This window comes from Temnothorax curvispinosus, unplaced genomic scaffold, assembly GCF_003070985.1.
Source record: "Temnothorax curvispinosus isolate PA1 unplaced genomic scaffold, ASM307098v1 QBEX01004791.1, whole genome shotgun sequence".
Taxonomy (NCBI): Eukaryota; Metazoa; Arthropoda; class Insecta; order Hymenoptera; family Formicidae; genus Temnothorax; species Temnothorax curvispinosus.
The window spans coordinates 53,026-124,559 of NW_020214571.1; the positions used below are offsets into that span (position 1 = coordinate 53,026).

The 71,534-nt window shown below is 38.4% G+C and overlaps 5 protein-coding genes across 10 annotated transcripts; 3 read left to right on the forward strand and 2 right to left on the reverse strand.

The window, feature by feature from the left end:
- The first annotated feature begins 1,062 nt into the window (after positions 1-1,062).
- LOC112454116 lies at positions 1,063-7,851 on the forward strand. 5 transcript variants are annotated; one of them, XM_025015338.1, is made up of 7 exons: positions 1,063-1,446; positions 2,888-3,472; positions 4,858-5,153; positions 5,309-5,608; positions 6,345-6,528; positions 6,637-6,993; positions 7,320-7,851. In XM_025015338.1, the coding sequence occupies exons 2-7, from the start codon at positions 3,113-3,115 to the stop codon at positions 7,518-7,520; spliced, it is 1,698 nt and encodes a 565-aa protein (XP_024871106.1). In that variant the 5' UTR covers positions 1,063-1,446; positions 2,888-3,112; the 3' UTR covers positions 7,521-7,851. The 5 variants fall into 5 exon arrangements, with proteins under 5 accessions (XP_024871106.1, XP_024871104.1, XP_024871103.1 ...); XM_025015336.1 differs by having other exon boundaries at positions 1,064-1,446; positions 2,847-3,472; positions 5,306-5,608; XM_025015335.1 differs by having other exon boundaries at positions 1,064-1,446; positions 5,306-5,608.
- A 265-nt stretch (positions 7,852-8,116) lies between these two features.
- On the reverse strand, positions 8,117-18,042 carry LOC112454122 (armadillo repeat-containing protein 3). Its single transcript, XM_025015348.1, has 14 exons — positions 18,021-18,042; positions 17,601-17,866; positions 11,634-11,955; positions 11,393-11,560; positions 11,100-11,303; positions 10,819-10,981; positions 10,619-10,737; positions 10,280-10,438; positions 9,559-9,797; positions 9,244-9,408; positions 9,022-9,137; positions 8,820-8,934; positions 8,407-8,731; positions 8,117-8,329 (listed from the first exon to the last, which is right to left on the reverse strand). Exons 1-14 carry the CDS (start codon positions 18,036-18,038, stop codon positions 8,117-8,119), a joined length of 2,592 nt encoding a protein of 863 aa, XP_024871116.1. The 5' UTR covers positions 18,039-18,042.
- Positions 13,133-17,159, forward strand: LOC112454121. 2 transcript variants are annotated; one of them, XM_025015345.1, is made up of 5 exons: positions 13,133-13,267; positions 14,203-15,593; positions 16,280-16,508; positions 16,590-16,657; positions 16,775-17,159. In XM_025015345.1, the coding sequence occupies exons 2-5, from the start codon at positions 14,225-14,227 to the stop codon at positions 16,858-16,860; spliced, it is 1,752 nt and encodes a 583-aa protein (XP_024871113.1). In that variant the 5' UTR covers positions 13,133-13,267; positions 14,203-14,224; the 3' UTR covers positions 16,861-17,159. The 2 variants fall into 2 exon arrangements, with proteins under 2 accessions (XP_024871113.1, XP_024871114.1); XM_025015346.1 differs by lacking the exon at positions 13,133-13,267 and adding an exon at positions 13,287-13,888.
- A 568-nt stretch (positions 18,043-18,610) lies between the features above and the next one.
- LOC112454117 (transcription initiation factor TFIID subunit 6-like) lies at positions 18,611-22,596 on the forward strand. The gene is made up of 9 exons (XM_025015340.1): positions 18,611-18,801; positions 19,087-19,313; positions 19,570-19,888; positions 20,049-20,452; positions 20,531-20,734; positions 20,878-21,060; positions 21,494-21,710; positions 21,823-22,208; positions 22,384-22,596. Exons 2-9 carry the CDS (start codon positions 19,164-19,166, stop codon positions 22,477-22,479), a joined length of 1,959 nt encoding a protein of 652 aa, XP_024871108.1. The 5' UTR covers positions 18,611-18,801; positions 19,087-19,163; the 3' UTR covers positions 22,480-22,596.
- A 193-nt stretch (positions 22,597-22,789) lies between these two features.
- LOC112454114 (mitochondrial inner membrane protein OXA1L) lies at positions 22,790-25,662 on the reverse strand. Its single transcript, XM_025015332.1, has 8 exons — positions 25,470-25,662; positions 24,834-25,122; positions 24,386-24,562; positions 24,154-24,297; positions 23,975-24,060; positions 23,628-23,894; positions 23,267-23,429; positions 22,790-23,020 (listed from the first exon to the last, which is right to left on the reverse strand). The coding sequence occupies exons 1-8, from the start codon at positions 25,533-25,535 to the stop codon at positions 22,860-22,862; spliced, it is 1,353 nt and encodes a 450-aa protein (XP_024871100.1). The 5' UTR covers positions 25,536-25,662; the 3' UTR covers positions 22,790-22,859.
- Positions 25,663-71,534: the final 45,872 nt, after the last annotated feature.

Consider the following 71,534-nt stretch of genomic DNA (forward strand, 5'->3'; position numbering starts at 1 on the left):
TAATTTTTCAGTACAATGAACACAAAAGACAGACATCCATGTATGTTCCAGGAAAGATTCTTTCACCGTGTAGTTTTATTATGATGTCACTGAATACCGAAGAAGAAAAAGAGAAAAGATTTCACATTTGGTGATCTATAAATCTATTTTTTAGTATAAATTTTTGACAAAATTAACTTTATTAACTAATTGAGATATTTTATATTCAAAATGAAGAAGAGAAGAAGAAAGGAAAAGATACATTTATAATTAAATATAAAAAAATGATGTAATTATGGTAATATTACTCAATGAGACACATAATTCTGTTTGCTTTGACAAGCGTTAATTAATATGGATAACCTTTAGAGTAAAAGTTATTTAAAATTAAATCTATTAAGAGAAAATCAGATACAAAATTTTCAAGACAAAAGAAAAAGTCTCTCTTTATTCTGAAAATTGAAAAGCTCCTCCCTGTTTTGAAAATTTTTTTATCTGATTTGTTTTTCTTTAACTGACTCAAATAGTCTCTGCTTAACCCTAACAATATATCTAAGTATGTCAAAAATATTATTACGCGAGTAGCTATATCACAACTCGCAGTTGCATCTGCATTTTTCATGTTTATTATTATTAACTCGAGCAGAGTAAGCGTAACTGGAGGCCTGTAGACGTGGTCAGTGCGAAGTTCTTAATTGCGGCCGTCATTGTCTTTATTTCCTCACCTTGCCGTCACTCGGTTCGTCTTGCGCATTCGCTTATATTCTCTCTTATACTTTTTTGCATCTTCATCTTTTGTTCTTTCTTCAAGCTTCATTTTATTGCATTTGCAGTTCAATAGTACTTTGTAACATACTTTTTTCCTTATAAATCCCTAGAAAGACTTGTTAGGGCAAATAAAACACATATACCGTGTATATTATTATTACACCCGTTAGTTTTCTATGAAAATACGTCATCAACATATGTATACAAGTTCATTTAAGTTAAACGCCGCGATAAATATATACATATCTACAGCGTATCGTGCCGACTGACAAAAGATGAAGGCATCGCGGTGATAAACACGTATGTGCTTCATTCTGTTCTTCAGTATGCTTGTGTCGATCGTAGGCGACGGATGTACATTGTCGTGCACGCGTTCCTCTGAACTCGCATGCTCCGGATATATTAATAACAAGAGACGAAACACGCTATTTTAGACGAAAATAAATTTTATCTCACGACAGAAATTATTTTTTATTAATCCCGAAAAGTGAATTCTAATTCGCGTTCTACGTTAATCATTGAAATTTACAAAAAGTGAAGTTTATAGAATGCGTGTGTGAAACGAGAAGAACGTATTGAATTAATGGGCCAAAGTGTAATTTAAATTGATAAAATGTGTTAATTATAATATAATAAAAATTTTGGTGGTTGTGTTCGAAAGTTAAATTATAAAGCAAGGATTACCCAGATCAAAATGAAGTACGTTTCTTTCGAAATATTGATAAAAAAGATCGATAAATAACATTTCATATATTTATTGATAAGATTTTAAAACTTAAAATTATATTAAACTGATTTAGGAAACCGCGTAATTAGCTATTAAGTGAATTAATGAAATTTTTAGTATTATTGAAATAGAAAGATTTGAATTAGAAAGAAATAGAACGAATTTTAAGTAAAAAATCATTAACAGAGATAAATTCAAGATATTGCTTAACAAACAGATTACAAAATAAATTTTTGCTGCTTTCATGTTACACTTATTCAACAAAAATCATGTAGCGTGCAGATAAAAATCTTTATTTGATAGAAAGTGATCTGATTAAATTAGATTTTGTCAGATAAAAATAAAAATTAGATTAGGTTATCAATTTCAAATATATTAAAATCTCAATCAAATGTATGTTTTATTGTCTAAATTTATTGAATTCTCTCTATATAGAGATTGATACATTTAAGAGTTTTTTCGGAACTAAATCGAGGTTTCCTCTTGACATTTCTATTTTGATTTCAAAATAAAACGTAATCTGCTGCATGTATCCACTCTCTTACCGCAGGACAGGAGTGCGGAAAAATGATGGGACTCGGAGACAAAAGAGCGAAAGAGAAAGAGTGAGGATAGAGAAGGTCTTCTTATAGTTCTCTGCCTTTAGGGGGGAAAAAAACTCGCCGGACAGGTTTTAAAGCGGGACAGGACCGGTGTGGGATATTTAACGTCTCCGTACATCGTAAATCTTCGAAAATGTACAATTAGGTGAATCGCGTCTATTCCGCGAATGCGGAAAGGCTTCTCACGGTTTTCTTTCGGTACTTTTTTTCCCACGGGTGTAACCGATCGATTCAGACAGAATCTTTACCCTTTTACGCGTTACGTCACATCGCAACGCAGAATAAGCGCGGTCACTCGGAGCACAAAACAAAAGACACAAGTCACATCTCGGCGCTATTATTTCCTATCTGAGTCCAATTGGCTGAAATAGCATCCTCTGCGATGATTAAAGTGTTTATTCATACAAACGTGCCGTATCACACCGATAACAAGACAAGATCTTGTCCAATTGACCGTAATAAAACTCCGATTATTAGAATATCGTTTAGTTAAATCAGGCATACGCTCTCTTTGAGACTGTAGACGCAATACTTTTTAGAACACATATATATAAATTTGCAATATATAAATTTAAATAAATATAAAACAGATAAGCATTATCCGAATTTAAATACATGAACGTGTGACATGTAACTCAATTGTTTTATATAGTTAAATTAACGATATTTTGAGTAAGAGCAGTGATTATAGGAATGGTTAAAAATGATTCACATTGAGTATACTTTGACACAAATTATACGAATTTAACAGTGTGTAATGTAATCTTTAGATTGCTATAGTCTTTAGTAAAAGAAGATGAATTCTCTATAGAGTGGAAGCATCGATGAACTAGAGAGCAAAAGAATTCGACATGTACCTCTTACGAAGAGGATGGTTTCCTGACGTGTCGTAAAACTGACGCGAGATGAATTGTACTCTCCACACGTCTCGTTCCGCCAAATCACAAAGATGCATATGAACATATAAATCGTACTCTCGTCGAATTTTCATAAAGAGTAATAATTCTCGCGCCGAGAGAATCGTTCGACTTCCGCGATGACGTCCATGCTGTCCGGGGAGGAGAGCAACACGGCGAGGATGAAGCAAAAGCTGATGAGGGACGCGCCTGCGAAGGAGGAGACGAGGTCTTTCCTCAACTTCTCGCGGGAGAACCTGAGCATCTCGCACTCCGACCTCGAGCAGGGCTTCAACCGATCGCGGCTCCTGAGACCGAGCAGGACCACGATCCTGAGCGTGGCCGCCCTTCTGGCCGTCGTTCTCTGCCTCGGCCTTCAGAGCTGGAAACTGTTGTCGAACACGCGCAAAATCGAGCAGCTGAGAAGAGACGTCGATATCCTGAAGCATCGGTTTCTGGAGCAGGATCTCATGAACGAGTTGAAGGCCTTCGAGGAACAGGTAAGTACCTTCGGCAAGTGAAGCGAGTTGGCTCGCTTGACCGCTGAATCCTTCCTCTCTCGTCATTCGGGAGAAGAAAGAGCAAATTACGTTTCTTTTTGTCCTATTCGCGAATTTAGCCAATGATCGTCGCGACGTGCGCCGGCACGAGAAAATTTAAGTAATGAACGAGCCATTGAACTCTCCATTTTATATGTGAATCCTTACGTATATATATATAAGATAGACGTGACTTATCTCTCCGTCCTTTACTTCGATCCATCCTTCCTATATAATAACCTTTTTTTTTTTAATTAAAGAAAAATAAACAGAGTTGGATTAGCGATTTTCTATAAGATTGGTGGCTTTCGCATTTCGAATAAAATATAAATGCAAAGCGCCTCGAATTATTTTGATTTTAATAACAGATCTAAAGTTAGATTTTTTTTTACTAATTGTGAAGAGAAACAGATATATAGTGAAACAAGTTTCTCTCGAAACATCACTTGCTGGCCGATACTGAAGAAATGCATTGAAATCTTAAATATATGACCAAAGGGGAAAGCGCATAACGGGTTTATTGGACAATTCTTTCAAATTGTAAAACAGGAAAGAAAAGAAATCGAGGTTGTGTGCTTACTGATCGCAGAAATATCGCGTTAATATTTAATTAGTATTGGAGTAAGGCTCTCTATATGAATTGAAATATTTTTCAGAAATATTGAAAAAGTCATCTTTTCCAGAATCTTTTATAGTTGTAAATTCTGAAATATATTCTGAGATTTCTTATATTCTATAATTTCCGAAGAAAACTTATAAAATGTGTAGAAAAGTTTAAGATATTTAAAGAATCTTTATAAATTTAAATTATGAAAAACTCTTAAAAGAGAAACCAAAATAAATAACTGAAATAAGAATAAAAAAGTATGAAAATTTCTTAATTATTTATTATTTAGTAATAACTCAATATTCGATTCCACTTATTGCACCGATAATAAAAGTTTGATTGATTCACGAGACTCTTTGACTGTATACACAAATACATAATTAAATTATTATATGTATATATTATATATTAGATATAGGAAAATTTGCGCAGTTGAAGTTGCTTCAGTCAATAACAAAATTTCTATCTTTATCGGGATTCCCCATTACACAGACACACAAAGCATTGTTCATGCCCCTTTTAGACGCAGCAATTAATTTAATTGTCTTCCAAAAGGAAACCATACCACAATTGCTTATTATTGATGCATTTCCTCGTATCGGACGTTTGTCACTAATGGACAATACCGATTTAACTACGTGATCATAATTACATCGCTCGCGACGGAAAATTTTTGTTACACACAGACCCTGAGAACCTCGGGAAACATTTTTACATGCGAATATACAACGCGTTGCAGCTATACGCCGAAGAGTCTACCGAGGATAATGATCCAGGCGAGGCGGACATTGATAACGCCGATTACGACTCTAATTACGACGATGATGGTTCCGCATCGCACGACTATTCCGGCGACTACCACACTCCGTTGACTTACGGCGCCAGGTCGTCGGATTTCCTCGACGTTACGACCACGTCGATACCGATACCCACGTCCCCGGACCCCGGCGCCAATGAGGACATGGTCAAGCTGCTGGCAGCCTTGCGCAAGGTCGAAGCGAAGCACTTCGAGAGGAACGTACGAGAGAATCACAAGTGAGATATTGGCAATGTATAGTAGCATTTTGTAATAAAACAGGTTGATTGAACGAAGAAGAAAAAAGGGTAGATTTGTAGTTATTGGATCTAAGACTTTTCTACAAGTCCGATATTAACCAATCGCGTTTAATTACGTTTATTGCACGCAGAAGTATCGAGCGGGAGCGTCCTAAGGGAGAACACAAAAGGCAATCGAGTCACGAAGAGAAGACGAGCGACGCAAACAGCACCAGTCACAAATCCGATGTCGTCGTCAGGGAGGCCACGAGTTTGGGATACGTCAAAGAGAGTGTCAAATCGAAGCGATCCGTGAATGATGGTTTGACTGACAACCCCATGAGAGACGCAACGAACGAAAGGCGACGTAATAACGGAAGAATCGTTGTATCCAGAACGCGTTCTTATGCGAGCGGCGAGAGCGACGTGAACGACAATCCTGGGACGGAATCACCGTAAGTAAAGGTCACCCAGCAAACACCAAGTAAAATGCAACTTGTGTGCAAATTAGAATTTCCTACTCAATACTGTAAATGCAATATAACACATGTGTTATTTGTTGAGTAGAAAATTCTAACTTGCATGTTATTCGATGCTTGCTGGGGACCCTCGAATAATACGGTAAACAAATCTTACTTTTTAAAAGTTTTTTTGAATAATTCCCTAAAACCAAATTTATATTATTAGGGATTATATTGCCCAATTTTATATGGATCTGGAGTCTTGAATATATTGTACGGTTTTCAATAACACGGAACCAATTAATCGTGTTAATCGAGGTATTTACATGAGCAGATAAAACGTGAGCAATTTTTCGTTCAAATGTCGGCTGAGCGTGACAAAATTTTAACGAGAATGTTGAAAATTCGAGAAATCTCTTAACAAATTTCTTTCAACCTTATTAAGCTGACTGGCTTTAATAAGCTGAATTCTTAGAAGTGTATGACAATCGTCAAGATTAAATTAGACCAATTGAACCTTCAAGAAATAGATAGAGAGACCGATGTAAAATTTGACATTTTTAATCAAAGGACTCCACAATTCTTATGGAAAATGAGTGACATTAACTTTTGATCAACATCACAATAAAATAGCGAAGCTACAGCCAATTTTGCCAAAAGCCATTTTTTTGTAAGAATTACGCGGAGTTCTTTATTTATCCTGTGTTAAGTCGACCGTTTTCTGCGACAGACATCCCCCGAAAAAGTATCACGCTCTGGAGACGATTCCCTCGGCGCGCCGTGACCGAAACGAGGAGACCACTCAGCCTGACAGTTATGGGAGCGATAGCACGGAAATTGCAGACAACAGAAGAATCAGCTGGCGAAGTCGCGACGTCTCGGGCAACAGAACCGAGATTCGCCGGCCCGTTCAGGTGGGTAGTAATTGCCAGGGGGTCGCGTCGCACACGGTAGATAAGAGCCGAGCATGAAATTCTTCACGGTGGTCGAGTGAACAACACAGAGCGTTGTGATTGAATTAGAACCACGAAGTGGCTGCACGGGAATATCGCCGGAGATTGACTCGAAGACATTTGCGTGCACCACGGCAGGTTTACGCGATCCACTACGGGGCGGACAGCAGCCTCTTCTCGACGCAGGACGAGCACACCGGCAACGGCAGGGCGCGGCACTACAACGGCATCTTCAGGGCATGGCAGCCGAGCGAGTGGGTCGCCGATCTCGGCATGAGCAGGCACTTCACGCTCGCCGGCGACGGCAAGCTCACCGTGCACGAGCCGGGATTGTATCTGGTGTACGCGCAGATCCACTATCTGGACGAGCACGACGAGAACGGCTTCCACATGCTGGTGAACGGCAAGCCTATTCTGCAGTGCATGGTAAGGATGAAAATGTAACGCTGAGAAAGGTACTTGTTGCACTGTTAAATATTAAAGAACGAAATTTAATCCAGTACCTTGAGTTAAATAACATTTTGTTATTTTTATCTACCATGTGTGTCGAAATTTATTATTTTTACTCCATTGATTTAGTTAAATTAACATTGTTTTAGTTAAATTAACATATTGTGTAGGAGCAGTGGCGTCCTACAAGATTAAAAATAACAGTGTAGTTGTAATGCGATAAAAATTGGCATAAACATATATCGAATGCTGTACACTTAACAAGATGTACAGAAATACAAAATAACAAATACAATTTTCAGGTGTACAGCCCGGGTATGGGACACAAGAGCCGCTCGTGTTTCTCAGCCCAAGTGACCGTTCTTCAGGCAGGCGATCACTTAATCCTGAAAGATATCGGATCAGCGAGATACACTCTTTTCCAGCATGATAAAAGTTTCTTCGGCTTAGTAAAAATTGGTGAACCCAGACAGCAACAGAGACATCCACCGACACGCCAGTAATTTTAAACGCTGTAGAATTATCAGCGCTAAAAAAGTGATATGCGATTTGTAGTCATTGATTTCCTCTATCTTTAAAAGTTATCTGTGAATTCACACAATTTGTAATATAATACATCTAATGTAATATAATACACTTGCGGGTCATACTGTTTCTTATTGTTAGTATAAATTTGTTTTGTAGGCTGCATGATCTTTACTGTAGGATTTTTTTATATTTTACTATTACGTTAATTATACTTGCTACGAATTGCCACGAATATGTTTAATTAATATTAAAGGTATTATAAAGTATTATATACGTATATACGACAGACACTATAGGTATAAAATATTTATATATAAGAGAAAATAAAAAATATATTCTCTGCTTTATATATGTACATATAAAAACAAAATTTTCGTAAATTATACCAATCAAATCCAGAACCTTTCTGTAACTTTCTTATTAAAATATTCTATAAGACTTATAACAATAAACTGCTTTTAAATATATCATTTATTTTATTATAAAATAATATATTTTTAACAGATTTATTAAAATTAAAATATTATTTTATTGAAATATTGTTACAAGACTTATAATAGTAAACCAGTTTTTAAAAGCAACACATTTTATTGTAACTCATTTCTTTAACACAATATAACTTTGAGCGAGGACTTCCAATCGGGATCAAGTCTCCCGGTGTATTCATCAAATCAACAATGAAATTCGGTCTCATAAGCTTGATTGGGTAGATTATCGATCGACAATCTTTTGAGAGAGATATTTTTTCCTCAAATAATCCTCCTTTATTTATTGAATCTTCCATCTGCAAGACACGCATTGAATTATTAATATGTAATCTATTAAAAGAAGCAACTTTAACGCAAGTGATACACATATTACTTGGGGTATGGCTATCTCGATCCACGAGACACCATACTCTCCGCGTACGAGAGCTGCTGGAAGGCATATCCTATCGGCTATCGCTTTGAAGAGCAAAGCTCGCTCGAGATAAGAGCCTACGCGAAGTTGCCCGAGCGGAATCACGCTCGTTTCCAAGCATTCTTTGATCTGCTTCAAATGAACCTCAAGCTGCCGGTCGATACATCCAGTTGCCGTTGAATCGACACCGGACATTTGACGCGCCACGAACCGAGCTAACATCTTTGCGCGCGAAGAAACATACTGGATATTCATCGATCCAACATCTGTTTTTCTCTCTTTTGATCTGCATAAAAGATTGCTTGTTACGTAGAAATAGTAAATGAGATATACAAATTGTCATTTCAAATAAGATTTTTGAAAATTCTACTAACACATCTTTTGGTTCCGTTGCTAAAAGAATACTTTTAAAGAGTTCTACGTATTCGACAAAATGTGGATCACATTGCAACCGACCGAATTTTGAGTCAACCCACGCATTAATGTCTTCTGCAAACAAAGACATTTCTTTTTTAAGATAATCCCTTTTTTTACTAGCTTTCTACATTACTCGTACAAAACATAAAGTCTTATTACTTTCAAAAGTCTCGTTTTGTAAAGTGCTCGACCTTGGTAATCGTTCGTAGTTTACTACATAAATGGGCTCTAAGGGACAAAATTTAAATCGGAAGACGTCATCCAATATGGGAAATCTAGAACAGATAGTTATGGAAACAATACAAACGGTAATGTGTCAATTTCGATTAAATTGGATTGATCATACAACTTTTATTATTAAAAAGTGAAAAATATATGTACGGGCATACGTTGGTTCTTGAGACATAAAATCCATCCTGAGTAAGATCGTGTAGAGACAAACGTCCCGTGAGAGCAAATTTGACCGGTAAATGCGATTTAAGAAGAATCTCGATGCAAGTGTCCCATAAAGGAATCACTCTTGAGAATAAACGATTATTCAACATGCTGCAGAATATGAATTACATGATCGCTACGAGAACTCAATATAATAATTTTCAATCGGTATATTTCGAAGTTTAACATTATTTCTCATGAAAGAAAGATATCTTTTCCCCAACAACGTTATAAAACTGCAAGAGAAAGCGTCGAACTTACTGTGAAAGATACTTATTTTCTACGAAGGACTTCGCTACTGTTAAATCTGCAGAAATTGCTTGTACGACCTGTAGCGCAGCGTTTCTTACTGAAATTGAATGGGCGTCAGTAATGAGAGCGAACATTCTTTGGGGTCCATTTGCTTTAAGAAAATAATATCTTCCATTCTGCTCTAAGCATAGTGCCGAAAGTAGATTGCAGCAAGCGATTTTAAATTCGTCGATAAACGGATAGGTTGACTAAAAGATCAATACTTCTTAATACTGTATAACTGTATATGGATTTTGAAATTTGATATTTTTCTGTAAACACCTTGAATGTTATGATTGAATGTTATCATCAATGATCGATGCTGTAACAATGACATACATATAATTGTAACCAATTGCATTTGAACAGTTACATGTATGTACATGTTACATATTTGTCTCAAAATTCGCGTTTATTATACACTAAAAGATATTTAAACAAATGATTAAAACATATGACAAACAAATTAAAACATATGACTAATTGTAAGTCTAATATTGTTTTCAAATTTCTTCAAAAATATGAAAAGTTTTTAAAAAGTTCGAAAATACATAACAATAATTTGTTTCATCAGAGTATTGTCAAAAATATAATCTTTAATTGAGCTTTTAAACGATAAGTCGAAATCAGCGCGGCAATTCAATGTGTTTAAAAAATATCACAAGAAAATAAGATGATATTTATTTTTTACCTCTAAAAGAGAACAAATTGTATCAATAGTGTCAAAATTAATCAAGGTATCTCTGAGAGTTAGAAGACGTGCTATAGCAAGCAGAGCTTCAAGAGCAACAATACAAGTTTCTACAGGAACTTGTTCTATCGAGAATTTTAACAATTGCCACAGATAATCCTTAAAGAACGACATTATTATTTATACATTTACTAAATTTAACGCACATATGTTACCCCAGATAGTTGAAAATTTGCGCGTATTCTGAAGATATTTTGCATAAAATATCTCCACTCTACTCAATTTAGAAGCTACTCTAAATAAATATTTAAAGAGAACAAATTTACAAAATATAATTACTGGCCCATTAATACTTAAAAAGACACTGCAATTTTTAATATCGCTCATCAATAACCGTTTGATCGCGAAACTTGCGGCGTGTCTTGCGGACCACTGCAAGTCCTCTTTTCTCAATAAGCCTGAAATAGTATTATATCATTTTTTCCAACTTTTTTCTTTACGTGTAAAAAATCCTTATTTATGTTATTTATTTATGTAACCTAAAATAGTTTTGACAGCCTCCGTGCTCGCGAGTTCTCTTGCAGCGGGATTAAGTAGCACCATTTCCGCAATTCCATAACAAGTAACTTCCGCAATGTCAGATTGCATTGATTGTTGTAAAGCGTCTATTAAACATTCAACAATCTTGTAGGAATGTAAAACCTATTTTAAAACAGTAATTATAAATCGAGTACAATATCAGTTTAATGTAATATTTTATTAATTTTCAAAGAAATGCATTGTCTTCTATGTGCACATGTTTTTCATTTTACAAAATTACTTTTCTTCCTTTGGAGGTATTTGCGATATGTACAGCGACTTGGAGCGCTTTTGCAAAAACTCTTGGATTTTCTGAATGTTTTATGTAATTTAATATTTGTAAGATACTTTCGCTGTCAATAAGTTCATCCACGATAACTGGATTCTCGGCAGCAAAACATAATATTTCTAAAGCTTTAATGTGCAAATCATTCCACTCATCATTCTAGATAACAATTGTTAGTATTAATAATTAAAGTTGAATAAGGTTAAAATGTATATTATTATAGTTGTTCCGTACAAAATATCTTTTACTTTAAAAAAATCTAGTAGCGCTTCAACTCCGTTTGTTTCGTAAAATAAAGATTGTATATCTTCATCTTTATTTCTACCGATCATATCGGCAACTACGTCTAACGCAAGATGTTGAATCTCTGGATACGGTGACTCGAAGTGTTGATACAACAAAGGAAAACTAAATTTCTAAAGACAATGAAAATTGTGAATTGAGCGATCTCAAAACTTTTCGTACAGCATTATTGTAAATACAACAAACCTCGCTTTTCGAAATTTTACGCGCAGCTACGGGATCCTGCATTAAATTATGTAGAATCTCGAGATTATGCTTCTTTACATCTGGATCCGGCGATTGTAATCCCTCAAAAAGAAACTTCACGTTCGAGCAATAGTTTGCTAGAAGAGCATTCCCATATGGATCTTCGGATAGCTTCGCGAGCATCGCAGAAAGATATTCTTGCATGAAGGTATCTTTCTCGCTCATTAATAGCTTTGCAAAATACCCTATACAATCGAATTCGATCAAATAACTCGTCATGTCTGGCACTGCCATCAATTCTGTCAATAGTTTCCCAGCAAATCTGTATTGCAGTATGCATGAATATTAGTTACATCAGATATATTTGAGAAAGTTAAATTAGCTTTGTTACGCTTAACTATGTTAAGCTTTTATAGTTTTACATTAACTCTATAATTATACTAAAAAAAAATAAATAAATAAGAAAGAAGTTAATGGTTTTCCATAGTTTTTGGGGTGTTGAATATATACGATTCTATTTATATATTATCGCTCGAAAAGAAAGTCATTTTAACAGGTATTATATGTATAAGTTTAATATTAACTATATAAACTTAATATTAGAGTTTGAGTATTAAGTATTGAGTATTAGTTTTAGTATTAATTTTTATGTTATAAGGTAAATGTCCCTATATTTGTGAGCATGACCCTTTGTGAGCACTCGCGGACTTTTATTAAACTAGTCAGAAGTTTTAACTAAGTAATTGATCTTCGAAAAGGATATATTTATCATGTTTTGCGATTATCTATAAGCCACGGTTTGATATATGGTTTCAGTGATATTTGACTACACAGAAAAAAGAATGTAAATCTTAATTAATTTGAAAATATCTTTAGTTTTAACGTGGAAATTTTGAAATGAGATTATATTGCGTTAAATTAACTTACTTGAAAAAAATATATATATAAATACTTGCTTGAAAAAAACTTGCTTGAATGAAGTCATATTATATAGTGTAATAAAAAAAAAATGTTGAAATAAAAAATTGGAATTCTTATAAGACGATATAGATTGTTTCATATAACCAAGATCACTATATAAATCTTAAATTCTTATAAGAATTTCAACTTTTTATTTCAACATTTTTTTGGGGAGGGGGGGTTGCATTATATACTTATAAAAATGTGAAATAAGGGGCTCGTGTTCCATCGGCGTGCACCATCAGCGGCAGCAGAGAGGAGGATGAGAGTGGTCATGCCCGCGCGTTTTGGCTGTTACCAAATCCTGTATAGGTAATGTGCACGATTTTTTGGTTCTCTTCCGTTAGGTTCACAATTTTTTTTTTTTTTTTTCCAAATGGGAAGAGAATTGAAAAATCTCGTGGACATAGCACGGAAGAGAACCACAAAATCGTACACATTACCTACAGGATTCGGTAACAGCTAAAAAGCGGGCATGACTAATCTCGTCCTTCTCTCTGGTGGCAGATCGAGCCATCGAGCGCATGTTTATTGTTTACCGTCACGTTAGTAGTTTATCACAGCACAGTCACAGTTTTGTTACGTTGTCAAAAACAAGTGTTGGAGAACAATTTTGCGCAAGACTATCAGTGAACAATTAAGGAGCGTTGTGCTATTCGCGGATTCTGAAAAAGGTTGCTAGTTTTAAATATATAAGCGAACGTTACAAAATGGTACAACAAAACACGCATGTTTCCATTTGTGACTGGCTCAAGAAAATTAGTCATAACAGTAAATTTCACTGCTTTAGAAAAAAAAATTATAATTAATACTCATCTCCATACGCTTCTAGACGGGTGTGAGTTGTATTTTTACGAGTAAACGGAAAAATATTCGATGTATTCTCGAGGGAAAACTATTGCGACCACGCTATCATTTGAGGTTAGGTCGAGTCACTAAACGTGCGTTCCACTTAACGCCCGCAAACTCCCGCAACACTCGTGAGCATCATCCTTATTTAACATTTGACAACAAGGATGAAATGATTCTAAGGCCGGTATTCATAGTCAGATCTTATATATAAGATCTGGAGCCCTATTATCGAATCGCTTTCATGTAACTCGCATGCGAAATTCAATGCTTTTCAAATAAAATGTCGCATACGAAAATCATTAGGGCAGGCTCGAGAATACGGTCCCTACCGGCCTTAGAATCATTTTATCCTTGTTGTTTGTCAAATGTCAAATAAGGACAAATGATGCGAACGTTGCGGGCGTTAATAAGTGAAACGCACTAACCCTAACTGGGACATCGTGGTTTGTATCGATTTGTGGCCACGGCTTCAAATTACTTACATACTTATTCAATTATTGAGTGATTTCTTTATTTATCAAATACAATAAAATATTTTATTCTAACGAGGTCACTTGACCATTCATCCCTAATTAGAAAACAACTAATGTAATAATCCAATTATAGAGCAAAAACGAGATCACTATAAGTACACGAAAAGTCTGTTTTGAAAACATTTTTTATTATTTTGCGTGGAAATTATAACGAGAATGTTTTTTCCTATTTCCGAATTTTAATAGATACTTATATTCACGAGATTTTGAATTCTGATTTGTAGATTGAAGTTTCAATTCAGCATAATGGGCAAACTCAGAAAAAAATGGTCAGACGAAGAACTCATGAAAGCACTCGCTGATATTCGTTCTGGACAGTCAATAAATAGTACTAGCAAATCGAGTGGTATTCCTAAATCAACTCTAATGTCAAAAGTGAAAGGAAATCGGCCAATTGGACGGAAACCAGGTCCTCCAACTATATTATCTACTGAGGAAGAGGCAAAAATAGCGCGCTGGATGCTTTATCTCAGTCAACGAGGCTTCCCAGTCACAAAAACTCAACTGATTCATAGCGTTACTTATTTAATCAAACAATTGGATCGAGAAACACCGTTTACTGATGGACGACCAGGGCGTCATTGGTACGAAGGGTTTTTACGTCGGCATCCAGAGATTTCTATTAGTGCACCTCAAACCTTACCTAAAAGTCGAGCGTCAGTGACAGAACTGACAGAAGATATTCTGCACGGTTGGTTCAAAGAAGTCAAGCAGCATTTAGTTGAGAAGCAGCTAATAAACATCGATGGATCCCGGGTATTTAATTGCGATGAGTACGCTTTCTGTCTTTCTCCGAAAAATAACCATGTTAATCTAGTCAAAAAAAGAGATAAGGCAGTTCATAACTTAACGCAAAATCGTGAGAAGGAATTCTTGACGGTGCTATTCATGACGAACGCTACGGACGCATTGATTTCCCCAATGATAGTTTTTCCGTATGAAAGAATTCCTTACAGCGTATCGCAAAGTGTACCAACTGATTGGGGTATTGGAAAGTCGGAAAACGGATGGATGACAGCCGAAACTTTCTATAAATATATAAGCAACATCTTTGAGCCGTGGTTGACAGCACAGAACATCGAGAGACCGGTTATTCTGTATGTCGATGGACATTCTTCACACATGACGTTACCGGTTGTCGAGTTTTGTATGAATCATCAAATAGAGCTTAGAGCATTGTTACCGAACGCAACACATCTGATTCAGCCGCTTGACGTTGCTCTGTTTAGGACGTCGCTTGAATCGAGCTGGAGAGACTGCATAAATGACTGGCGAGTGCAAAACCACAGAAAATTACGAAGAGAAGATTTTGGCCCGCTCCTCAAAATCGCTATTGAACGCGTAAAACTTCCAAAGGTGATGAGCGATGGTTTCAGGAAATGTGGCCTTTTTCCTTTTTCAGCCGATGCACTCCAATACAATCAACTGCCGCAAAAAACGAAAAAAAAAACTATGACTCCAGTGACAGCGGAAAATCATTTATTGTTTTTTGAGAGTACCATCGATGAAAATTTATTGGGCGAATTTAGACGTGCTAATGAAACTGGAACCTATAGCGGCAACGTTAAAAACCTTGGCCTTTTTTTTTACTGGCAGAAGATTTTGAAATTATCAGGTAAATAAAGATAAGAAAATAAAAAAAATTTGAAAAAAAAAAAATATATATATATATATATATGTATATAGAGGGGTAAAAACCAGAGTGGTGTAAGTCAAATTTTTTAAAATATTTTCTCGTGTGCATAGATACAAATTTATATATGTATTGAACAGATTGCATCTATGCACACGAGGCATATTTAAAAAAATTTGACTTACACTACTCTGGTTTTTACCCTTCCATATATACACACACTTCCAGGGATGATTATGATTATTCATGAATTTGAAATAAAATTGTCATTGATGACACAAATGAATTATTGGTCAATGTTCATCCAATCTAATTGAATTTGACTGGTCAGCTTCTTCTTTTTTCAAGACTTAATTAAATCAAGCCTTAAAAAAGAATCAATTAGGCAGTTATGAATCCACCATAATGACTTGATTCGATGGGGTGAAAATTGACTCAATCGCGTGTTGTCTGTCTGATTTGATTTTGAAATAAATTAATTTTTTTATTCGTATTTTAAATTGGTTTTCAAAGAGGTAATTCCAGTGTTCCAAATGCCAAAGATTCTAATTCTAGCGATTAAATCATTCTTGTCATGAGTAACTCAAATCAGAGTCTTAACCCCAATATTAGTCATGTAACTTGTGCCTCAAATTCTAGTTTTGATGTTGCATTTTATCGACAACTAGGTAATTCAGTGTATCAAGGCATAGAAGGAGAGGAAAACGTTTTGCCGCTAAAGAATCCTGAGAATAACTTGACGGACGAATCACTCTCTCAAAAGTACCCCAGCCTTCAGTTTGCAGATAACTCGATTGATATCAAACCAAATGATTTTGCGCAGATCGTGGTGAAAGACGAAATAATCCCTGCAGAACCCTCACAACTCAACACTGATGAGGATATGACAATGAATGAGTAAATTTTATAAACTTTTCAGCACTATTATTTTTAGTTGTTACACTCAATCAATAAAATAAAATTGTTCTACTTTTTCAGAGCATCCAATGCTAATACCACTGGAGATATGCAACTAGTTTCAGTGTCTGCTATCGTCAATGACAATGGTAGGTACAAGGTACAATTACATACATGTTGAGTGATATTTCATTAAAAAGTTGAATATGAATTGTCTAATCTCTATTATCTCTCACATTACTTGAACGTTCCTTCTGTTATTCCAGATGTTTACAAAAAGACTACATTTTGGCCCCATATTTTTGCTCCAAAAGTTGAAGTACCTTCAGTGGCTTGTGAAGAATATCACTGAGTGAAAGAAATGGAGAAGAGCTAATGTCAAATTGCGGTCGAAGAGAGGAAAAAAACGTCAAGAAACGGCTGAGGAGAAAAAACAAGAAGCAGAGGAAAGGAAAATACAAGAAGCGATGCAACAAGCTGAAAAAACCATTTAAAAAAATTATAAATCGAGCAGGAGAAATGGACATAGGAAATAATGTGCATAATACTTTAATTGTTTTCCAAGAAATAAAAGATTACCTCGGGTACCTACTCTACTTAAGATTACTACGAATGTAAGATATTTTTTTATTTTTTATTTGAGTACTACAAATAAATTATTTATGTGAAAGTATAGCTTAACAACTCTTTTCATTATTGATATTGCATTCTTTCCCAATTTCATTATCTAAGTAGCGAGAAAAGCCAAATTAACTTTACTTCATCAAGATCGAAAATTAATCTGTCGGTCACTTTAAATGATACATTTGATCTGATGCACCGATCACTAATAATGGGGCCAAAATTAAATTAGGTGGTCACTAATGCGTAGCATTTACATAGTCTGCAATTTCTCTTTTAAAACTCGAGTAAAACAAGTTTTTACACAAAAATGATTAATTTTGAGTTTGGTATAATTTTTTCTCGGTTTGAATCACTCTAGAGAGTACTTTCCTCTGCCTAACTGTCTAATTGATCTTTTATTAACTTATGTGAGAATCTTACATGGTCACAAATAGGAACATTTACCTTGGCTTTAATTGCTGAACAAACCTTTGAATAAATATATCTTCATGCTCGATAATAGGAAGAACGTTATTTACGACTCCGAGATGAAGAAGTGTTTTTACATTGTCTTTCGATTTACCAGCGTACTTTGACAGAGCCTCTACGGCTGCCAATAAAGTAGATTTGTCTTCAGATTGTAACAACGATACCGCTGTTTCCGCATCTTTAGCTTCAGATATAGATGAACGGAATGGGATATATTTAAAAGGCGGTAGTGCTCCTCTTTCAGCTTTTTCAGCTTGTTCATCATTCTTTTTACATAAATATTATGAGATATTGCAACAAAATGATTTTTTATGTGATTTTTTTGGGTCTTGCTTGTATGTACATATAATAAGAACATTGCACAATTGCATTTTATTTCGCTCTTTGAATCCAAACCATAAAAAAATTAACTTGATTTACCTTATCGCGTGGCTGCATTATGACATTTTATAAATTATATAATTCTGCTATTATAGCTAATTAAAATAGCTTAATAAAAATAATTATCCAATATAAGAAAATATTCAGTCAAATTTTACTATTTTTCCTCACATTTTTAGCTTTCTTTGAAATCGACGTGTCTGCCAGCAACAACATTTAGTACTGTCAATATTGAAAATCTATAGTATACGTGACGTAAAATATAGATTTGCAATACTGACAGTGAATATATATCGGAATGCAGCCAAAGCAATTTTCGGAATTCCGGCGTCCAATAAGAGACTAGGTTTTCTAGAGACTTTTGTGGGAGATACATTTTGCTATTGGTAATACTGGGGATTCTTATCTAATCGACCAATCAGTACGCTCAACGTACAGCTTGCAACGTGTGTAATAGGCTTGTTCGCATTGCTTGAAATCCCCAAACATTTTTGCACTTGAAATGAGATAAATATATATTCGGGCCGTTGGAGAGAGAGAAAGCGAAGATGCTGAGTGCAAAAAGTGCAAGCAACGCGAACAGACCCATTGTCATAGCGGCTTTGTGACTCGCTGGCTGTGACGCTGTGAGTATAGTTATGACGCGATTTTTTAGTCGGAATTGGTGATGCGGTGCAATGTAACCTGATATAACCTCATAATAATTGTAAAAAAAGTGTTTACTATGTCAGAGAAACAAATTGAAAATAATACTGTTCCTGTAATTTTAATCATCAAAGATTTGCTGTATTTTGTTTCAAAGGGCATTTGCAGATGTGAGGTAATCTTTGCATCATTGTGACTTGTGTTCTTAATCGTGTTTGAAAAATAGCATTTTTAATTTACAGTACTGTTTAATAAATAATTTGTATCTTTTTAAGGTAACATGTACATTGTCCGTAACATTTATTCATAAACAAAGTATACCAAGAATTTTGTATCTTATTTATTGATATCTAAACAGGCAGATATTATTTATGTTTATGTTATTATTGCGTCAATATTTTCTTAGCGGTAAATATTAATGTATTGCAGTGATATAATATTGCGTTGTATTTATTTGTAGGAAGCTGTGAAAGTTAAGCAGTAAGCTTATTTGTGAAATCAAGCTTTATCTACTGATATTCACAAAATAATTTCAAGATGAGCGAAAATGAATCTATGTACGGGACAACCTTGTCTCAAGAGTCTATCAAAGTGATAGCGGAGAGTATTGGCGTTGGCAACTTTCCAGATGATGCTGCAAAGGATCTTGCAGAGGATGTCAGTTACAGGCTAAAAGAAATTATTCAGGTTAGTAAATAAATTCTATTGTATGTTGAGTTTTTATTGTAGGAAGATTAATTTCAAATTTATCAAAGAAAATTTCTCTAGTACTTTATTTTTCATGGATTATTTTATGTGACAACATGTAAAATACCAAAATATATGTAATATTGCATGTATCCTTTTTTATTTTATTATTGACTGTATAAAAAATATGTTATAATAGTATGTTATAAATTATGTATATTGTTATGAAATGGTTATAATAATATGTTTCTTACAGGATGCTGCAAAATTCATGAGACATGGAAAACGTCAACGAATGACTGCACATGACATAGATCATGCGCTGAAGATTAAGAACATTGAGCCGACGTATGGATTTTTCGCCAAGGATTACATACCATTCCGCTTTGCATCAGGTGGTGGTAGGGAATTGCACTTTGTCGAGGAGAAAGAAATCGATCTTAATGAGGTTGTAGCTACGGCTGGCGGACAGTCGTGGCCGAAGCTACCTCTGGAAATTACATTACGAGCCCATTGGTTGTGTATTGATGGAGTACAACCTACCATACCGGAAAATCCACCGCCAGTATCAAAAGGTTTTTATCTGATTCCTTGGGATTCCTATGGGATGCAATTATATGTGAAGTTTTCCTTTGTAATTTCTAATATTAAAGAAAAGTTTAAGAAAATATTTCAAAGAATTCGGAAACATTTTGCAAGTACTCTTAATTTTCAATCACTGTTAATTTTTAATAGATGCCCAGAAACTAGAGAGTGTTGATCCGACGACTAAGCTCTCCAGCAAGAATCAGAACATCGGCGTTGGTAAACCAGGCGGCGGTGGCAAAAGTCAGAAGCTACGGAATGTTGAGACCGTTCATGTAAAACAGCTCGCGACACACGAGCTCAGTGTGGAACAGCAATTATATTACAAAGAGATAACCGAGGCATGCGTTGGGTCCGACGAAGCTCGTAGAGCCGAGGCTCTTCAGTCGCTCTCGGCGGATCCAGGTCTACACGAGATGTTGGCGCGTATGTGCACCTTTATCGCCGAAGGTGTGCGGGTCAACGTAGTACAGAATCACCTCGCGCTGCTCATTTACCTCATGCGGATGGTTAAAGCCCTACTCGATAACCCGAGCCTTTACTTGGAGAAATATGTAAGATCAATTTTTTTAATGTATTGATAAATTTGATGTTATTTTCATTTTGATGTAATAAAATATTTCAATGCTTAGCTCCACGAATTGATACCGTCAGTTGCGACCTGTATAGTTTCTCGACAATTGTGCATGAGACCGGAGGTGGACAATCATTGGGCATTACGCGATTTTGCTTCCCGACTGATGGCACAAATATGTAAAAATTTTAACACCTCCACGAATAATGTGCAAACTCGAGTCACCCGTATGTTTAGTCAAGCATTGGCGAAGAATAATCAGGTAACAACTACATGAATAATATGGAAAAGTACCAAAATACGAGAAGAAATAATTTCAGAATAGCACAGATTAATTTTGCTATCAGATCAATCTCTAACTCAAATACTAAAGTACCTATTGTACAACATTCTTATTTCTTGTAGACACCATTGGCATCTTTATATGGGGCGATCGAAGGGCTCTGTGAATTAGGACCAGAAGTGATCAAAGCTCTGGTTATCCCTAAAATTAAATCTATATCTGAGCGTATCGAACCGTACATCGAGGGTCAAGGGCTATCCAGTGTGGATAAAAATGGAGCAGGACATATCAAAACTCTAATTGTGGTAAAACTAATTTTAAAAGTTATTTGACGTGTATAATGAAATACGGATATGTTCTCGAACCGGATTATTATTCATCTTGTACTTTTTAATCTGCATAACTTCAACTCTTTAATCAACCTGATATAAAATTGTGGTATATACGTGTGGAATGAGAATTGAAATCGAATTCGGAATCGCTGAGTCGACCGTTTTCGTATATAGCTAAGAGTATACATTCTTTTAATTTCAGAAAAAATTCTCTACGAGTTTTTAAAAAGTTAATTTATTATTTTTTATATCTTCCTGTATAAGAATCAAATCGTTTTAATATATATGTAGCTCTTCTATTTCCGTGGAAGATTAGTGTATCTAATATCTTTTAATAATATTAATTTATATTCAATGCTGTTTCTCTTAATTATGCATACTAAAGATTTGTGAAAAATGTATCTAGAAATCAGTTGCTCCAGTCTTGAAAACGATACGATCGCCACCAGACTATACGGAGGAGTACAAACAGGATTATGGATATATAGGACACGCATTGTGCATGGCAGTCGTAAAAGCTCGCACACAACCGGCTGCTCTAACAACCACAGCTACAACTACAGCACTCACCACGAATCAGCAACAAGGTTCTAATTGCACAGGAAAAACACTCGTGCAGACAGGTGAGTGAATCGTCATTGATGATGCATGTGACATGTGATACATATGTGATATGTGTATTATTCATAATACATATGTGATATGTGTTATGAATAATTGCATGTTATGTTATAGTAACCAGTTCGAGTCCAGGTCAGCAACCCGGTCGCACATTTATGCTTGGCGCAAGCAGAACTGCTACCGGAACTTCCGCCACCAGTGGACAGAAATTTGTTATTTTGCAATCGCGCTCACAAACACCTACTATCTCCAATATAAATACCACTATCAATACCAATGCAATTCAGCAGCAACAGCAGACACCGACCCAAACACAACAACCACAGCAACCGCAGCAACCACAGCAGCAGCAGCAGCAGCAGCAACAACAGCAACAGCAACAAATTAAATTGACGCAAACTAATGTCGCCCAACAGAAGACACATGTACAGAGTTCTACACCGAAATTAGTCGTAGTGTGTATGCCCGCCAGTAGCCACACTAATACACCAGTGACGCAGGTATAATCTCTTAAATTTATTCATTAGAATCATGCACATATTTTGGTTTTAAAGAATTATAGAGATACTTGATAAAATCCTCTTCTATAATAGTAACAGTGAAATAAAGTTAAATAGCGTGCGCGTAGCGCGCGTCTGTGATCTCTAGTACATTAAAAACTTCATTTTTTTTTAGCAAGCAAATCTTACGACAAAAACACAAAGTGTCTTTGCTACACAGCAGAGTGTCGAAAGATCACTCAGTCCAGAAGAGGAACAGCCGTTTCAGTGAAAGTATATAAGTGATAAGAGACGAAAATAGAACTTCCAGAACCTTCCTTATACATTTAATACATTCTTTAGAATAAGAGAAAATATTTCTAAACAAAAATAAACTTTTACGAAAATATTGGAGTTTTATATGTATAAATTTTTTGTCTTTTATTTATCCAACTGTGAATTTTTTATCTATTGATTATATAGTATTTTTATACGATGTATAACATTTTTTTATTAGGGAAAATATAGAAGATTCATTATGTTTAGCAATTTATATTATTAAAAATAGACTTTTATATTAAATAAGATTTACTTTATTACAGTTATAATTACAAATTAGTTTATTGTGTTGCACGTTGTGTAACCAAATATACATTTTAACCATAAATTCAATTAGTTTCTACTTTTTGTAAGGACCGTTGCCGATTGCTTTTGCTTCGTCGGATCATATTTAAATGTTTTTATTACAGGACCCTTACCAGCGCTATTAAACTGTACTGTATCTGCTCGTTCTCTATCAGATAATTGCTTCGTTATCTTCATGTTTGTCCAAGCTGAAACAAAATTAATTCAGATATTTGTATTATACTTTTGTAAAATGGATATGTAATATTTTTTTTATATTTGCATTTGTGCAATTAAATTATTAGTGTATGCGTTATATATTAACAGATTTTCGCAAAACATTGATTCTCCAACACATGTGATATATCTTGATACAACACTATATAATACTGTATTATATATATGTATGTACATATACACACATATATACATAGATGTATAAAGGCATTACTTACATTCTTTGACTTCTTGGACGAAACCTTTTTTGCTCTTGGCTGCTGTAGCATTGCTCTTTATTAGAACAGGTATATTGAGAGCTTTTCTTACACGTGGGATCTTTAGAACACCAGTTTGTAACAGAGATACAAGATTCGCTGTCACCCAATATGTTACAACAGTCTATAAATGTGGAGAAATGCGATAAAGAAATTTAAAAAAAAGAAAAGCATGTATTTAAAATGAAATTATATATATATATATATATATATATATATATATATATATATAAATAGTTATTGTTTAACTTAAATATTCTATGATATATAAGTGTCGTCACATTCATTCTTCTCATAAAAGCAATATCGATATTATACTTACACCAGGAAAGTATATCATGAAAGGCAACGCAACGAATGGCACAGCTCGCAAGACATATCGGAACATGCCCATCGCGTGTATGTTAGCGCCATCCGAGCCGAGCTCGATCGTGATAAACATTGTCAGGCTGGTAACTATCGGCATTATGTAATAAGGATCATATACCGTGAGATCCTTTAGCCACAAAAAGCCGCCATCTTTCAAGCTCTCCACAGGCAAATTTGCCATCTTTTTCAGCGCAAAAAAGAAGGAGATGAACACTGGCGCCTAAAACATTGGGATTATAATTAGGAAATTATTTTACGTCGTCCTTTTATGCGCGTCTATGAAAGCGTGGGATTACACACTTGGATTAACGGCGCCATAATGTTCCTTGCAAGACTAACGTTGTTCTTCTTCATGTAATGCATCATTTCTGTCGCAATCCGTGCACCTGTTTGGAACAGAACGGATTATTATACTTTCTATTAATTATAGCGAGTTTGACGAACGCAGTTTTCGTCGATGGCAAACCCTTCTAACATACTTTCCATATGGTCCCCGGATTTTCTGGCTTCCGTCAATTTCATATGCATGTCTTGTACTACTGGCATGTGATTTGTAAGTTGAATCATATTCCTTTGCGCCCTTATCACCAGGGGAAATATGAGAACCCTTGCACAAACAGTAGCTGAAGCAAAGGGATTGGATTTGTGCTAATAACCATACTAGAACTTTTATTGAAACAATACTAAATCTTGCGATAAAGGAAAGAGTACCTGTGACAATCGTCAACCACCAAGGCATATCTAAACTTATGTGCATAAACTCCAAGAATTGCTGTACAAGCCCTGATGGAGTCCAACCACCTAGTCCTAGACTCTGAAACGTTGGTTCTCCATTCGGATGCAATTTAACAATATTTTCCATCAATTCCTGTATAGGTGTGGGTGGATCTACATACATAAACAGATTACAGATTAACAACGTGAAATAATTTTTATAGTTTTAATTTTCGTTTTTCATATTGTAATTACAATAATATAAAATTTTAAGAATGAAAGCAAGTATGTTTACTTAGATATGCCAATTAATATATAATTAATAATTCTAAGTAGTAATTTATTTATTACAGCAACTAGATACCTTTTTCTCGATATTTGTTACAGTAACGTATCCATCAAAAATCTAAGAAATATTAGTTTTAGAAAATGTTTCTATATAAACCTGGTATTTCATCATATGGACTGCTTGGCAGTGGCGTTTCATTTGTGCTAGCATATGGACTGCTTTGCAGTGGCGTTTCATCTGTGCTAGCATGTGGACTGCTTTGCGGTGGTGTTGTGTCTGTGCTAGCATGTAGGCTGCTTTGCAGTGGTGTTTCGTCTGTACTAGCATAACGGATCGAAGAGATCCCTGTAATTCTGTAATTCCTCTGTAGATCCAGTAAAATATTGCTTCTAAGAGTCTTTTTTCCTTGAGCGACTACATGAATATGTCTATATGCAACAATTTCCTAAAAAAAGAAGATATGCTTCCTTGAGTAAAAAGGTATTTTGAAAAATAAGCAGCTATATCTTCCAAATAAAACTCTTATACAGAAAAAATAAAGAATTATGAAGAAAGAAACAGAAATGTAAAAATGTTTTGTAAACCCTATAATACTATATTTGGATGTCAATAAAATAAAATGAATGGACTTAGTACAAATGTTAATATGCACGCGCATTTTTTTTTCAGGATTTGTATCATTTGGACACCCATTGGTGACTTGTCTTTCTTTTTCTAGGGCATGGACTTGTCTTATATTTTTCGTCACCAGGTAATAACCTAACCTCTAAAAAGCCGCTAAATGTGCTTTACCTGCGAAATCACGTTTGATTTTAGTAGCGCTTGCCGGCGAACGATTGTGGACGCCCGCATCAACATTTCTGCGTCTTTCAATTAATGTCGCTGTGATTCTTAGCTAATTTATGTATATGAGAACTTCTCATATACGTGGGAGCTGGGACGAAATTCAGCATGGACCACAAACTCCGAACTCCGCAGTTATGTGTGCGGATATATATATATACATACGTATATAATGTACTAATGTGTATGTATAGATTACACGTGTATAGTGTATAGCTATATACTACTTGAACTTATTTCTGCACGTCCATTTCTCTGAAAATTACATAGAAAATTAAACCGAGATTAAAATTAATCTACATTGGTAAAAGAAATGGACACATTATAAAATATATGCGATCGGTCCAAATTAAGTGCATTGAAGAAAAAATGAGGAAAAGACATGAAAAAAGTGAAAAAAGTTTATTTACAATTAAAGAGCGAATGTATACTGTTTTGTTTTAATTTTGGAATTATTAATTTTTTATTGTTTAACATATATAAAAAAAATTAGAGTTGACAAATTATGCAATTCAAATTCAAATTTTTGAATTTTAATCTCCAATTAATAATCGTAGTTTCATCATGCATTCTAACATATGAATTTAGGTGCTTATTGGAAAATACATCTATACGGTATATACGCGCTTCGATACGCGCATAAATTCATGCCATGCAGGCAAGCAAAGCGGCCAATCACAGTCAAGAACTTTATAGACAACGTATAACGAATCCAAACTGTTGATTTCCTTACTGCTTAAGTTTTTCTATGTGCCTGGGCCTTTAGGAGCAGGGTATTGACGATCCGCGTCATCCCGCGCGTACAACGTATCTGCAATTGTTTATGTGTGTCAATAATATGTGCGTTTTGCGCAAATTTGAACTCGTTTGAAGTGCATCGCGATGAGTGTGTAAACTGGACCTTGCGGTTACTTTTTCGTCAATTCGGCGAATTGTGCAGATTGGTGAAGAGGAAAAAGATCTGGGGAGGCATCGGGCGCGACTGCGGAGCAATTATGGGTTAGTGGTTTATTATTAAATTATTATTTGTTACTTGCAGGATTAATTGTTAACGTTATCCTTTGAAATATTATTTATATTTTGGGTATTAGTTTAATATGATATGGATATATATTTTGTTTGTATTTTATGATATATATGTATATGTATATGTATATATTATTTATAGTTTATATTTTTTACAGACCAATGTTGCGTACTACACAATTATTCCGCCATTACGCATCGCATCGGTGAGTGTTCAATTATTTATCTTAATTTTGCTCATATATTGAAATAGGTTTTTCCCACAGACATATATGTCTGTGGTATTTCTCGATTATCAATATAATATTTAAAACTTTGATAATAATGTGCAGCAATAAAATTGCACACAGCGTGAACTATAATTTATTTTCTAGATTTAAACGTATAAATATATTGTGAGAATAGAATGAGAATAGAAGTTTTATATTAAAATATACATATATCATACATAAATGCACTGAACATTAATACCGATGATCGATTATGTCAAAATTCTTGGAATATGTTTTAGTGCCTGATTCGGACTCGCTTAATAATTAAGAAATTTTGCCACAGATTATGATGAATCTTTACAATATTACAAATTAGTTTTATATAGCTCGAACTAATTAATTGCAAGGTTTGTACATATTGCAGAATTTATTGCGAAAGGTGCAAATAGTATTTGACTTTTTTTATCTATCCAATATTTGGTAAATTATCGACATTGGAAACTATTAACTAAGTTCACGATATTTAAATTTAGATGACGCTACTAGAAAGAAACTGGTAGAAAACACGATTTTGTTGAAAATATATGATATTAACTAAATCAATAATTTGAAAAATACATCCGCAATTAAAAGTTGATAAAAAATAAAACTTTTTCTTACTCTGTCAATATTGCAACACAACAACTGATAATAATGAGTATATTTTTTTATAAATTTGAGACACTAATAATATAAAAATATACCAATACGATACGAAAATATGAAATATACCAAAAAATTATTTAATGTCTTTCTTATTATTTATGTTTATATTTTTTTATTATGCTATATTTGTATCGAGCTTTGCTGTCTTGCAAGAAATTTAAATTAAAATCAAATTAAAAATAACTATTCGTATTAAATAAAACTTAGTAATAATTTTTTAAAAAGTCTAGCTGTTTACTTATTATTGACCACGTTTGCTCGTGAAATAAAAAACAAAGTTTGTTTTAATTAAGAAAGTTTCTTAATAATTTCTTAATTACGTGAGATGTTCTCACAGTATATAGAGTATACAATCTTTTCGCATATATACAGAAATCTGTATGAATTATCAATGCTTCGACCGACGACGAGTGAACTCATATCACCAAATCGCTCGATCGAATATATCGTCGTCGAAGATCTCCCGGTTCCGCGCTATATCTCGCGGGAGTCCACCGCGTCGATCGGCTAACGCCTTCCTGCCGTACGAACAGTGCCGAGTCACGTGATCGAATCTACTGCAATGACATTCAGTTTGGGGCCCGTGTGCGGGACGTGGGTTATTAAGCGAGACCTGTTATTAAAGTCCCTCTCTTCGGTTGCCCTGCCCGTAGGAGCTGCAGGTCGTCCTCTCCCTCTCCCTGCTCTCCTCACGACCTCAAATCTTCCGTTCCCTCTCGCCGTTCCTTCGTGCCTTTCCACGCCGTGCCTTCGCCGAACCACCTTCGAACCGGAGGAGCGGCTTTGTTGATTTAAGGCGATAATACGGGGCTGCAAGAGATTTTACATGAAAAAAAGGAGCGAAAGCACCGGCGCGCTTATAATTACAGATTCGCATTGTCCCGGAACCCCCTTTAAACCCTCCTTAACCATCGCTGCCTGTCAGTCTCGCCCCCTCCCTCTCCCCCTTTGCCCCCCTTTCCCCCCTCAACTTGGAAATGATTCTGTAACGTACGTAAGGGCGCGAACACCGCGTCCGCGAGGTGATCGTTAACTACTGCGCGCGCGTTCCTAGCACTTAATTATTTATTCCATCACCATGCAGCAATAGAGTTTTACGATTCGCTCCCAGTGTGCGCGAGAGTAACGTTTAATTATATACGTCTGTCGTCTTCCAGCTCCGATCTCTCGTCTTCCTCTCCTCACTCGTTTACCTAATCGCATTAAATAACGAACAATTCATCCGCGTCGCCGCGGATTAATTATTCGCCGTAATTAATGCAGGCCACCGATCTTTAATTATTTATTTAATTATCGCGATGTTATTGTGCATCGATAGCGCTTAATTATTTCTGGACGCCGCGGTTGCGCGTGCCCGATGCTGGAGCTTATTTATTTAACTCGATTGTGTCGCATAGCGGTATTATTGACGATTTCAAAATGACGCAAACCTTTGACGGATAAAGACCAGAATTTCGAGCAGACGCAAGCTCCGGAGAGGAAGTACGTTTCGATTTTATTCGCATGATCCGCTTGGAGCTATACTGCAGATTGCTATAAACTATCCTTCGCGAGGATAATGTTTAAGTCCATGAAGAGGAAACAAAATTGACTTCCCGGAGCTGAAATCCCGTGGAGGTTTATTGATGAAACGCTCTAAAGAGGATTCACCGAGGGAGGAAGACGACTTAATCCACGCTTGCAATTATCCCCGGAGTGACTTCTCACGCCGAGAGAAATCGCCGAGGCGAACCGAAACACAAATCTCCGTTGTGGTGCAACGGTTTACGAACGGCGGCGGCGTGCCTCTTCGGCCACACTAAACCGGCCGATCATAGCTCCATCAGTCTCCCATGAACGCTTAGCCACCTGAGAGATCCCGCAGATACGAGGAAATCACACAGGCACTGAAAAAAAGGCCGTACCTGCTCCGACGGTCGTGTTAACAGCCGGGACTCATAAAGACGTTTAAAGTGGTCCAAGAGAGACGGAGAAAGGGAATAGTGGGAGAGAGAAAGAGGATGACACTCTTTCGTGTCTTCTTCGTCTTCCTCTATCTCTCTCTCTCCCTTTCTTTCTTGATTTCCGAAATCGTCGACTTTATATAGGCAACGACGATAAAAAGGGCGTTAAAGGAAACATATATTTATACTGATTGATGCGCGAATATGATTACATATGTGATGTATCAAAATCCTTTTTTTGTCTCACATACATTATATAGGTCAAGGAAGAAAAAGGTACTTTAATTCAGATAATAGTTACGTGGTAATTTGACAATCTGTGTACTTGCCGATTGATAAATAGCGAACGAAATAGTAAATCGTAGCAAAAAAACGAATTGTCTTGATCCTTATTTAGAAGAATGAAGATAAAAGAATGAAGATGAAAAAATGAAGATAAAAGAAAAATGAAGATAAAAATGTTCTAAGAGAGTGACAATTTTTTAATAGATGTACTAAGCTGCGAATTACGGAAATCATTAATTCTTTTGTCATTTTGAAGAACAGTGTGGATACTTTGGTTCACGATCAGATACCGTGGACAACAACACGAAAATCTTTCGCCGGTTTATCGGTGAGATCAAAGAGCGTGCGATGCGCCATTGACATGAGCCGGAGCTGAAGTACCATCCCTTTTCCTTGACAACTTCACCACTCTCTCCTTCAGGAGGGAGGGATCGATCCCATTATCTACCCAGTTGACCTGTCGGGCGTAAAGTGGGTAGTCCTGTCCAGGAAACGGCACCCCATCAATTTTCAAGTCTCGAGAATCTTTGACGAGTTTCGGTCGATGCGTTGTCCTACCATCATCCGTACGATCTTTATACCACCGGTTCCTCAACCCTTTCGATACCAGACCGAGAGCGTAATTAATTATACAGGAGTCCTGAATTTCTCCTCTCTCGCGTCTCGCGAATTAAATGAAGATGTATAAATTTGGTCAATTTATCTTTCCTAATAAATAAATTAACACTGGTAGCACAAATATTAATCCATCTATTACGTCGGTTTTGATAAAATTAGTTGAAAATTAGAAGATTTGTAATGTTCTTCATAACATTTTATGGCTTTTACATGGATAATTTATATAAGTTTATTACTGTATGTTTTAAGTAGTAACAATAGCTGTGTGCCGATTACGTACAGTATCATATTTAATAAGAATTAGTGATGGTCACTTTCTGAAAGTTGAAAGTTGCTGGTAAGATGGCTAACGTCATTTCCGGGCCATGTCCGGCAGATTGCAACTTGCAACGGATTCGATTATCGCAATCGTGTTCTATAAAAATTGCTGGCCAGACTAATCGTGCAAGTTGCAATTAGAAAGTCGCAATTTCTGCTATCAGAACGACGTTTGTCACGCGCTATCGACACCGAAGATTACTACTGTCGTGCTGCGATATTGCAGATGTGTTAATATATATATTAGAAATCGAATATACAATAATTAATTTAGTTTTTCGCTGCAGAGCAATGTAAGTTCCTGCTAATCTAATTAAAACATTTTGCTATTTTATGTTATTTATAGTATGGTGTTTATATTTGTGAAAAATTTGAATTAATAAACTGAAACTAATCTCGGATAAAATCTTATTCGAAGGAATTAGAAACTTCAGAGAAAGGAACTGATAGTATCGCTTTTTCATCTAAACTGAACTTTAAGACCAATTTTCGTTTTCGAATACTTTTGCTGAGATAATTTTTGTTGACAATTATAATAAGTCATTGTTAAAAACAGATTTCGTGCGTTTTAAAGAGAAAAAACTCACCTTCCATTCGACTAATTTCTATTTTTGTTGAATCTTTTTCGACTGTTTTTTTTTGTACGGTACTGTCAGTAAGTAATCAATTTCAAAAGCGGCTGCTTTTTATCTCCTTTTAAACAAAATATGGAAACGGGCAACCGTGGTATCTTAATTTCTTCATCTCTGTCCATCTCGGCATGATCGGAAGCAATTTTTCCTCATTGCTGACAACCTGTGCTCTTTTCGGCTCGCGTGTCTGGTAATGATACCAATGCGTTGGATAATCTGGGAGATAGCTCGCCAAGCGGCACGGTGTGGGATCATAATGTGTAAAAGGAAATCGCTTTACTTTAAAGTAAATGCTCGACGCGAGCATGCATGCATGCGTGCGTGCGTGCGTGCGTGCCGTGCATACGTGCGTGCGTGCGTGCATGCGTACCTGCATGCGTGCGTGCATGCATGCGTGCGGCAGCCTCGTGTGAACCGCCGCTAGTTTCCTTTCATTCAGTAGTTTCTTCATCGGGAATGTCGCACGATTTCTGCTCGCGATTGCGTACATCAAGACCCGATCTCGCTCGAGAAGGGCAGATCGATTGCTCGCTCATCGAACGCGGCCGCACGCGGACGTGTGTGCTGTGCGTGAGAGAAAGGATTGTTTTAGGAAAAATTATATCTGCTTCTCGTAAGGATAAAAAGGACAAAAAAATCCTGTGTCTTATCAAGCGTAATTCGAATCTGTCACCGATGCCTTTATAGTCATTATATGATTTATATTATATATAATATGTATATATATAATGTATAATATATATATAATATATGTAGGTCCGGAAGTATGTTCCGGGACTTTTATTTTTGATATTGGTATATTCCGGGACATTTGGCAGTTTTCAGGACTGTCCTGGAAAAAATTCATGTCCTACGGCAATTTTCGGGACAGTTTTTTGAATCTGATTACATATATATGCGTTATATTCCAAGACTGTACATTTCAAAAAACGTAAACAGTCCCGGAACATACCTCTGGACCTACATATATATGTATATAATAGGTATATCTGACGAATAAATCAATTTTTTAGAAACATTTTCAAAAATCCTGTTTAATTAGAGAGAATATTTTAAGATTTAATATTATACAATTTTTCTGAGTTCCAAGCTATATAGATAACGATGTCGAATGTATCAACGTGATTTTTTTCTCTTTTGTTGTTGACAAACGCGGATGGAAAAAATTGCGCGTGAATAGTCGACGGGGACCCGATGGGTACCCGCGAAGGGCCCGTGAGAGCCGGGGACGCGGGCTCGCCCCCGCGTAGTTATCATAATGCTTCCTTAATGCTCGTCGCGAGGAGTTCGCGTGTAACTAGCATAACGCGCTCTCGTGAGACCAACAAGACCTCTTTCGCTCTCTGTCTCTTCGACAGCGATGCACATTAAGGCTTATTTACACGGTTGGCTACTGTGATGTTGCTGTGATTCGAGGGTTGCTTCAATAAACCTCTTTTTATCACGCATAAAAAAAATACTGATAATTTTCTATCTATGTATAATTTGGTCTGATGACCTTATTCTTTATAAAAATAATAATAAATAACCAAGATATTAGAATTTTTTTAATTATATATCCAATGATAAAAGTAAAAAATATATGTATTTTTAGAAACAGTAATATCTATATTGTCATAATTATGCAATTATGTATGTAGATTGAATGGAAATAAAACGAATAAGAAAACAATTTTTAATTTGTAAAGACATTTGAATTTAATAATCGCTGCAAATTTAAAAAAAAACATTAGCAAACATTTCAGCCGTACTTAACCGCATCGAAATATAGTTTTATCTTGTCGGTCAAAAGTGAACCGTGTAAGTTTGCCTTTACGCTGTACCCGATGCACGGGGAGGAGAAGAGTCGCCTCGTCGGCACGCATCGACGAGAATATTCCCACAAATTGGCAGAACCCGGCCAGATCGAACCGCCGGAAAATATTCCGGCCGGATGAACGCAACGCGGGATTAACGACCGAAAATAGAAGCAATCGTTAGCGGTCGTAATGTTGTTTATCGGCGAGAACGCTGAATCAGTAAAATCCGGTAACAATGTTAAAACGGTGGCGGACAGAATTTTCCAGTTTACACGACAATGCTGTGTAAATTCTATTTTTACCGATTTCTCAGTTTGCAAAAAATGTAGATAACTTTTGTTACTGTGTTCTAATTAAATTTAAAATTTAAAATTTTATATTATAATATTTTATTAAAGCTGTGATATTATAGCATTAAATCTAAATATATAACCTTCAAGTTTTATAATAGTTTATAAATATTTTAAATAGAACACTTTTAATTAAAATATTGTATTATAAAATATTTTGACATTATTTCAATTTGCATCAAGAAGCACAAATACATTTTTTTAATGTTAAAAAGCAAGAAGTTCTAAACCCGTTGTTATATATAAAGAATTCGAGTTTGAAATTTTTAATAAAATATGTGACTATCTGTAATGTATGATGTTTAAATTGATAGAATAAAATAAAATAGTAAGTAATTGTATTACTCTGCGATATCGAATGAATTAAAAGCATGTAGGCGTAATTTTGATTGTTCCACATGAATTTCTATCTCCCTTTCGACTTCGTTTGCATTCGCTCACTCCATCTCGCGTTGCCTGTTTGCGGAAAGAGCTGGTTAAATCTATACAACGTAAAGTTATGTAGATGCTCATTCAAGCCTCTTTATGCTTCCATGAAAGTCACATTTCGTATCGTAATACAGCTACATGGTGCGTTGTCTCACCGCGCGGAGAGACGCCCATTCATTCTCATTTTTTTTTATACTTTCATGCAAGTCAAACATTTCGCGTATCGTTTAATTCAGTCGTTGGCGCGGTTAGTTAGCGGTTACTATTGTTACTAAGTAACCCGCTCGTCAGCAGTTAATCTGGTTTGCGCTCGTTATACACGGCGCGCAGTGTAACTAAGGAGGGGGACGAGGCCTTATCGCGCCTGGGCGCGCGGGCCCCCGTGAGGCCCCGGCGCGTTGCGTCGATGCGACGATGCGAACGCGCGTTATTATTATTATTATTACCGTCAGTGCACACACGGCGCGCACATCGTGCGGCAGGTGAGGCGGAGGGGGCGTGGCGCCGGATGCGGCGTGTATCATAGAAACACGTGCATTTCCGGCCGTCAGATCTAGATCGATGCACGTATCGAGAATCGTTGCAACGTTGCTCGCCACGCACGGAAAGATCATTGAAGATTGCCGCGCGCTCGCGATAACTCTTCATTGGCAAAAAAAATTGCCGAAAATATTAATCTGTTTCTTATTTCTTTATTAAAAAGATTATCTTTTATTAAAAAGATTATCTTTTATCAAAAAGAAGATGAAGAAAGAAAGGAGAAGAAGAAAAGAACAAAAAAGAAGAAAAAGAGACCGTTTTAAACAGCTAGATAAATATTAAATTTTTCCTTTAAAAATAGAATCCAGATTAAGATCAAAATTACGAAATCTTCTTGGCAATTAATCGAATTTTGACCAAATTGTAACGCGTTATTGATCAAAACCAAATAGTAAAAATGAAAGATATATATATATATACCAGAACATTTTTTCATGAAGTGGCTAGAAGATAATTGCTCCGTACTAATCCGCACAACTATTTTCACACGCGGTGCTGGTGTCGCTATCAGCTCGGGCCTCACGGGCCCCGCGGAGGTCTCATGCCCCGGTCGCATAAAAAGGCAACGCAAACCCATTAGCATATCAGTATATAAGCATTGTTTCCTGGAGGAGCCGAGGGTCTGCCGCTTGCATGCGTCGAGCGCATCAGTCGACGGCATGCACCTTCTTTCAGCCGTCCTTCCTCTTGCTCCCTCTTACACCTCCTTATTCTTCCCCTTCGCCAGCGCGAGTCGTTGAAATCGCTGGGCAGACACTAGTTGCATGTCGCCGAGCTGTAAACGCGGCGTTACTCGATTAACGTCGATCGTCCTGGTGGATGGGCACGCGTATCGCGCCATGGATCGATGGGCAGGCGATGATAAAGGCACCGCGCGCGGCCATCGAGATGGGCACGCACCACGTTGCCCGGGCAGTCACCGGAGATACCATCGGCTGCCTCGCAATAACGCGCGGCCTTGACTCCGAATCCGGCTGCGCGATACTCAATTGGACGTGGCACTTCTTTTCTTCCTTTCCCCGTCTTTTCCTCTCTTCGAGAAAATAGGGGAAGTGCGAATTGCACCCAACAAATTGCACCCAACCAATTTTCAACACTCGTTCCAACAGGTACGTGAGGCAAAACGAGATTTAATTCAGCGTAAAGTGAAAGCGATTTCCGGAGGAAAATGTGATATAAATTAATCGAAAATAAAAATCGAAAAACGTGTTATTTATATTAGGGTGTTAAGTAAATCAATTGATTTTCTCTTTGATTGATTCTCTGAGTCAACTTTGCTTTAGATTTAAATTTTCTTTGTGATGTTCTTGGAAATTATCGTACACATTATAATTATACGTATGAAGGGAGCAAATTAATGGATACTTTGAATACTAGACAAATAATTATTTATTAATTGACTTCTTTGTTTTTTAAATCAAGGATACATAACTTACGTTTAGAACGTAACTTTTAGGAGATAGAAGAGCATCCTTTCGCTGTGCGTGCTGCACGGTATAAAGTATTAATATTATAGCGCATAAATCGGAAACAGGATCGAAGGCGCATTTGCATCATCGCCGGCGATGCTCTCGGGATCGCGACCGGATGATGGTCAAGGATGCCGACGAGGCGCGTCCTCGTCGCAACGATCCAGACGCGCCACTTTGTCATGGGGTATTACGCTCAGCAGCGGCGCCCGATAAGCCTGCTTCGTGGCGGCGCTTCCTTTCGAAGGCGCCCATTACTCGGCTTAATGCGCCGAGCTCGTTCGTTTTTATTATGCGCGCGATGCGTTCGTACGTACGTACGTTCGTTCGTTCGCGAACGCCACGCGACGGCGGCGGAGAATTTACGGCGGAATTGGAAAATGCACCTGACGTCTAAAGACGCTGAGTTTTCGATAATATCGCGACGCTGAACCTCGGCGGATATATTTCTTCACGTCAACTAAACATTTCGAGCTAATAAGACTTTAGCTCGGAGGAATATCGAGCGGAACTTATCGGCGCGTTATAAAGGAAGATGTGGCGAATGTGTCGACCGTGTTAATAGCTGCCGACAGTCGAGACTGTAAATTGAAACCAGCGTTACGCGAATTAATATTGCTAATGTATTACGAAGACGTTACGATCGTCATTACGCCCGCAAAATTGATATAACAATTTAGAATGAGGAATGATTCGCCGAATCTCATTTATTATCGTGAAGATGGAGAAAGAGAAAGAGACAGAGAGTGAGAAAGAGAGAGACAGCTCTAAAAGATGTTCTCGTCAATGAAATTTCACCTCCCCTCACCAGTCGCTCATTTCTCGCTTCTGATGTTCAGTCGAGCCTAAAGTTGCAACCGTAACTGTAACTGCAGCCATCGTCGTCGGCGCAGTTGGGGCGGCAGGAGACGATGAAGGGGAAAAGTGTGACGGTAGCCAAGTCCTCATTAGCGCATTCCGCCGCGACGCCCGCGACTCAAAGCGTCGTAAAAACGGCTGAGATGTAGCGGGACAGGAGCAAGAGAAGCTGTCGTAGGAGGGAGGGAGGGAGAGAAAGATAGTTTCTCAACGAGCGGAACTGTTGCGTACACAGAATATCTACAGATTTCGATCGCACGATGATCCGACTCTTTCAATGGGATGGTTAATAAAATGCGTGTTAGGAAGCTATTTCTTTGCGAATATATTGGACTTCTTCAAGAGCAAAAATCTGAATTGAAGTTTGATTGTGAATACTTTTTCTCGCAGAAAATGATCGATACTTTACATCGCGCGACAATTTGAACAAAGCGAAAAAACTTGTAGTTTATTCGCATTCCATACGCATTTTTCAAAAATAAACCGCAAATGCTTTAAAAAAAACCACATATAGTTATATTATATATAATAATATCACCAAAGTTTAATTGACTATAACTGGCATATTTATTCACAAAAAATCACAACGTTTCGGTCCAAATTCGGACTCTCTTCAGGTTAGTCTTACACAAGCATTCGACAGGCAATTCATGACACTGTACCCGCAAGTCAGAAACTGAAGATTAGGCAGAAAAAGAATATCGTTTTTGTATTGCGATCGCTTAAATATTATAAATAAAAAAGGAACTATAAAAGTAAAAAATCTAAGTGACTTACATGATTTGTGCGTTGTCAGTAAAATATAATAATGTCAGTGTTGGTAAAATATAGTGTAAAAAATAATAAGAAGTCGAAATAGTATAAAATTAAATGTGTATATAGAGCGTGTTAGGAAGCACGTTCGTATATCCCATAATTGCGGAGAATACAATGCGTAAGGACATAAATTATTTAAAACAAGTGAAGGGGTTAACTGCCTATTATTTTGTCGTAAATTGTTGTTAAATTATCGGTGTCCTTCTGTAGGTTTATTGCCTGTGGGTGTTTTCTTAACGTTTTGCTCTCTGATCATTCGGAAATAAGCAAACATCGGATTGAATTTAATCACGAGTTTGATTGGGCGGGAACGAGAATATTACGTAGAGAGCAAAACGTTAAGAAGAGAGAGATTGCGGAGATGTTTTTCATCACAAAACACACACAGGCAATAAACCTACAGAAGGACACCGATAATTTAACAAAAATTTACGACAAAATATTAAGCAGTTAACCTTCACTTGTTTTAAATAATTTATGTCTTTACGCATTGTGTTCTCCGCAATTGGGATATACGGACGTGCTTCCTAACACGCTCTATATACACATTTAATTTTATACTATTTCGACTTCTTATTATTTTTTACACTATATTTTTTACCAACACTGACATTATATTTTACTGACAACGCACAAATCATGTAAGTCACTTAGATTTTTTACTTTTATAGTTCCTTTGTTATTTATAATATTTAACCGATCGCAATACAAAAACTATATTATTTTTCTGTCTAATCTTCAGTTTCTGACTTGCGGGTACAGTGTCATGAATTGCCTGTCGAATGCTTGTGTAAGAGTTCACCTGAAGAGGGTTCGAATTTGGACGGAAACGTTGTGATTTTTTGTGAATAAATATGCCAGTTATAGTCAATTGAAGTTTGGTGATATTATTTTATATTCACTGGCGAAAAAAACCTTTCATCTTCAACCTCAGTCATGCATCTTTAATCAGACGTCAATTTCGTCGCGCACATCTTCCTGTGCATGACATGTTGAGCGTAACGAGCGTTGCATTCCTTTTTTCTCTCCTTCTTCACTTATCGCCTTTTTTTTCTATCTATGCGAAAACGCACCCGCTCATTTCACGAAGCGAATGTGACATTTAAAGTAAATCGATCGAAATTCACGGTTATGATGTACATACCTATGCTAGCAAAACGGAATATTCGAAAAATTACGAAATAGAAAAAAATTGTAAAATAGATTTAATACAAGAAAGACAGAATATTGTCTTGGTTAAACTCGAAGTGTTGTATTTGAAGATGTAATATTTTAAACGTTTAATGTCCATTTCTACCGATGTAGATTAACTTTAATCTCGGTTTAACTTACTTTTTATCTTTTTCTACTCGTAACTCTAAGAATTAGAAAAGGATAAAAAACCGAAGTTAAAGTTAATCAGCATTGATCATAATAAATATAGATAAAAAAATATCTGAGAATCATTAGGTTCTCAAGAGTTCAGATCTTCAGATCTTCAAGCCTTCGGAATCTCAGATTTTCAGGCCCGTTTAATGGCGTTGAAATTTCAGGTTTCCGACAGTCGCGATGCAAATTTTTTTCTCCTTTCCGTCAGAAAATAAAAAAATTGATTTCTCAATTTCACCAGATAGAAATCGTGTTACGCGATCGCACGCGGATGACCGGTGCTTTCTAGAGCAAAGGGTTTCTCCGGAGTATTCCTCTACACTTGTCGGACGATCTCGTAACTAAGATTGTAGATGGCTCGGAGAGAAATCCGGGTGATTTATATCGCGCGGAGAAAGAAAGACGAGCGACGGACTCGCGTCGACGACGCGTTGCGCCGCGCCGGTAAGAAGCGCCTGGCGAGAGACGGCGCTTCGTCACCGCGCGACGGCTCAGATTCATGTAGCATGAGAGTGTTTATAAATACGGGAAGGCGGGCCGGATTTGTCAAGTCGCGGCGCTCGTTCCTTGCGGCTCCTCGTCCGAGACGAGGGACACGTGTTACAAACGAGCAGAGAGTGTCGCCGGAGAGAAAGCGTCGGCTTTCCGTGATTTTCGATGTGCCCATGTCGTGCCGACAAAAAACGGAAATCCTCCGACTCGTTTACTTTTGAACTTGGAAATCTAATATGGGAATCGATCTCCTCTTCTCCTCTCGCGCAGACAACAAGAAGAATCTGAATATATTTATCTACGCGACAGGTCCATATACGAGGCACCTTTGTGAATGTAACAAGTAGACGTGTGCATATCTGATACCCTAGCTGTTTTCAATATCTTATTTTTAAAAAAGGGATGCACCCCGTAATACCGTTTTCAAGTGGATTCCACGAGAGCATTAAATTCGTGAGCTTACCCTTCTGTATATCTGACGGGGGGAACCCCAGCTCCCCCTCGGACGCCTTATTATCGCCTAGGTTTATTTCGGGGACGAAGTTAGCGCTGCGCGCACAAACGTTTGCGGTCATGTTTGTTCAGCCCTGATGGGCAACGTAAGCCAGTTTGATGCTTGGCTGCGTCGATTCGGCCAGATACCAGCGGCGGCGTACGGTCGCGAGGGTCGCCGTGTAATACGCGATTATATGGGCAACCCCTTGAGCGGGGGCTCTCTGATATAGCACCCGACTGGGGGTAAACGAACCGGGGGTTGGTACCCGTAAGCCGATGCTCCGAAAGGGAAAGGGGGGCGAAACGCGGCGCAGCAGTTAGCAATTTCGATCATCCGAACTAATTGGGACGCACGATGTTTGGATAAACGAATGATTACATTTTAACATAATCAAAGATCACGTACGCTGCGCGTAACTCCCCGATAATAATCCCGAAACGAGAAGAGGCAAAATGAAAATTTTGCGTATAGGTATATACGTGCGATCTACATACAAGCGCCCCAATTCGCATACAATCTACAATCACGCATCTACACGCGATCCGCGTACACAGACATTCCATTATTCTTAATTAAAAATGAAATTTCGTGAAATTGATGGCCGATCCTCGCCGGCGCGGCCGCCGTTTCTCCGTGAATCTCGTAACCGTCCGTCACGGGCGAGATTTACGACGGCAATACGAAATTCGGGGTTATTATTCCGCGGAATGTTACGGTGCCATGAAACGCACACACGTACGCGCGCACATCCTCGAGAGACGGCATTTCGTCCGGCCATAAACCAATAAAACGATCAGCCTTTCGGCGTTTTGTCCGGCCGTGTTGCCACGGGACAAAACGCGTATTGCTCTCGTCTTTTTGTTTCCCCCAAACAATAATGATCGGCTAACAAACTGACTCGCAGGGCGCTAGTATGCGAAACAAGGAAGAGGGATTTACGAGCTGTTACATGCTCGCCGAGACCCGTGCGGAGGAACCCGTTGAAACGCAGCCTAGGCCTGGCTATCCGATTCATCGGGGCTGATTTATTGGGAAACGTAAATATGCATCAAGGTGTAATTTAATGCTTGTAATCTAAAAGTCCGAACGTCCGCCCGAACAGCCTGTTTCCGAGTCCTTCTTTCAATATAAAAATTATATATGTGTGAACACTGTTGAGAAATTCATAGTGTCAAATTATACTGAACTTGAGTCATTTTTAACCATTTCTGTAGGTCGTCACTGCTCCTACTCAATATATCGTTAATTTAACTAAAATAATATTAATCTAACTAAATCAATGGAGTTAAAATAATACTGCTTTGTGTTAAAGTAATAAATTTCTATACACATGGTAGTTAAAAATAACAAAATGTTATTTAATTCAAGATATTGATTTAAATTTCATTCTTTAATATTTAACAGTGAATTTATTGAGTCTTTCATAGCTAACACTTTATTTTTCTTTTTTTTAAATAAGCCCGGTAATACTTACTCCTCCGGAGATCTCTTTCGCGTAAAATCCAAGTGCGAAACTTCCATCTTCTTCCGCCAACCGGGTCCTTTTTCCTCGCGCAAATACGCTTCGTAAGTCCCGCAAGTCCGCTCATACCATTCTTTTGTTCGGCTCCGAGGAGTACGCGGAGGACTGGCCGCCCGGTGTGACGTACGATTTCGCGCGGATATTAATTGCGCTGCTAACAGCATCCGCCTTTTTACCCCTGCGCAGCCAAGCGGCCCGTGTAAAGGAGAATTATTGCTACAGGAAATTCAATCGGAGCGGCCGCATATATCGCCGTGGCGACCCGTGAGTAGCGTTGATTTTCCACCGCGTAGGCCAGGGAATTCTCTTCGCCTTCCTCCTTACCTCTCGGGCCCGCTACATCGCGATATCTGCGTTAAGGCCACTTACATCGTGCCCTCTTACAACGCATTGCGGGCCCTCTGTGTGCCCAACACGCGTAATTACGCGCAAAAACTGATAAGATCGATCCGTCGCTATCGTGCTGATCACCCTTCGATCTCCCGTGCCGTATCGATTCATCGGACGAGGCGCTTCGGAGAGGGGGAGGGAGAAAAGAACAAGAGAGAAGAGAGAGAGAGAGAGAGAGAGAGAAAGAGAGAAAGAGGGAACGGCGCGACCATTCAATCGGGGTGAGAATGTGTTCTATGAAAGGATTGATCGGTTCGTTAGCGCGAGAGGCTCTCGGCAATACAGAATTTTGGCGAATGCAAGCGCAATCGGCGATCGACATCTGCGATCAAGAAGATACGTAAGGGTTGTGCGGTGGGAATGGCGGAGGTTTGAAATTTGCGTACCGAGATTTCTGCAATTGATTTCACCGATTTACGATAAACCCTTGATTCTGAATTCTTGACGAAAATAAACGAATCTGATTCATATCTTAAGTCTACAAAACGCGCCTATTTAACAATAATATAAAACGTTAATAATATAATATTAATTTCAAGTATGAAAAGAGAACTACAGTATTTTTAGGGAATGCGTTCTATTTCGTCCAGAGAATTGTATTTCGAATTCAGCTGATATCAATATCATCTTTTCCTTCTTAAAATCCTCTCGAGATCGCATGACATTCACCGTTCCATTCTGATCGTCAATAATCAATAGTTTTCAAATACTAACAAAAAATTTCTTTTAAAATTCCATGCGTTACGCCTTGGCATCTTTAAGAATGAAACAACAGCAGTTAATTCATCTTTAAAAGTCAGGAACCAAACTCGTGGAAAGGTTCCGAGTCACTTCTCGTTACATGTTTTCGCCTCCACCATCAAAGTCACCTCCTCGAAAACTGGATTCCCGATCCCGCGCGACTTCCCTATTAGGTATACCTGCTCTCGGAGCCGTGTAGGACGCTCGACATACCTGCCTAGATAGGTCTCTACCGGAATAGGTACACCGCACAAAAGCGAACGGGGAGGCTTATTGGGGCGGACGGCTCATCAGATAGCGCTTAGAGGTGAAATCTCTCAAAGAGCCAGCACCCGTGCCAACTTAGCGTACGCGGCCGCGTAAAGCGTGTACGTATGTGTGTGTGGGGGTGTCGTCTGTGCATGCCATGCGCGCGAGCGTATGGTAAACGTAGGTAAAACGCCACGCGACCGTGGGGCCAAACCTCCCTGTCGACCTAAAAGCCCCATAGTTCGCACTGGTCGTAGATGTCCGACGGATAAGGCAAGTTGAATTATATTCACCGGTATGCCAGCGGTATCCATCCGGATGAGTTTCAGGACCGGAGAGATAAAGTTAATAGCTTTATTAACTGTGGGAAAGCCGCGCGCACGGAGGACACGTCTCTCGCTCTGTCTCCCTTCCGCCTCCCCGGGTCCCGTTTAGCCGCGTCTTCGTGTTATTCCATTCTTTTGAGCGAGGAACACTTACCGTGGACCAAACGGTGACGATGAGTTTCATCTGGACTGTTCGGATGACGCTTTTACGGCTGTAACGGTTGTACGGGCGAGAGCTGTGCATTTTGTGATGTAAATGTACAATTTGAGGATTTTTAGGACAAAATTATTAGAACTTTTAGAAAGAAGTTTGATCTATAAATTAAAAATGCTTCAAAACAGCAAGGAAAACATTCAGAAAATTTATGGTAAATCAAACAGCGTAACAATTAAACAGGAAATACGTTCCAGAATAAGAAGAGCTTTAACGCGTCTAAAAGCAAGAGGCGTGTGTATAACGATAAAGGATCCATCGGCACGAAAGCGGATGCGAATTTGTCGCGGGACAACTCCGCAAGGGGTTGTAAATCGCGGCGGCGCGGCGAGTGGACGATGTCCTTTTAGCCTTTTCCACTTCTTTCAGCATTTCGTGTTCCTTCTAAATGCGCGAATAATCGTTACAACGGTAGCACTCGTAGATCCCCCTAATCCAGCCATTTGCAGGCTGAACCACGAAAATGTGTGCCCCTTAAATGTTATTATATCCTGGCGCGCGCGGCTCGTTCTCGTTCTTTTCGGCACGGGAGAGAGAGGTGTATACTCGTGTGATCCCGGATAATCTCTCTCGCCGCCGGAAAATAGAAAATCGCCAGCCATCTCGCGATGGTTGGCTTATCAATAGGGTCCCGAAGCGATTCCCCATTCTAATTATAGTTACCAGGTGGACCAGGAATCCTGCTCGAATGTGCCGCGGTTAAGAAAATTCCTGCGCGTGCTCGCGGGAAACCGATCGTTACAGTCTTTTTCCTTTCAAAGATTATAGCGACGGTATGCAAAGTCTGACTTATTAAATTTTCACTTGCCGCGCGCAACGATTCCCGTCACGCACGTCGTGTAAAGCATTAATTATAAATTACATTATAATAAAGATTGGGATCTCGTAGATCCTCGATCGCATTTTCTTCCTCATGGGTTGCAAAGCCCGTTGCTTGTATATCCGACGGACGACAGACTTTTCCTATCTCCGTAAAAGTTCTCCCCTTTGCCTGCGCCCCCCTCCCCCTTTTCGCTAATACCAACTAATGCTTATCTGATGATGACTGCGCATGTTTAGATAAAGCGATAGAGGCGCGATAAAAGGCCGCGCTCGCGCAAGCGTGCCTGTGTTTTCCCCGCCACGAAAAATTCACTTCTTTCACGAATTAATGGAATAGTTTGTTTGGCTTCGAGCAGACGATCTTATCGGCCCGGCAGACCATTTTTTTTCTGCTTGAAATCCCACGTGGAGCGCGCTCGCGCGCCTGCGCGTTGCTCGCGATTCTCAATTTTCACGGCGTGGCAACGGAGCGATCGGTCGATCGAGACCGGAAGGAAGTGGAGAACCGTTAGTAAACGGAAGAGGGATGAGAGCGTCATAGCTGGTAATTCCGATCTTTTGATTCGCGAGAAATTATCACACGTATGTTACGTAGTACGAAATGTGTACAATTTTCTACTTTTTCTCGTATAGGCAATCGAAAAGTCTGAAAATCTCAATATTTGAGAATCCAAGGAACGAGAGGGCTTGACGAGGATTAGGCATCTGAACGTATTTATACAGGTACCTACTAAAAAATGATGCACAACTTGGGAAATGGATATCTGAAAATTTATAGATATCAAAAATACTGAAAGGGTCGAAGAACTCAAAAATCTGAAAATAATTATAAACGTTGGAAAAAATTCTGATTGCGATGAAAACCAAAACCGTGTATATAATCGATTGTTTTGTTATTTTTTATTTTCAATTGAACACGCTAATCAGTAATAAATCGTACTGATTGAACAGAAATTCGACGAACACAATGCCAGATTTGAAATATTGAAACGCATGTCTTCCGGTGAATGTATCGTATTGTGTTACGCTGTGATTAATAATTTGATACAATTGCGTGTAATGTAATATTTAACATTTATCAATATAGGTTTGGTATAACCAGAATTTATTTATTTGTGTAGTTTAATGCTTCGGTTATTTCCTGCCTGTCTAATTGTATCCAAATTATTATTTCCAGTTTGTCTAATTGTGTCCAAATTATTATATCTCTCGCAGAGAATGGGTGAATTTATTAATTACAATATATAATTTATATAATTTCTCTTTTGACAAAAGATTCATCAATTTTGTAGATTAATTTTTTTCGGTTAGATACCGAGATATTTAAAATGAGATAATTATTAATGAAACTTTTGCGGGAGAAGAATCGAAGTTTCTAAAGAATAAAGATCACTCACCGATATCTTCTCATACTTGTGCCATCTCGAGCGACGCTTCGACGCCTTTTTTTTTAGCGGTCTCACGCGATGTGCAAACTACAGCGATTCGCATAAGCAGGTGATACAGGCCAAACTCGATGATGATCGATCGGCGAGGCAGATACAGCCGGGGCATATACATAAGCGGGGCTGTTATTTAGTTCTCAGGATGTAAGCAGTTTCCCGTTCCCAGCTCGCCGATGTGCCAACCAACCGCATTCATTAAAAATCCGGGATCTTGTTAAGTTCCCGTGGCACCGATCCGGCAAAGCATGTCGAACAGTCGTTTGTTCTGCGCTTCGTAACAATACCTTGAATTAATCAACAGCTATTAGTTCATTCGTGAGCGTCTCGGTACACACTGGTATACCGGAATCACACAATTTTTACTATCCAGCATTAACTATCTCGGCAATAAACTTCTCGAGTACAAGTTTTGAGGCTTATGAAGTCTGCTTTGGATCTAGATAAGAATAAAGCCCCTTGCAGAATGCTAGGCAATAGACAATAGGAACAAGAAATAACCAAAAAATCGTTAATTACAACCTAAAAAATTCGAATGCTATGATTGGTTGGCAACAGGCAATATAGGCACAGAATTTCCAACGTGACGGAAACTCTGTGTCTATTGCCTGTGTCACTGTTTATTCTGCATTTCTACATGATTTCTGATTTCTATTCCCTGTTTCTATTGCCTATTGCCTAGCATTGTGCAAGGGGCTTTAGAATAAGATTAGAAGAAGAGCGGTGCGCAGAGGGGGGGGAAATGAATTTGTCTCTTTCCCCGGGTACTTATTTATCGCGCCGCATTATTTATTCAAATTCACTATTAAATTATGTATCACATATCTAATACGATCTTTACATAATACCTGACTTGACCCACTCTCAAGAATACTAAATTATTCACAAAATCTTTATTCTGGAGTGCTACCGACGATGCACGACCGTGCGATGCTCTTTTTTTTAGCGTTAGGCGAGCTATAAATATTTGTCACTTAGCCGTTCACCGCGGGAGAACGCATAATTTGCGACGAAATTTGACAACGGTCAAATTCAACAGAATAACCGTTGATTTCTAAGAACGCACATTATGCGTAAAGCTCGCATGCTACTTGATCGTTTAGTATTAATCGCGTATCGGTTTTGGCAGGTGGTTGCCACTCACGTACCAGATAAACATCTCCGCGCAGTGACCGGAACCTGATCTCGTCCGCGTGCAAATGAATAATTATGAAGTCCACCGTATGTGCTCGCCGCGACAAGCGCATATCGTCCGTTGGGCGCCGCCTAAATGCGCGATTAATGCGCGCGAAATTTACCCTCGTGTTCCGCTTAAACGTATACCTATACCTGCTTACGCTGCGCTCGCTATTCGTGCAAGAAGCCACAAGTCGCAACAGTTTTCCGTAACACAAATTTATGTTGCGTATATTTATACTGTCGTTCCTCTTAGTACTACAATTAAGCTTGCAAAACAATCGAAAACAAAATCCACAATCGATGTATAACGTGTTATAATTTTTTAAATATTATTTTAGTATTATATTTGGCTAAACCCGAATTCGCGCGTTGGTGCTAACTTTGATCACGATTGAAAAGTCTTAGATATTCTTTTATATTATCAAATTGGATAATCTTTTAGTTACTTTCACTTTACTCTTGTGAGATGCGATTAAATATCTCCGGGCGTCACTTCGCAGAGTTTTCTTGCGACTGATCTCGAAATTACGGTCTTTTTCCGGAAGTAAAATAAAGTCGAAAGCGGCTCGAATGATCCCTGGGACAGTTTGTGCAGCTTCGTGTTGATACTGTACGCGTATCGCTTCTTCATCGTCACGGCGCATCATGGCGCGTCACGGCGCGGCAGGTGCCCTGCGATGCGCTACGTGGTACATGGTCCGAGCCGGTCAACGAGCCGTCCACGTAGGCCTCTTTAATAGAAGCCTTTATGGGGCACTTAATACGGGCAATTTCTCTTTGATGCCCGCTGTTCATTCTATCGAGTCACCGCGTGCACCGACCTTTCCTTCATTTCTCGAAAGAACGCTATATATTTAATTGCGCCGGCACGTCGCAGATTCATTCATCTTTTCGATGTACGAATCACTGCTCTATTTATTTGACGTTAAGCTGAGTTACTTACACATTGCAAATATCGCTAATAACTAGCTAAATGTAAATTACGTACTTTACCTGGAATTTATTTGCCTGGAGAGTCAGCCAAGCAAGTGGAAATTAGGGGGGGGAAAAAGTAAAACTAAATATGCGCGGTGTAAAAGTTCATGTTTCTTTATTATATTTTAAATGCGAGGGAAAACTTGAAGAAATTTGATCGAAACTATGGATTTTTGGATTTTGAATCTTTTTCGAATGTCCTGCAGAGTTGTAAATTCTTTTCCCTCAAATTTCCGGAAGCTCTGCGACTTCGAATTTAAGCTTCAGACGTTTATGACAGTCTTATGTTTTTGAAAAATTCGGATCTTGGAAACTTGGAATCCTCACGGGCAATTCATTCGTCAGCGCGGCTCGTTGCTGCATCCTGTCGCGTTTAATGCACGTCAGGTATTATAAAACGGCAATTAATTCCGCGGTAATGCCACGCGCACTCGCACACGACTCGCTCACTCCATTTTATTATCCATCGATGAGCGCAACGCAATGACTTGCGGCACTTCAAGTTGGCCTGATCCGATTTTCCGCGTTATCGTTATACTCTTCTTCTAAAAAAACTCGCGCGTGTTGCTAGGAATATGTCACGAATCGCATTTCAAGCAACAAGTTATGACAGAGATATTTGTGTCAGTAGTTACCTGATTAATTTTAACCAATAAATCTCACGACGTTTTATTAAAATGCTTTTTTTTCGTCATCAGATTTGACCGATCATTATTTTCCTTGTCAACCGAGCTTACGAATTTGTATGCGATTTGTGCAAAATGTCTGAGATATAACGCTACACTTTGGCGAGCGTGCGAATTTTCGCTGTTAACGAATTCATCATATATATATACTCATAAAGATTACCTGCTTTACAAGGTAATGTATTAAGAGGGCGGGAATTAAGAAAATACACTATTTTATCGATCGTAATATATGAGGGACTTATCTCCCCTTAAAACCACCATATTGGGATACTCGAAGCCACTCTGAGTGCCGCGTATATACACTCGCTTATACGCGGGTACCTGTTACATTTTTCTCCGCTTAATTGCGCGCGTATGCATTCGCGTCGAGGACGGCCACCGTATCGCGAGGTAAGCGCGGTAAGACGAAAAAGAAGGAGAAAAGAAAGAGGGACCGCCGTATTATACCGACGTCCGGCTTATGCTGGGAATGGCAAAAAAGGGCGGCGCGAGAGATCCCCATCGTGTGCGCGCGCGCGCGAAAATGCCGAAGCATAATATAACAATTTTATTCACGGTGGTCAATGTAAATATGCGAGATTATGAGCGCCGTGCAGCCCGGAATGTATAACCCTAGGCGCGCGTTCGCGACGCGCGTCTGCGCCTAATTCCGCGAGTCCTCGGTCCTTCCAGTGGACGGACCACAAAAATCTCACGTGTGGTTATGCAATGTGCGACGTAGAAGCGAGTCTAAAAAACGACGTTTTAATTCAAGATATTATATTATAATTATACTTGAGAATCACGATTTATCTTCAATATATACGTTTCATCAATACGGTGTATTAAAAGCTTTTTTTTCAGTTAGACAGGATTAAATACAAAATTAAAAGTTCTGAACTGTAAAAGATTCAATCAATTGTTTTTCTCCCGAAAAGGAATGATAAATAACAAAAATATAATATCCGTTTATTGCATATCCGTTAAATTATAACAGATATATACGATTGATAATAATGTATCTATATTCCCGCGTATGTCTCTTTATCTCCTCGACTCTCGCGTCTTCGAGATGGGATCTCGGGACGCCCACGGGAAAGGAAACAAATATACGGCCGCGTACACTTCTTAAAGCGCGCGCTAGTTAATCGCGCAACGCAGGTAGCGCGGAGTCACATCGGGAGCCATAGAGAGAGCTAATCGCGATCGCAGGTGGCATGGGAGACTGCGAGCCGAGAGACGCGAGAGATTCGCAAGCCTCCTGGGTCCCACATACCCACATAATCCCGTTCAACTGTGCCCCTCTCGGGCGCGACTTCGCGATATACGAAGTCGCCTCGATGTGCCGAGTCGCCGACACGCTGAGGGATGGACGACCCTGGCGTGCGTGCCTCGCGGCAATTTCCCCACGGAACTCGAGATTCGCTCGAGATTTAATGTGGAAGGAAGCGGGCGGGATCCGCAGTTGATATTTGCCGTGTGCTTTACGCTCGGCATGCAAGGATGCAAGTGGAGAGTATGCGACCGCAGCGTCTGCGAAGAGTACATGTTCCGCGAGAATCGCATTTGTAGTCTTACATAGACGGAACGCGCGCTCTCCCGAAGGCAATAATGACGTGATCCATTAGTGGAGGAAAACAATAATGAGTCAGACGCTTTTTTTGCTCGACTTGTCCAGTTGATAGGGAGAAGTAAAGGGAAGATGAAAAAAGCGATCATTTTTCTTGTTTTTAGAAAGAGCATTATCCTCCCTTCTTCACCCTCCCTTTCTCTCTCACTCTCACTCTTCTACTTATGTTTCTTCTAATGTCCCTTATCCAGTGTATGTTAAGGCCATGGTACATAGAAAAACTTGAGCAGTTGCCGTGATTTTAAATACCGTGTCAGAACACATATTGAAGATTGAGGATTACGAATTGAGAATTCAACGAATCAAATCAAAACGGATTAAATTAACAAGCAAAGATAAGCTTTGAGAGTACAACGTGGTTAACGGTGCGTTAACGTTATTAACAATTTTTAATTACTAATAAGATACATCTACTTCTAAAATAATCATAAATCGGTTTCGGCTCTACTTTGAGCCATCATTAGCGATGCCGTAACAGTTAAGTCAAAATAAATTAAGGTTAAACTTATCTGATTGATCGAATTCTGATTTTCCGTTTGCAATCTTCAATATATGGACTGATACGAAGGTATATAACTTAACGAGTTTCCCGCGAGTCTTCTTCAATGTTCCGAGATCGCTTGATCGCGACTTTCGCGTAAAGAGATCGCGGAAAGTTGATGCGCCAGAGCAGAATATTATCAACGGCGAGCGACCACCTCCGTACAATCAGATGAACGAACAGGATATCCTCGGCATACAGATGCCGATGCAGATAGCGCCGAAGCGCATATGTGTTTTATAGAAATGTCTCTTCTGAATTCCCCTCGAGAAAGGGGAAAAGAATCCCGTTCGCTGATGTACACCTTCCGCGGCCGGGCATCCCGTCTGCATTTATATGAATGCGTATTACAAGTGCGGGAGCTCGTATATAAAATGCAAACGCGCGATGCGCGAGGGGACACGGTTCGCACTGCCGTTTAATAGGGAGCCGCGAACTAGATCGGTAACTCCTGGCAGCTCGTATTTATTGCCCGCCGCGGTCATGAAGGATGGCTCGCACATAAAATTAGCGATACACGTAATTGTTATCGCTTGTAACGCTTACATTGTGCACCGGACGGCGCCGTGATAGCGGCTAATGTACGCGCGCCTTTCGTGCGAACCCGCGCGTATTTCATATTAAATGGAAAGCAGTGCAAGTGTTCTCCCTAATGTTTTCACGTGCATATATACAGCGCATAAGTTTGAAGCTCAGAACTTGTAAATCTGAAATAAAAATCTTCCGACTTCAAGTCCCGAAATAATGTGTGCTCGTGTTCGCTAATAATTACTAAATCTCAAATCTCTAAAATCTCTTCTTTTTTTCCAATGAGTATCTTATTAAATTATATGTGATACAGTTTCTCTATATTGTAGACTAGCTGGTTACCCGGGCTTCGCCCGGGAGTCGTTATTCTTGAAACGACTTCATTTGTGTTTCAATATTTTTATTGTGGACAACCATAAGGAGTGTGTCGGGTGGTTGATTTAAAGACGGTAGTTTAACTTTTATGCATGAATAACACATTCTAGGTGCTTAAGTTTTAAACTTTTTTACTTGACAATGATCACATATTGCACCTATTTTCCCAATTATTACATTCGGATAAAATTGATATTCGTAATTTGAATCATAACTATAAATGCCTCTAATTTCAAATTGGACCGCATAAATGTTTTCGTGGATTAAACATGTCGTAACCGGTCTTTTTCTACTCGAGTTTCACACTATTGAGTCATTTCCGCTTTTCCGATATTTCACTTATCGATCAGTGACAACATCCCTTGGTTTACCCAAGCATTTTTCAGGAATTTTGAGATTGCTCGCTCGCGATGTACACAGAACCTCGATTTTTCAATTAAAAAACCAAGGATAAAAATCGGTAATCACCGATTCTCACCAAATTCAATATAATAATATTTTATCCATAAAAAAAAATTAGTTTAATATCTCAAAATTTGCAGAAATCAAAACAATTACATACATTTTTTTAGACTGAAATCGGTAACCCCTTTATTAGGAAATTCTACCTCTGTTTTATATACAATTCTTTAAAATTCGGTCAATTATTTCCCAAAAAATTTGAAAAATTTCAGATACCGGTTCTAAAAAAGATCGGTAACGAAAAATTATACACTTTATGGCACTCCCCGGGAAATTCTACCCTTGTTTTATATACAATTCTTTAAAATTCGGTCAATTATTTCTTGAAAAATTAAAGAAATTAGAAAAACCGGTTTCCAGAAGATTGGTAACGAAGAACTATACACCCTATAGCACTCCCCGGGAAATTCTACCTCTACTTCATATATAATACTTTCAAAATCGGTCCAATAGTTTCTAAGATTACCCCGAACAACAGTACAAACTTTTCCCCTTTATATAATAGTAGAGATAAACGAGAACATTTCTATATATTTTATATCATGTAAATTAATACCGTACGAATTTCACGCTGCGCTAACAAGTAGAAATGTGAAAACGATAAAAATCAGGAAATGCAGATTTCAGTCTGGTCTCCGCTCCATCGTGAATGGCCTGCACGCTCCAACCGCTTTTTGGGCATCGATGAGCACGCGGCTGCTCGCTTTTGGATAAAGAGAACAATTAAGGAAACACCGACGTCCATGCGAGAAGCGTGAGGCATTTTTGTAAACGATAATAAGCAACGCGTGTCGGATTCCCGAGAAGTTGAATAAATTTGTGTTGGTCCCGTGGTTCGCAATTACGCGTCGCCGTTTTCATTTATCGTCAGTTAACCCCCTCTTTCCAAGTCTAGCCTAGTACAGTAACATCGTTAGGCATACACAGAAAGCGGAAAAAGGCTTATTAGAAGCATCGGAAATCGTAAAATTTGCAGCGAGCAAACTTGAAATTTGACATCGTTCACTTAGAAAATTAACGATTTAAAATTCGCAAGAAATTAATTCTATAACTCATTAGGAAAATGATAAATTTCACACATGAGAAGTAACTATCATGATGAGAGGAACATACTAAATCTAATAATTCAAAATTAAAAATGTATATGTTGCATTCGGCTGTAACAGAGATTAATAAAAAAAGAAAAAACTGGCAAGAAGATCGACGTGCGTATTGCGTGATGGTATCAAACGGCTGGTAAGAGATTTAATGTTAAATACATTGCAATTAAATCTCAAATTAAATTGTCGGGAATAATTACAAGCAAAGGTTTTAATTCGAAAAGAAGATTCGACTAGGAGATAAGGAGAGTGAATAGAAAAGTCATGAAAAAGCAGGCGATGAAAACGCGGTCGGCTGTCATGCGTTTAATTACCAATCAGAGACGCCAGGTTATCGCGTGGTTGATTCCTGCCGCAAGCTTCTGCCGACTTCCTATGAAAGATGAATACGGGGTGACTCGAAAAAACCAAGTTAAGGATTTACAGCGGAAATAAATTCTTTCGTGAATTCGAATTCAACTTATTTACTTCTCTTTTTTTGGGCGGAAGAATTTAATCAGTACTTTCATCTCAGTGAAGTATTTATAATTCAAGATGAAACTTAAAGAAGTGGAGTGTATCATCAAGAGTGCGCTACATCTTTCAAGCTGACATTCTTTTCGGAAAAAAGAATTTAACAGGAGACTCACTATTGGAAGATATATGTCATTCAATATATAATTTAAAGAATTTTTTTCCAATAAAAAAAGTGTCCTAATAAAAAAAGGACATGTATGATTCTATGTCTTTCTTTCATGTGACTTTTAATTGATATAACATTTAAAATGCGTTCCGTCAAGTTGACAGAGGAAAATCGGAAATCTTCTTCGAGCTTCTCCGAGCCACCCAGTATAACACAATACGTTCACATAGCGCGTTCGCGGGACGTGCACGCGAATGCAACTAATGCATATTTGTTGGCCGTGCGTTAAGACGCGCCGGCCTTTTTATTATTATACATTGTTACGCGCGCACACAGCTGTACGCCGCTCGCATAATCACCATCAGATAGCGAAGCGCGATCCGTCGATGACAGGAACACGGTAGACGCACCCGAGCTGCTTCCCATTCTCGCGTTCATGCTCGGAAATTACCTCTCTGAAAATTACCTTCCTCCCTTTAAAGTCATCCCACCTCGGCTCCCCCTTCCCTTCCCTTCACGGGCGATAATATGATGCGACGGACGGTGTGTGTCTGCTTCGATGACGCGCACCGGAAATCCCTTTGAAGAACGTGCAGGAGCGCTTCCGATCTTGATGAGGACTGAAGCGTGCAATGAGAGGTTTAACGTGCAAATTCTTATAAATTTATAGAGAACGTCTCGGTGATTAAAGACTAAAATGAATCCTCCTGAATTAAAGGCTACAATGAATACCTGAGACTATGAATGAATGCTTTGAATACCTTGAGAGTCTATTTAACGAGAGTAGCCAGAGAGAGAGAGAGAGAGAGAGAGGGGGGGGGGCAGCAGGGGAGAGGGAAAGAGAGACCCATTTAATTCATGGGAGTTGGCCTGCTTGTTCGCACGCGGATTCGCCTTTCGGCTTGAAGACGAAATTCGTACGTTTGGCCGTTACGCAGGCCGTTAGAATTCACGAACGCGCGGAGCAGTGTGCTCGCCTAATTAATATCTGCAGTTAAATCTGGGATCTAGATCTGAACGAACCGCTAGTTCACCAGCCAGCCAAGGTGTACCGGCTCCCTGATTCCGTTGCTCGCTGCTGTTGTTTCCAGCGTCGTCGCGGTGCTGTTCGCGTGTGAATGTTCACTGACCCGACCGGCTTAAGTCCGGCTAGATCTGCAAGTCCCTGAGAGATTCGCAATCAGACGACGGAGTATGCTCCGAGACACGTTGATGTGTAACACAACGCAAACATGCGTTATACGTTAATCACTTGCCGAAGGTACATCTTTATGTATGAGCTGACTCTTTGAATCCGAAAGTTCTGAAAATATACTGTAGCTATCATCCTTTGAGCTTAAACTTTCTTCTACATCGAAAACTTCCACGTTTCCCCGGACTTTTGGCTTCCATCTCCGGAGCTTGTAAAGTTCGGAACTTTCTGAATTCCGTCTTTAAGTTTTAACGAGAACAAGCGAGGCGTCTCTTCCCGGAGTCCAAGGGTAAAGCGTATCGGGGAGGGATCGTCAAAATGTTTCTTTCCAACGTTTTTCGTTTCTTCCCCACGAGGCGGCAAAAAAAAAGAACCGGCCGATACACGCTCCGCCCGTAGATTTCACGGTACAGCTGCAACGAGGCGGTTGTAGACGATAAATCCTCGCCGCGGTTGCAGCAGGAAACGCGCGGATGTATATCCTGCACGGGAGTAAATTCGCGGCGCGAACGAATCGCAACGATTGCGGGCGATAGCTTTTTCTAGCGAGCGAGCTATTGTCGGCGATGGATCGAGGCTGGGAGTTCGCGTTGAGGGATTTCCGGACGACTGAATATTCGAATATTCGTAATTTTTCCTCTTTCTCGGATTTTCCGAAAATACCTCTTTTCTCTTGCTTTCGATCTGTCTGCATTATTTATCTCTCGCTTCGATTTAAAGATATCAAAAGAAGTCACGACGTTCCCCAGCCTTGAAAGTTCGAGGAAGCGTTTCGACGCGATCGGCGAGGGCCCTCATCGGCATCCGAGATGGACCTGCTGAAAAATTCTCCTGCGTAAAATTCAGCGGTATAACACTCCGTGTAATATGTCGCCGACGATACGTCGTTCGCATACTCGGATCGGAGTTGCCGGAGTTACAAACGACACCGCGCCGCATCCGCGGCATATAATCGCGGCAGCAACAAAATGTGGCGGACTCATTCAGCGCTTCTCAAACCGAAGTGTGTTCGCGCACTTGGCGCGACGAACGGCGAAACAGAAAACGCGGGACGAGAAAAATCAGTAAACTCGCTGCTTTACACTCGGCTAATTTAACTCGACGATTCTCACTGCGTTTTGCAGTACGCTTCGGGATCTATCTTGCGGTCTTTAAAATCAGATTACAGTTGCAGAAATTTACGCGGTTTGAGGAAAAACAATGCAGCTGGCATTTCTTAGGTAAAGAAATTAAAATTAAATACTTCGACATTATTAAATCTATATCTTCGAGTAAGTATTTCACGTGGAAATTAATTTGGTTAATTAAACTTTTTTTAAAAGAACAGGTTGCTAGGAAAGGTATATTTATTATTCAGAAGAGATATAATATGCGTGCACAATCACACAAATATTTATAATATAAAACAACTAACTTAAAATAATCGACTTTAAAACCTTTAGACTTTAATTTAAAAATTGTTTATAATTTAATCGACACGATTGCGCGTGCAATGTGCCGTTATGCCCAAGTACAGGCGACGTCCGCGCGATTTGAGTATCACTGCGCTATTGGGACCGCATTCCCACCACGGGGCCCCGACGCGGCGTTTGAAGACTGCATTTAGAGCGGCGACGCTCAGTGCAAGGAGATAACCCATATGAAGAGCTGTCGGTCCGACTGGCGGTTATGCTGAATAAAATGTCTGATTTGCTGTACTGCCACCGATTCCGATTCCGTGCTCGGGGCGGCACGATGACCAACATTCCGTGCCGCGCGTTTATGGGGGCCCTCCATGTCGATCACGGATGATCGCTGTCCTCCTCCTCTCACATAAAGTCGGGGAGATGAGGAGAGAGAAAGAGTCGGGGGGTAGGGGGGAGGGCAGAAAAAGTGAGAAAGAGACGAAAGAAAGGCACGTCGACTGAGAAAGGACGGGAAAACGCGCGGCTGCTCTTTATGGGATATTTAATAAGAAGCCTTATCGTCCAGCGGTGAAGTTAGATACAGAGGCAACGAGGCATCCGCGTCGATATACGACGATGATGCACGTTTAACTGCCACGGCTGTCATCGGACATTACGTCGACGAAAAATACGACGGGGCCCCGAAGAGATCGGCGCGTTACGTCGTGATTTGTGCACTCGCTCGGGCTTGATGACGATCCCCGTGGCAATCGAGAAATTCCCTCCTCTTAATATCGAGGCGGCAATGTGGGTGCAAGAATCCGAGTATCCAAAAATAATCAAGCTTATTAAATTCTGTAGCATATAATAGATAAAAGATAAAAAAAAAAAGAAAAAGAGATGGAGAAATTTCGACATTTTTCATAAGAATCGATTGATTCTGATGAAAAATCTAATCGTATCTTTCAAATATTTTTACAATCTTTTGCAAAAGGATTGATGACTGATTGAGTACCTTGATAACGATCAATTCTTTTCTACTTCCTACGTATCAAAGCATTTGACGTTAAAAAGTCATTTTGTTCTGCCTCATCAAAAGGGATATCTACAGTTTGTTTTCGAGCAAGCGAGCAGGCTCGAAATCCAAAAAGCCGTCGAAAAAAAATATGATTCCCGCGCGAGTCAGTGTTAAAGTTAGGGCGCACAGGTATAACGGGGGCATCAAACTCTCAGGTCCCGGACGGCGGACCGGGCCCGCTGCAGGGGGTCCAGTCACGCTGACATGTTTATCACACTCGTTCCCCGGACTCGTGCCATGCGTTATGCGAGAGCTTTGTGTTATATCGGAGTGAGAAAGAAGGAGAAAGGGAGAGAAAAAGAAAGAGAGGGAGGGAAACCCATGAGGTTTCACGTTACTGGCGACACAATGACGTTGTACGTGTCTCTTAACATTTTTCATCGCCGGATGAACCGCGGGAAGATGCCGCGCGCGGGATCTCGGGTGATAGCGGGATCTAGCATGAATATATGTGTTATACGAATATATATACCGAGGACTGGAGGGTTTAAAAATTCAAATTGAGAGAACGGGTGTACCAAAATGGACGAAATTGTCGCGGACGTTATGGCTAAAAATATGTATACTTTGCTGTATATTTTTATAATTATATATATATATACACTGAGAGAACAGTATATTAATAGTTAATATACATGCTTTGTCGTTAATGTAAGAATTTTTTATGTCCGTCCCTAATAAATATTTCTTCATAATTAATATATGCTATATTGCGTATCACTGAATATAACTACATTTATCAGTATAAAAATAATATTACTGCATACCGCAGTCCGTGCTTTATTAATAATAAAGATTATTAGTAATAATATAACATTGACTTTCTTTGTCATAAATAAATGTATGTTTGCGTAAAATATTTTATCAATTTCGACAAATGAAATAATTTATGAGATTATTGATTATACTTATATTAATAATTAATATAAATTTGTTAATTACAAAGACATTACATTTAATATACATACAATTTCATATAAATTGATGGTATTTTTACTATACAGTTACGTATATTATTATTAAATATTACGAATTTACATTGACATTTGTATATTTCTGACAAAGATATCAAGTCTAAACTCATGGTATATTAATAATTAAAAAAGTATTTCTCTCAGTGTACATATATATAAAAATAACAATATATAAAATAATTAAAAATAATTTAAAATGTTGCGTTTTCGTCGCAACGTTTTTTTTTTTTGCACTTTGATCGAAGTTTCCTCTGATTTCTCAAATAAAAAGCTCCATTCATCTCTATTCGTTACCGTTGGACAAGCATGTTAATTGCGAATACACGGACCACAAAGTCTGCAATTTCTCGTTCATTATTTAAGCGAAGTTGTGCTAAAATTATTTGTAATTTCGTAATAACAAGGCGAGACGGTTTATGCGATCGCGTCGAGATCTGTCGATGCGCTCTTTCGCGTGTTCGTGTCCCTCGAGTGCAATAAATAAAACTGTATTATTCATTTCCTTATCATCGTCGGCCATCTATATTCCGGTCGCGCGAAACTTGCCGCTTATCTTTCTCTCCTCACTAAAACAGTTCTCTAATTCCTTCTTCGAGCTGCTTCGAGCGTTGTCTCGTTCCTCTCTGTCGATCAGATTCTATAAACAGATACAACGTAATACCGCATTAAATTAAAATCAAATTAACTGAGAATATTGCATCGTATAATGTTATTTTTGAAAGACGCTATTAATTTTACATACGGTAAAATAGATTTGTGACATTAATAATTTATCTTCTTCGATCAGTTTAGAGTTGTGTGTGACTTTTTCTTAACGAAAATCCAATTGGATATCAGCAATTTTCTTTTGTATGTTAATATTTGTATAATTAAGACATCGTTTGCCTTTGATTCAGCTTGCTACGTGCATTTAAGTTGCAAGGCCTGTGCTTCCGGGAAACATTCACGGCTAGAATTCTCTCAAAGCGTGGTTATATGAATTATACAGATACGCGGGTATATATATTTCAGTCAATGATCTGTGAGGCGAAAGACGACGCAGATAAGCCTTGACAGCCTCGATTCAAGATAGTCACACGTCTCTTCAAAGCTCGCGCACGCTTTATTCTTAGGGTCATATTTATAGTCGCATTTCCACTGAGAAACTCAGCTAAAATCAGTTTTGAGACACGATACGGTTCAATAGATGTATCTTGATATTCAATTTGATATTCGTCACATATTCGTCACATTTTATCGCATTTCAAGAAGCGAGGAATTCTGATGAAATATGATTGGTATCTTGATATCGTACATAATAGCAGTTGTCTGTTTCTCGCGGTTTAATAATCTGTGTTTGAGAAAAGATCAGATATTAATATACATGTGTACATATACATATATAAATATTAATATACATACAATATGTTTTGAATTTTGAATTATTTAGGCGTATTAAGATGAGAAATGAGATTGTATATTATCTAGTGATTCGAAGATGACTTGTGAAAAAAGATTGCGCTTAAATATAAATGACATTTTATAATAAAAATGGTTAGATTCCGATAATTCTGGCGCCTTAATTTGACGATGGTTTCTGGTAGTACTTTTAATGCTGAACAAAAAATTATATAGGTCTTATAGGGCTAACTGCTCTGGTTTTCGAGATATACAGTGTTAAAGTTAAAAATAAATAATATGAATTTTTAATAATATATCTATGCTAAGCACAAATACTGTTATGCTTTACGTAAAGAATGTACACAAGAACACGCATACCTTTTCCACTCGAGACAAAAACGTAAACAACGTAAGATATTTCGAGGTCTCGCCTCTGACTTAAATATAGGGCGAAAAAAGGTTTATCATTGTCACGGTTCGTGTTTTCAACTTTTCACGCGAACCGAGGTTCACCCCCACCTCCCCTTTGCTTTCGGGCGAAGTGCGGTAGCCCCTCTCTCGCTTACGTGTGTACTGTTTATACACACACAATATTGAAGTATTATTTAAAAATTCATATTATTTATTCTCCCGGCTGCTGTTTTTAACTTTAACACTGTATATCTCGAAAACCAGAGCAGTTAGCCCTATATAAGACGTATATAATTTTTTGTTCAGCATTAAAAGTACTACCAGAAACCATCGTCAAATTAAGGCGCCAGAGTTATCGGAATCTTGCCATAGAAATTGATTTGATTAATTAAAAGATTATTGACAATTTTTTAGCAGAATCCCTGCCTCTGTCGGTCCCTGTACCCACATCCCTAAAAAGTTTTAATATAACCGAAACTTGGAAAGTTGAAAATTTGTGTGCCGGTACCGGGGTCATGCAGGTCATATGTTTGATGATTGATCAGGGTTATTCACATGTCAAGGTAAGGAAAATGGACTAAATTCCTAATCTTTTGTGTCAAGAATTATCCTGAGTGAAATGTTCCTTTCACATTATTTTTCTTTCTATTCGGTCACCTTTCTTCATCTACTTATCCGTTAACAAAATATTTTTACGTGTTAGTAATGGAGATAATGCTCGAATAATTGTTTTGACATTTCTCCTATGAAAATAGCAAGACGTCTTTTAACAAGTAAGCTAAAACAGATCTCGGTAATTGTATATAGATGGGGGGGACCACCTTGGATGACCTTGATATTTTAGTATATTGTCAAGGTCATCCTCCTGAGTGACCTTTAGAAGATTTCAGCCCGCGCTCGATTCGTTAAAAAGTTATTAACAAAAAAAGTTTGGAAAATATAGCAGCTATTTTGAATATTGGAAGGCATAAATGACTAATATATATGTCGAAATAGTTCACGCATATACTTTCCACGCGAAACGAGGTGCCACATGTAATGGGTACGTGGCGTGTTTCACAAGCTTGTTTATATATATATATATATATATATATATACATCATGCTTGGAACGCGTGCTATTCAAAACAAGGTTACTGCTTGTTTTGAACAGTTAATGTAGGATAATGTAGGAAAAAAAGCACAACATTTAAATACTTTTAAAGCGCGTCACTAACCTACATAGGTTAGATGACGCGCTTTAAAAGTATTTAACTGTTTAAAGCGCGTCACTAACTTACATAGTGGCTTTAAACAGTTAAATACTTTTAGGTTTTGGTAAAGCAGCGACTTTCTCGCGAAATAAAGTATTCTCTGCTTTAACAAAAAGACCTCAATTTATCAACAATTTACTTGCTTTAAATGTTGTGTTTTGGTAAAACAGCAACTTTTATGCGAAACAAGATATTCTCTACTTAAAAAAAAAAAGACGTAATATTAATCATTTATGCTTTCTAATATTCAAAATAGCTGCTATATTTTCCAAACTTTTTTGAAAAATTAAATCGAAACAATTTAATTAGGTGTAGAGGGGGGGATTTTACTACTCCAACCGGAGCTGTGTTTCAAGTCTGACAAATCTAGTCGGCACGCAGTTAAAGGTTGGTAAATACCTATGTAAAATAAAAATATAAATAAAACTTTTGCACATCATTTACCGCGCTTGGTTCTTAGTTAGCCCGTTTTCTATTCTATTCTATTCTATTCGTGCGGACTTCGATTTTAACACGCTTGGAAATGAATTTTCACTGATTGCGCAATTTTTAGGCCACTTCTTTTTCAATCACATAACATTTTAGAAACAAAAATGTAAAAAGAGAGGTAATAATAAGAAGCGATGAATAGAAATCCAATAATTGGCAAAATCTGATTTCCACGAATAAGAGTTCGCAATCTCTTTTCCAATTAACAATCTATTTTAATTTACCTACTGTCTGCTCTTTAGAATAGTTTCCTCAAAGAAGGAAGAAGAGGAAATTGTTGCCTACCATTTCCAATAGACGAACTTCCGTTATCGTTAATTCAACGATCTTCTTTCAGATCGGATGTTACTCGATCAAGTTGTAAATTCACGATTGCTCACTTATATGTCAAAGTAATCTTCGAGACACGTGCACGCAAAACTGTTGAGCAACTTGGCATGATTTTAATGCAGGCGCGATTCCTTATCCACGTGATCTGTGACATGCCTAAGAACATAGGAACATGTATACGTCGATGTTTAATGGCTTTCAGGCTAGTTGAAGAAGACAGAAAAAGAGAGAGAGAGAGAGAGAGAGAGAGAGAGAGAGAGAGAGAGAGAGAAAAGGTAAAAAGCGTAGGGAAGAAGGGAAAGAGCGAGAAAGGCCGGTCGTTAAAAAGGATTTCCCTACGATATATCTTCATTTACGCGCGGTGAATAACTCACGTGTCCGCGCGTGTCGCGCCGCACTCTCGAAAAAATTGTGTCAACGCGACGCGCGACGGTCGGCTTACTTTTTCGCCGCCCTTCCGAAGAGGACTTGCAACCGAACGATGCGCGGGAAATGGAACTTATATTGTTTTTATCTTCCTTGCACTTTCTCACTTTTGCTTCTTTTACCCGAGTCTCTCAAAATTTTGGTTTCGAGTTTCTACTACCCAAAATTCATAATCCCAGATACGTATCACGTATCACTGTGACAAAAGAAGAAGAGGTATCTTAAGTCGCACAAAAGAGTTTTCACAACACCTCCACGGAAAGTCCGGCGACTTTCCATGCCTGTAGAGCGGGGCGAAAGTGACTAATTGCTCTCCAGGGCTTACTTTTTTCTCTAGGGAAGAAAATTAATACTTTCTGCCCCGTCAATCCCGTATAACAGACATTATTTAACACCCGTTTGTTGTATTATATTGAAACATTAAAATGACACTTATACAGTAACACTGTTTAACGAGGGGTAATCCTCCAGGTCTCAAACACACTTTCCAGTGACGTTCATAAATAACAACCAGCTCCAACGCGAAAAGGGGGACGAAAAGGGAAGGGACGGGAAGGGAATGCCGGTACGCGGGAGAGTAAGAGACATCGAGTTGCTCAAGTCACATCACTACCGGCCGTTTGATAAGGCCGATAAAGCGCATAAAGAATGCTTGTCCCCGCGTCTCCCCCTCCCCTCCTCAGCCCCTTCTCGTTGGTATCTTAATGTCCGCGCGGCCGACCTGTCTTCCTCTCGCTCTCTTACTGTTAATCTTCCTCCTTTCTCGCCCTCACACTCCCCCCTTTTCGCCCCGGCCTCTCCTCGTCGATGCCATAAATTATGCGACTGCAGCGTGCGCGCAGCTGCGCCGATGCCTCGGGAACGATCCTCCCGATCCTCCCGATCCTCTCCCCGGTGTCGTACCGGTGGTCCAAGATCGAGAAAATCGACCGCCAAACCGGATTAAGGGGGAGATTAGAGCCGGATTAGAGAGGCGGATGAGCTGAAAGTTTGGATATGAGATACGCGCTAGGCCGCGGAATTTAATGCCCACGCAACACATCAGATCGCCACATTCTAAAGAATCTAAAGCGTGTCCTTCTATCAAAACTCCTGTGTACGTGACTTATCAACAAGGAAGTTACAAATAGAGCAAAAATTTAATTTTAGGAGGTGCGAAGACTTAAAAAAGAGAGAAAATAAGAATTCCTAAATGTCTATATACCCTAAAATTAATATTTATAAACATCTGTATCTAGAATTAATAAATATTTGTATATGAGGGTGTGAAGAAAATTATCTATGCAGATATCTAATAGATATACACGCTCACAAAGTATTCAGAAATTCTAAAAAGATTTCTAGATTAGATCTGGTTTTTTTCGAGTCAGCTAGATCTAACGTAATAATTCTCGCATATAAATCGAATCTCTTGGATTTCTATCTATGTAATAAATCATGTATATGTAATTTAACGATTTTAACATTCGAATATCTGTGCTTTTACAATTATTCACCAAAAGAGGCTAGCGAGATAGAAACGTAAACAAATATAATAGAAGCGGGGAAGTATTCGGATCTTTTGTACTTCAAAAACGGACGACAGGTATTTCACGCGTTACACGCGTGGAAACGAACACGCCCCGTTGGATTTTCCACGGATGACAGGTGTTATAATGCCACCGTGAAAAGTCTCGGGGGCAGCTGCCATTTTATTGGGGTCGGCGACGTGTCGAAAAAAAAAAAAACATTTTACGATGCGAGTGGTTGAGCAGCGGATTCTGAATGAGAGAGTTTCCAGTTATATGCTCATTTATAGTTCAATTGATGCACGCCGCCGCCGCCGGTTCTCGATTGCACTCTATACACTCGTCGAATCCGGGATAAAAATCATAAATCCCGAGTTAGGAATGCGTCAACCGTAAAATAAGCGATTATACGGGGTTTATTGTAAGCTTTATGTCTTTCTCGTTGGATACATCTACACAAAGTTAGGGATGTATGTTATATTTGAATTGCATTGGGTTTTTTTTCCGTCAACAAGCACAGTCATCTAATATTTCCGTCTAATCTACAAACAGGTAATTTTCTATTATTTTAATTCGTCCACTTCTATCAGATTAACGTTTAATCTCGGTTTAACTCACTTCTAATTCTTATATGCATTTCTATTAATGCAGATTAATTTTAATTCTGGTTTAACTTGCTTTTCATCTTTTTCTAGTTCTAAGAGTTAAAGTAAAAAAAAAAAACATAAAAAGTAAGTTAAACCGAGATTAAAGTTAATGCGGATTAATTTTACTCTTGGTTTAACCCTTAAAGCGCACATGGGGTGTAGGATACCCCACTCCGAACTTTGTGCTCTGATAAGTCCCATTAAAATGTCTTTTTCAATAATTTTTTAAACAATGTTAATTTTAAGAAATCGCTATAACTTTTGTTTATCCTTAAAATACATTACTTTAACTTCATTCAGAAATTTTTATGCAATAAAATAGTCAATAGCGTCGTTACAGTACATACTTAAAGACACTGGGGTATCTCATACCCCCAGTGCGCTTTACGTAATTTTTCGGAGGTGTGCGCTTTAAGGGTTAACTTATACTTTTTATCTTTTTCTAGTTCAAAGAGTTAGAAAAACATAAAAAGTAAGTTAAACCGAGATTAAAATTAATCTACATTGGTAAAAAAGGACATAAAAGAGGCTTCCTGCATAAATTATCTTGATTGTGTAAACTTTATCTCGAAATGGCCAGTTGACCGAGAAATAAATAAGGAAATAAATATCGGGAAGAGATATCGTTGACGTTTGCATGCATTTTCGTCGGCGTTGCGCGCACTCACGTAACTCTCTGTAACTCTCTCGGTCGAGTGCATCGAACGCGTCACGTCGCTGCAACCGCGCCGACGAGGATGCACTCCTCGCGAGGTGCGTCGGGAAGAAGTGCGGCGCAACGTCACCCTCTTCACTCTCTCGAGGGGCTGCGCATCGCGGGCTGGCGTCTGATTGATATACGGACTGTTAAGTGTTTGCAATAACCGACGTTTATATCCACCTCTAATACATCCAGCCATAAATAACTGGCCACTTCGAGGTCCGCCCGCGAAAGCCGTGCCCTCGAGAGATCGAACGAGGCACACCAGCGCGAAAACGTCGAGTTCCTCTTTCCTTTTTTGTCCTCTTTCGCCGTATTTGCGAGCCAACACCGGCTCGCGCAGTTAAAAATAAGACGAACGTTCCGAACGTAAAGCTGATGCGAATTATGTAAAAGCCTAGCGAACTCCTCTAAAAGGTTGTAGATCTTCGATTTTTGGAAAATCGATCCCGGAAATAAATGCTCCCGAATGCTTCGTGATTCCGGAAATAAAAAAAGTAGGCTTTTGTTTCTTCAGGTTCTTGAATCTTTGAATAAACAATCTTGATTTTTGGAACTTTTTGATTTTGGAGATTGGCAATTCTGCAAGTTGGAAAGAAAGTGAACAGAGAATAAGGGCTGGCTTTAGGGTTCACAGGTGCGTTGCCGCAAGGATCTTTTAAGAATGGCCGATTTCTGAGATTCGAAACAGCATAAAAGGGCGTGACGACCCGTGTGAACGAATGATTTCACACAAATTAACAAAGCATGACCGCCCATTTAAAAGAATTTCCAACGAGAAATCGGCTCGTGCCCCATGCACTCTGTTATGCTTCTATTATATTATATGAAAACCAAAAGGATGAAGATTACTTTCTGAACGCTTGTTGTTGTTCGCTGCAAATAAAAACCAAAATACCCATGTCGTTTATCATATATTGCTTATTATATTTGTAACAAAGTTTAAGAACTTAAACAATTTGTAAAAATTCTTAAAATTTTAAATTTCCAGAAATTATTAAAATATAAAAAAATTTAATCTATATATAGATACCAATTTCCAAAGAACATAAATAATTTACAAATACTATAGCGCACACAAAATTAATTACAATTTTTTCCAAGATTTTAAATTTCTAAAATTTAAATACATAATATCTCTCTCGAAAATCTAACTAGATTATTGTCACTGACATGACACATTTTTTTACGCAAGAGTGTGGCGGCTTGAGATGTCGGGGTTGGGTTAACTAATTTGATGTTTTATCAATCACGAGCTGCCACGTCGGCGGTTTCATTGCGACGGGGCTTTTTCTGGCATGATGGATGAATCCTGGAAGTCTGTAATATGAAACGGACGGGGTTCAGGACACACGTCCTGTCGCGCACGGGCTGATCGCATTGTTTATGAGATTTTTATGGAGGTGAAATATTGGGGGAAACACGCACCCTCGCGATAAGCCGGATGATAAAACGCCATGGAAACGTCCCATTTTTTTGCCTAAGCGCTCCGCAATTAGCCGCAGATCTAATTTTTGGAAGAATTATCGTGGTGTACAGAAATAATTAAACTAGAAATAATTAAACATTTTTTAAAACAAAAATAATAATTGGCTACTTTTAGGCCCAGTTTCACAAGTGTCGGTAACTTTTAATCTTAGATTAACTCACTCTTCGTCTCCTTCTAACGTCCTTTTTAGAAAAAGACGAAGAGTAAGTTAATCTAAGATTAAAAGTTAACCGACACTTGTGAAACTGGCCCTTAGAGGACGAAATATACACAGAGAGGCTAGCGAATTCTGAAAGCTATATTAAACTTCAACGCACCATTTTTTACATGCCTCATGTGCACGGTACATAAATTATATGTGTGGAATGACGAACATTATGTTATTGCTCCTTCTGTACCCGTTTCTCTCAAATAGCTATATTCGCAAAAAAATCGTACGAGGGTAGATCGAGCTCAGAATATTGCCGCTTTTCCCACAATAATAGCGCACGTGAGCTCATGGTAGGGCGTAGAGCCCATTTTTTTACGAGTATCCCTTACACGTCAGATCAGCTCTCGTCAACATGTCGTGTTACTTTACACGGCGGATTTAACCGTCAAGCAGCTTGCATCGCACAAAACAGCTTTGCGCGCTTTCACCCTTTTATTTTCGTTTTATTTCAATTTTTGCTCGGATTTATCGCCAAATTATTTATCATTCATCAATTATTTTATACATTTTATACAATTGGTGATACTCGAGATTTGTGCTATTTATTAATTTTATTTGCAAATTGTGCAACTTGCGCTGTCAATTTTTGAACGTTTTAAAAATTAAAAAAAAAACTTTTTAAATTTTTAACAATTAGAGACTGATATTTTCTTTATATATTTATTGGTAGATATGAATCCTATAGAGACGCACAGATTAAAAAAAAATACGAATTACGGGTGAATAATCAAAATATTAATTGTTTCACTTGTAATAGCGTCAGATGACAGTCACTTTCCAAGTTTTAATCTCGTCTGAGAATCGAAGCGATTTGTATTCGCAGAGCTCGAAACGCTGTGCATTCGACGCGACGAGGGATAAGGCTGAATTCGGGCTAAATCTGAAATAATAGGCGATCGGAGCCCAGCAATTGGCCCGTGCCGGATTTCAAAGCCGGCGGCGGAAACGTGACGCACGCTTCGAAGTCGCGAATCTATCTTCGATTCTGACGTGCCTCGAATCTCGCTTAATTAATAGCCTTATAGAATCGCGTTGAAGGAACCCTCCTTCGATCTCGTGAAACTAGTCGGCAAAAGGGCACGTGCTAGCCACGTGTCGGTAAGAGGATATCCGTCCGCGCCGTCCTAAGAGGACGCTTTCGATACAGGAGGAGGAGGAGGGAGAGAGAGAGAGAGAGAGAGAGAGAGAGAGAGAGGAATCGTTACCATTGCCACGAAATCTCACACAGGTGCCATTTCCTTTATAAAAATTTGCAGCAATAGAGATCCACTCTTAATAACTCATTTTTATATAGCCAATGGTATTCCCGATTTCACCTATTTTTAAGGTCTCATCAGGACTTTAATGAACGCAGCTTACATTTAGATCTTCTATAAATATTTTAAATATAGTCTCAAAGATTTTTTTTTTAATTTCTTCCGATGCTTTTCATAAACTTATCAAATTTCAGTACCACTCGAAAAATCATTGCAGACCCTAAATCCCCCTGAAGAAACAGTGCAGTTTTTGGAAATATGTTTTCAAGTCGAAGACTCTCACAAACTCAAAACAGAAAATTTTGAAAAATATTTTTATTCGTTTCCGAAGTATAATCTTAGCCCCTTGTCAGGAATCAATTTCATCCCGCCGATGTTTTTCTCTCTCCGGATTTTTTCATCCTCTCCGCCGGAGCAAGGACCGCTCCGCAGAAAAGAAAGGCCCCGAGACATCGCGCATACTAATTTCTCGCAAACTGCCGGCCAGCGGGTCGAGCCCGCGTCGTGTCGGCGCGAGTGGCCCGACGAGATTTCCAATTTTTTTCGCCGCCGTTTTGTCCGAGCCCTCGCGCGCGCCGCACGGCCGGCAAAAGCACCGCGGCTCGCCGTGCAGTTTATTGCGATTGCGAGACTCGGCGCATACGAATCGCGCGCATTAAGTACCGCGAATATAAACGCGCGCAGAGTTCATTCTCGAGAACACTCATAGACGGGACGGCCGGCATCAGCCGCTCGCCCGAACGAGATTTTGCATCGGGACGGCGCCAGACGAAGCGCCGTTTTCGCATCGATAATTCTCGAGGAGCTCTTTGCGAACGATGCGTATAATGCACGTTGGAGAATTGATTTACGCTTCGGGCAATCGAGCCGAAATGATCGAACGGCCCAGGTTTCGAACGTGTATAGGTATAGATATCGAACGAAATGTTTTCGTACTGTGAACAATTTAAAAAAATTAAATCGTATATACTTATATAATTTTATTTATTACAAGATGTTTTAATATAAATATATTTAATATATTTTGTTACAAATTATATTTAATTTTTTTTTATTATATATTATATTTATTATATACTATATTACATATTATACGCGTATTATTATATTTATATTTATTATATTTATTACATATTAGATTTATTATACAAGAATCCCTCCTTTTTTATAGCTCAGCATATATTCAACAGTACTCGCTCGCTTGATATAATATGTATTGTGAACGTTGTTGTAAACTGAAAGATGAATAAAATTTTTGCGCGTGAAAATGAAGCGGGCGAGCACTGTCGAATGCGCTGAGCTATAGAAGAGAGAAGGGGCTCTTTAGAACCATTCCGTCAGTCGGTCTGGCTCTCCCTTGTAAACCCCGTCGTCGAGCAGGCACGTGTTACCACGGAACACGTGCCTCTTCGACAACGAATCACCCAGCTCTCATAATCCACGCAGCGCTCATTGATCGGCACGCGCTGCTGCTCTACGACCTGGAAATCCCGCCAATAAAGTGACCGCGTTAGGCGAGAGATGTGAGTCGTCCGGGTGACGTATTATTACAAATAATGGCGCGCAGAACGATTGATCCCGCTCCGATTTTACAAAGTTTTCGGATATTTCCTCGATTAAAGGTATCGCGTAACGGTCAAAACAAAATAAAAGTGTTTGTGCAATGTGGTGTTAAGGATATACAGGTCAAAGCGGTTCAAGTAGTTTAATAGCAATAACAGTTTCTGAGATAGAAAAGTGTGTAAGATTAAGATCCGCTTCTAGGTTAGTCAGTAGCTTGAAAATAATTCTAGTTGGAATAATTCTAGTCCTATAAAACTCGAAACTTTTTGTTAGAGATAGCTTGTCTTAAACTCTACTTTGTATTTTATATTTAGAAAATACAGATACGTGATACATGTAAGGTTATAATAGCTTATTATTCTCCTTTTGAAAACACAAGATCAGTATGCATAGCTCGCAAATTACTTCCTACACTGTATACTGCTTACGAAACTTAAACCAACCTTTTGGATACAAATTTAGTTTCCGACAAGCGGCAAGTAACCTCACTGAAAAATCAGTAAGGGTTTCGTCTAGAGCTATAGAACATCGGTTAAGGATTAATCGATTGATCCTCCGTGATCCTCCTTACGAACTAAAATCCTAGAATATTCTTCATTCGTAAAAGAGGTGCTCGTGAGGATTGACAGTAGTGATCGGCAGCGTCGGCGGTGGCATTGCCTTGAATGAGCATGTAATCCCCCGTAACTATTCAGTAGCGTGCGTTTCCGATCCGTCTGAAACATTCTCTGTTCGTTGCTTCCACAATGGGCATAAGCGGCGTTTTCTTGCCAGACATTTACGAGTTCCTTGTCCATTGTAATGTCGTTGTCGCCCTACGTATTAGTGTTTGTAGTTTTCGCCGCTCGCACAGAATTCTGCATTCTCTAATATGTCCATTACAAAAGTTACTTGGTTCGGGAAGAAAGACAGGAATATCATCAGTGATGAGTTTGATCTTGAGTATACGCGTAAGCGTCATGTAAAAATTGACTTGAATATTTTTTAAGTATACACGGAAAAAATGATGTATCAGCATCATTTTTTGTATCAACAGCATCAGTTATTGAGATAAAATTTATCGATGCAACATCAATATTAATGAACAAAAAACATCAGATAATTGTTTTAATAATTTGAATAATTGGTCCAATAATATCCAATTGAATTAACTATTTATGCTTGTGGCAGCCCATGACGTCGACGTCTAATTGAAGCAACTTCATTTTTTTCCGTGTAGAAACCCATGTTTTTTATATGACAGTCTTTATCTACTCATAAATCCTAACAAATTTTCAGCCTAACGCGGTCTGAAACTTTACTTTATTTAGTCAACACATTTTCAGATTTATAATATTTTAAATTCATGCTTGTATCATTCGATTTACGTATCAATACATTGTGAACACAATAAATATTCTAGACGTTGCAAAAATGATTTCTTAATATTCTAACGTCACTGAATTTCTTCCTTTTTTCTTATTTTTCTTTAAAAATTGCTATTCTACAATTTAAAACACATTATCTCCTTACCTAGTTTGCAATGGTATCATATGTCACCTTGGTAATAACGTGTTGATGTATGTACAACGATTCAATTGT

Excerpts from the sequence above, each read along its gene's own strand:
- LOC112454122 (XM_025015348.1), bottom strand. Across the intron at positions 11,561-11,633 it reads GTAAAATTTCGAAAAGCGAG|AAATTTAGTTTTCCTTTGTT; the intron begins GTTTGTTGTATT and ends CATTGTCTTTAG. Across the intron at positions 8,732-8,819 it reads GCAACGGAACCAAAAGATGT|ATCAAAAGAGAGAAAAACAG; the intron begins GTTAGTAGAATT and ends TCTTTTATGCAG.
- LOC112454114 (XM_025015332.1), bottom strand. The coding sequence starts at position 25,535 with ATGTTGATGCGGGCGTCCACAATCGTTCGCCGGCAAGCGCTACTAAAA. Across the intron at positions 23,895-23,974 it reads TTATGGCGCCGTTAATCCAA|GCGCCAGTGTTCATCTCCTT; the intron begins GTGTGTAATCCC and ends CCAATGTTTTAG. Across the intron at positions 23,021-23,266 it reads CGTCCAAGAAGTCAAAGAAT|CTTGGACAAACATGAAGATA; the intron begins GTAAGTAATGCC and ends ATTTTGTTTCAG.
- LOC112454121 (XM_025015345.1), top strand. The coding sequence starts at position 14,225 with ATGGGCAAACTCAGAAAAAAATGGTCAGACGAAGAACTCATGAAAGCA. Across the intron at positions 15,594-16,279 it reads GAAGATTTTGAAATTATCAG|GTAATTCAGTGTATCAAGGC; the intron begins GTAAATAAAGAT and ends ATCGACAACTAG. Across the intron at positions 16,509-16,589 it reads GAGGATATGACAATGAATGA|AGCATCCAATGCTAATACCA; the intron begins GTAAATTTTATA and ends CTACTTTTTCAG.
- LOC112454117 (XM_025015340.1), top strand. The coding sequence starts at position 19,164 with ATGAGCGAAAATGAATCTATGTACGGGACAACCTTGTCTCAAGAGTCT. Across the intron at positions 19,314-19,569 it reads GGCTAAAAGAAATTATTCAG|GATGCTGCAAAATTCATGAG; the intron begins GTTAGTAAATAA and ends TGTTTCTTACAG. Across the intron at positions 20,453-20,530 it reads GCCTTTACTTGGAGAAATAT|CTCCACGAATTGATACCGTC; the intron begins GTAAGATCAATT and ends TTCAATGCTTAG.
- LOC112454116 (XM_025015336.1), top strand. The coding sequence starts at position 3,113 with ATGACGTCCATGCTGTCCGGGGAGGAGAGCAACACGGCGAGGATGAAG. Across the intron at positions 5,154-5,305 it reads AACGTACGAGAGAATCACAA|AAGTATCGAGCGGGAGCGTC; the intron begins GTGAGATATTGG and ends TATTGCACGCAG. Across the intron at positions 6,994-7,319 it reads AGCCTATTCTGCAGTGCATG|GTGTACAGCCCGGGTATGGG; the intron begins GTAAGGATGAAA and ends TACAATTTTCAG.